Source organism: Peromyscus maniculatus, chromosome 22 (assembly GCF_049852395.1).
Source record: "Peromyscus maniculatus bairdii isolate BWxNUB_F1_BW_parent chromosome 22, HU_Pman_BW_mat_3.1, whole genome shotgun sequence".
Taxonomy (NCBI): Eukaryota; Metazoa; Chordata; class Mammalia; order Rodentia; family Cricetidae; genus Peromyscus; species Peromyscus maniculatus.
The window spans coordinates 47,964,116-48,036,204 of NC_134873.1; the positions used below are offsets into that span (position 1 = coordinate 47,964,116).

The 72,089-nt window shown below is 46.4% G+C and overlaps 1 protein-coding gene across 1 annotated transcript; it reads right to left on the bottom strand.

Moving 5' to 3' along the window:
* Window positions 1–27,074: 27,074 nt before the first annotated feature.
* Window positions 27,075–52,677, bottom strand: Cdc42ep3 (CDC42 effector protein 3). Its single transcript, XM_006988341.4, has 2 exons — window positions 50,497–52,677; window positions 27,075–28,916 (listed from the first exon to the last, which is right to left on the bottom strand). The coding sequence occupies exon 2, from the start codon at window positions 28,683–28,685 to the stop codon at window positions 27,921–27,923; it is 765 nt and encodes a 254-aa protein (XP_006988403.1). The 5' UTR covers window positions 28,686–28,916; window positions 50,497–52,677; the 3' UTR covers window positions 27,075–27,920.
* Window positions 52,678–72,089: the final 19,412 nt, after the last annotated feature.

Here is a 72,089-nt window from a genome sequence, read left to right on the forward strand (position 1 = left end):
CCCCACCCCCCACCTTCCACCCCCATCATACATACACTCAGCTGTGACTTCAACCTGCGTTTGCTCTGACTCCAAAGTGAATGGTCGGAATTATTATTGCCCAGTTCTCTTTGTTGAGTTCAAACTCTCCCCAGAACTGGACTTTTCTTTGGCACTGTTTCCCTCCTCTGTCGGCCATGACTGATTTAATTCGCACAGTTCTGTGGGCAGATCATGTGTTCTCTCTGGTGTTGACCCTGTGCTGTGTGGGAGCTGACGTGGGGTACACCAGTTCTGGACACAGCCTCTCTCTGCCACTCGCCCTTCCGGGCATCTCCACATGACCCCTCTTCAGCAGAACAGCCTAGAATGCCTTGTAGCACAGCAGCTTGGATCCAAGAAAACAAGCCTCGGTTTGCAAGTGCTTAGGAAGTCTCTATATCCCAGTGGCTAAGGTCTCACTGGCTGAACCAAACTTCATGATAAAACTTAATGAGGAAGGAGACTATTTACCAGGGTAAACAACTGGAGGTTTTTTTTTTTTTTTAATTAGAAGAAACACAGCACAACAACCTATCAAACTAGCCAATAATAATATTGTAGCTGTATATTTCATTTATGGAGCATCTACTAGTACCAGTCCAGTTCGCAGGCTTTACATCCCATTTCTCTTTAAGCATCATCATAACCTAACCTATGGCTTGCTATCATCCTCCCCACATAACAAGAGAGGAAACTGAGGCCCAGAGACCCTAACTTGATAAAATTACAAGAGCGAATTAAAGTCCTGCTCATTGGGTTTCAAAGGACATAGTATAAAAGATAGACGTGCATCCTGGAGAGCAGCTAAGCCTATAAGTGCCTGCATGCCAGCATGGGGACCTGAGTTCAACCCGCAGCACCACATAAAAAGCTGGACACGGCCGTGCAAATGTATAGTCCCAGCACTCGGGGGAGGCAGAGACAGGTGGCTCACTGTGGCTAAGGTGAAGGCTGGTGACAAGCCCAGCCCAAAGGTGGATGGCATCTGAGGAACAGTAACTAAGCTTCCTGTCTGACCACGCACACGTGTGCAGGCGTGCGTACGTGCATGTGTGCGTGCACACATCCACGCACACAAAGAAAAACAGAAAAGAATCTATTCTAACGTAGTGGTAGTACTTGGAATCTGGAAGGAAGTAGGGATGGCCTAGTTTCTAGCTTCTGCATCCAATGGTACAGTGCATTTGAGCTTTGAGACTGACTTTCTCACATTGGTAGCCTCCTTTCTAACTCAGAAATCTGAGCGGAGAACACAGTCAATAAACAAAATCTGGTGTAATTAGGTTCATCAAAACATGAAAGGACACACTGCGGCTTTTCTTTTAATCGCTCTCTTGTTTTAAGCCTTAGCAGAAAAAGCCGATCCTTTCTTTGGCTGTGTTTTCAAAAAAAGTTCTCTGAAACCATTTAGGGAGCAGAGAGCTGGAGAATGGATGGAGTGGAAGGAGCTATACCCTACAACTGTGCAGATTTCCAAACCTAACCTAGATAGTTGGAGAATCCCTTCATGTTCACACACACAGACACAGACACACACAGAGACACACACACACACACACACACACACACACAATGCAGTGACTCTGTTCAGATGTGTTTACCCGCTAAAAGCCACCCTGCCACTTGAGCACATTTGCCCATGTCCTTCCATGCCCCATCATCACCCAGGGCTGTGGGCCAAGCGGTGAACACAGCGTTTGGCCTGTCCCGAGGCTCAGGGGTGTATGAAGCGTGGGCATTGTTGAGTGAGCCTGGCTGGGAGGGCCGTACATAAAAGCAAGCGAATCATGTGGAAAGATTCGTGGAAACTTATATTAAAGTATGATACCTCCAAAAATAATTTCTTGCAAGCAGCAAGAATTAGTGCATTGTGAGACCAACAGAGCGTTCACTGTTAACCGCAGGGCAGAAGCAGGGGGTGGGGGGTTCTGTGGAAAATATCTGCTGTGAGAACTGTTTCTCTCTCTCTCTCTTTCTCTCTCTCTCTCTCTCTCCCTCCCTCCCTCCCTCCCTCCCTCCCTCCCTCTCTCCCCTTTTCTATGCTAGGTGACATCAATTGATGGAGGTACTAACATTTGGTGAGTTGAAGGTTCATAAAAAAAAATCAGAGCATGTGATTTGTGGTGAATTGTGGGATCTCTTGTATTCTCCATACTATGTCCGTCTTGCTATATCCTGTTATTTTGGTCTTTGAAATAATCTTGAAATTTTAGGCCATTGCTCGCTTTTCTGAATGTAGATGGTTGGAGGGAAGGCTGACTCGTGGGTGTTGACAGCTCTGATTGACACTGGAGTGACCTTTGCCTGCATCCTCATCCAGCATCTCCCCCCACCCTAGTGGTCCAAAGATGCTGGAAATAGTGTTTTATAACCAACTTCTTTTAAAATGAATCCCATGGAGAATGGGGCCATTTTGTCTGAGCAAATTACAAATTCTTGCAGAAGCTTCTAATTGCTGTTGGTTGCCCCTCTCCAACTGCCCCCTAAAATAGACTTGTGGTGCTAAATGAGGACACTGAATGATTCATACACAAGCGAATTTATAGTTCACTTTAGAAATAAAACTGAGTTCATAGAGGTCCATTCCAGGAAAAATAAGGAAGAAGAATGAATAGCTTTAAGGACACATCAGATGACTTCGTCCAAATAAAAATGTTTGGTATGGCTTAAAATAAGTCTGTATTTATTCATTGAAATGTACTGTGCAATTAGTGTTTCCTCTGTTGAAAAGTCACTTAGAATGATTTTACACTATTCATCTTGTGAGTTACAATTTATGGCAGCTATCCCATATGAGGAAGAGGGTTAGTCTATTGTTTTAGGGGGAGGAGGATTCAAGACATCGATGGTTCTGTGAAGGCTTGTCATACAACACTGTTGACACTGGACAAGACACTGGCTCGGAGATTTCATCAGTTTCCTAAGGTCACACATGTCACAAGTGACTTGAGTTGGCTAGTATGGCTCTGAAGCTCCGGAGACCTCTTATACCTCCTTCACAGGCCTTTCCTTCTTTGGGCCTCCCACACACTTTGCTCATATCTCTTCTACAGCACTTTCACAAGCATCCTAGAATTATTCTAATGATATTTCTGTTTCTGGGCCTGGCATAGAAGATGCCCAAAATCTTGCTTGCTGAATGAGCAATTAGAAGTGTAAGAATTCCTATCCTGACACAAAGGTGTTTCAACTGAATTGAGAGACAAGACACATAGATGCGAAACACTAGCACAGACACAGAAGGGAGGACTTTATGGTGTGGTACAGACCCTTCACAGTACATAAAAGTTCAGATGAGCACAGGATCACAGGAAGAGAGAGTAACCAGAAAAGGTTTCAATAGGTATGTGGCATGAATGATAAGTAAGGTATGAAGAAAATATTAAATCTACCAAAATTTCTTTGGAAGGTCTCACAGTGATATATTTTAAACACAGAAGACATCTACTCAGAAGACAGCTATCCCATATGAGGAAGAGGGCTAGTCTATTGTTTTAGGGGGAGGAGGATTCAAGAAAAAGAGAATTGGCATGACTAAGGAAAACTACATGCCTACTCTACAAACATCAGTGAAGTTGACTGTGTGTCTGAATGAATGGAGTTTTGCTGGGTCCCTCCAGACCTGTCCAACAGTCCTGAATAGGGGAGTGAGGATTGAGAAATAACAGATAGGAAAAATAGAGACATAGACATAAAAGAAAAAGACAGAGACACAGGATAGCTTCGGGAGGGCTCTGAGTCAGTACCACAACAGCCCTGAGTTTATTTCTCATAGCCTTTTTATACCCAAAGCAAAGGGGGGGGGGCGGTAAAAGACCTCCCCCTCTCAGGGACACCATGGTTCAAGGTACAAACAAGTGTAAACACCTCCTTAATTCTCAAGACACCTGGTAACCACACCTTTGGCCAAACATCCTGTTATCTAGCCTTAAGGAATAAAGACAAACTTGAACTCTCTGACCTTGAGACAAGATGGAAACCAAGCCACAAAGCTGTAGTCCTTGTGGAGTCGCACAGGGTTGTGTTGTCGTAATGGAGCTAATGGATGACTTGAGCCAGAGATACTTATCATACCAAGGCACAGGTACTCTGATAACACAAGGACATCTGAGGGTCTATGGACAGTTAGGGTCAGGCTTAGCCAAACCTCTGAAGGATGGAGCCGTGGAGCAGAGAGGCAGGGAGCTTACATCTAGATGCCAGTGGTAAAACGTGTCCTCTAAAGAGAAGCACGGGCCCTGGGCCTAAAGAAACCGCCCAAGCTAAAACCAAAGAACTTTACACGCTTCTTTAGCCACTGGCCCTGTATCCATGTTGGTCTGCCATCCACACTGACAGGGAAAGGGGTTTCACCTCTGTCTTAAGTGACGAAAAGCTACGCTGCTGTGGGTTGCTCATAATGGCAAATCCACTTAGTGTTTCATGTAAAGGTCTCCATTATTTTAACCATAAACATCACTTTTAATGGATTCATGGGTTTTGTGCCCTCATAGTACAAGTTTCAAATGTGCCGATCTCATGCTCATCCTCTGAATTTCTAGGACATTTCACTGGCCCATGCAAACCCAGAAGTTCAAGAATCACTTCTCTTAATAGGACCCATAATTTTCCATTGTCTAGATTGCCTTAATTGAATGGAAGAGGGGAGATTGGTTTTCCATTCCCATTGCTGGCGTTGGTTGGGTTGATTCAGGCAATGTTTGTAGCGAGAGTTTTTCTGGTCCTGCCTTGCCCACCATCAGGACAACTCTCTCTAACCTGCCAGTTCCACAGAAGCTCAGACCCAACCAAGTAAACACACAGAGACTTATATTGCTTACAGACTGTATGGCCGTGGCAGGCTTCTTGCTAACTGTTCTTATATTTTATATTAATCCACTTCTATAAATCTATACCTTGCCACGTGGCTCGTGGCTTACCGGCATCTTCACATGCTGTTTGTCATGGCGGTGGCTAGCAGTGTCTCCCCCACTCAGCCTTCCACTTCCCAGAATTCTCCTCTCCTTGTCCTGCCTATTCCTTCCTGGCCACTGGCCAATCAGTGTTTTATTTATACAGAACGATATCCACAGCAAATGTCTTTTTTAGTTGCACCATCAGTCGCCTCCTCAAATTAAAATTTGTGAGTAGATGTCTTGCCTCTGAAGACTGTCTGCATAGTAACAGGGTTTGGTTCCACAATCAGCACTCTCGTCAACAGAGTAAATCCTACAGCTTCTCTGAAACAATACTTCGCATTGTATCATCACAAAGCAGTACTGATTACACACTTTCATTCAATAATTATGAAATGCATTCTTGTTGCTGTGCCACATGGTAATTGGCTACAAAGGGCACATGTTCCATGTAACATGAGTTTCAGATGGTCTTATTAATAAAATCAAACCCGGAGCCAGGTATTGGGTTAAAGCTGGAAGATCAGAGAGACAGAACAGGCCACAGCTACCTCGCCTTGCCAGTTCCTCAGCTGATCCTGTTTCCTCAAACTGGAAGCCCCTGAGTCCTCATCCAAATGGATCTCAGCTGAACTGCTGCTAAAAGCCTAAAAGTTTAACCAGGCTCTAGTTCCTGGTCCTCACCCCTTACATACCTTTCTGCTTTCTGCCATCACTTCCTAAGATTAAAGGCGTGAGTCACCATGCCTGGCTGTTTCCAGTGTGGGCTTGAACTCACAGAGATCCAGGTGTGTGTGCCACAATTTTCTGGCCTCTATATCTAGTGGTTGTTCTGTTCTCTGACCCCAGATAAGTTTATTAGGATGCACAATATATTGGGGAACATAATATCACCACAGTTCCACATAAACAGCTATAATTTCTATGGCTCTTCATGCTGAAGCCAGCTTCATGGGTATGATACCTACAGGCACCCAGGACCTCATGCTCAGGTGGGCTGGATGTCCTATGGCAGTAGTTCTCAACCTTCCCAATGCTGTGACTGAAAGGATAACCAGGTGCTGGTGGCTGGTGTTGGTTACGGATGGACAGGGGACACAAGGCACTCGCCTTATAAAGGCCAGGACGCACCTGTGCATACAGGCTCACGCGCGCAGAGATCACACAGAGATCATGCGGTCATGTCCATGCAACTATGTGACCACATAACCATGGGGCATGGGTCACGCAGGACGTATGACCCGGAAATGACGAGGTGGAGATGACTAAGTGTCCCGCAGGGCATGTACCGCCATGGGGGCGTGGTTGGAATTCCTACCAGTGACCCTTTCATACGGTTCCTCTTGTTGTGCTGACCCCCAGCTATAAAATTACTCTCATTGCCATGTAATTTTGCTACTATTGTGAATTGTAGTGTGTGTATCTGATATGCAATCCTGAGAGGGGTCTCAGCCCACAGATTGAGAACCTCTGTCCTATGGTCATTCTCTGGAAATTGCTGATCCTCTTTTTCACAAGTGGCCCCACCCTGCCTTTTCCCTTTGCAAGGAACTCTTCCAATTTCTTCTGCTCACCTGCGCAGGCCTGGCAGAGAGAGAATCGGGGGAACTAGGTAGGAAGAAAGGAGTGAAACGGAGTCTCTCAGTCACCTCGGGAGCCCTTGCCTCCTTTCTTAGGAAGGATTTGGTCCCTTGCAAGGTGCTGGATCTTTTATTCTCCTGTGAAGGGGAAGGAGAGATACGGTGAAATGGTTCAGCAGGTGAAGGAACTTGCTTTGAAATCTGATAACCTGAGGTTGATCCCCAGAGCCCACCATGAAGGGGAGAACCAACTCCCAGGAATGCTCATCTGACTTCTGCCTGTGTGTCAGGCATGTGTGTATGTGTGTGTATGTGTGTGTGTGTGTGTGTGTGTGTGTGTGTGTGACATACACACACACACACACACACACACACACCATACACACAATAATAAATAAGAAAGAGTGAAGAACCAGGTTCTCAAGATGTAAACATGTAGCCCACAATAAGAAAGTTCTGGGGAAGTGTGTAGAAAGCTGGGGTTCTATTGGTGAATGTAGGAAAGGGGTAGATGTGTCTAGAGAGTGAGTTACGGTCAGATGTCACAGGACACGGACACAATGGGACTGAAGAAGGAAGGGCCCGAAGGAAATCTTTGTTACTTCTGACCTCCCTTTGGCACGCTCCTCTCTCCTCATTATACTCCAAGTTCATCTGGCTTGGATCTTACTGAGGCTTCGTGGAGGCATGGACAGATCGATTTTGGCACCATCTGAGCAGCAGAAAGATTAAGACTTCAAATGTCTGCCCATGGCCTACAGCCCTACCTAATAGGAGGTCATTTAAGTTAATGTAGAACAGTCTCCCCACAAGGGAGAGGGGTTCAGATAAAGGACGCTTCAATTGGTTCTCAGCTAAGACCTTGGTGCTAGTGGTCCTGGACTCCACCAGGCTGAGAACCAGAGAGAATGATTGACAGTGGTCAAGTGGCAAAGAGGACCATGAGAAAGAAAGCGTCCTGCAGCATCTTTGGTTAAAGGGGTGCTGTTTACTTTGATTCATTTTTGATTAGCAGATTTCTCCACGGATCTGAAATCAGTACCAAGTTCCAGTCACAGGCCTATTCAATGTGGAAACCATGGTCATGTGGACTCAGGAGCCAGAAACAGGATGGGAAGGAGATGGAAGGGGAGCCGAGTGGGACATGGGATAGAGGTGCCCTCAACTGGCCTTTCGAGTTGTGTGACCTTGGTGAGAATTCTATTTCTGCTACAGTTGTTCTGGTGAGGTCCTGGGACTGTGTGCAGAAGACTTACATGTGGCCCCCAGTCGGGGTGGGGGTGGTGAGTGTTTCTCACTCTCAAGCAGAATGGAGCCTGTGTGAGCTAGGGGAGCTGTCGGCTCAATGGATGAGTCATCCTTGGCTAGGCTGTTATGAAACCCTTGAACTCATTAGGTTTCTGTTTTCTCTGACTCAGAAAGTAGGCTTCTGATACCATTAGAATAATCCATACTTTGGGGGTCTGGGAACGTAGCTCATTTGGCAGGGTGCGCGTACTTAGCTTACCTAAAGCCCCAGGTTTGAACCCTAGTACCATATAAACCAAGTGGTTTGGTGAAAGCCTGGATTGATTCCCTGTCGACTCAGCAGGTAGAAGCAGGAGGATCAGGTTGTTCAATGCCATCCTTGGCTACATAGCAATTTGGGGACCAGCCTGTGCTACACAAGACCCTGCCAAGCTGCACCTTTGTTGCTGACTATGTTGCCTTTTTAATTTTGGGAATATATTCTCCTCTCCCGTTCGTGTCGTCCCCCCCCCCCATCCTTTTGCAGCTTTATCTTCCGTGATGAGGTTAACTCCAGACAGAATGTATTTTGCCAGCCACAGGCCAGAACTCTGGGCAGGCTTGTGGGAAGGAGATATTTTGGCAGCCATCTAGCTTAGGAAGCCAATATTTTTTCACCATAAGTTACAGTAAATATTTACAAATGCAGTGGGTGTGCGGATTTGGAGTGAGAAGCAATCTCACGCACCAATATTCCCTCCGAACATGTTCTCAGTTCTTCAGTAACCATGACTAATTCTCTGTTTCAAGGAGCCGAGAGAACAAATTGGCGCAGCCTAGGAAATAAGTCTTCAGTGTATACATTCTGGAAGCAGGCATACAGTTGGCATTAAGGAATAAGAAAATGAACGAAGGCCCGAAGTTGTCCAGGACCAACTAGTAAATGAGCTAAATGCCAGTGCTAAAGGGGCTGAATCGTCATCATGGGCTGCTTCTTAGTCTGGCTTTGGTGGGGGCGGCACAGCAAACGGACTGAGCCAAAGGACGGCAGAAATTGAGTATGGCTGAGGCTGTGGGATATGAAGGAAGTTAGACAAGATGCCGCCTTTGAGGAGCTTACATTAGTAAGAAGATGTGTCTGGCAATGAAGCCACCAGGGTTTGACTTTTAGCACTGGACAAGGAAAATCCAGAGAGCAAGGTTGAGCAGCCATAGGAAACCGAAAGACTCCTCAAAAAAGTAATAGGAGGAAGGAGAGAAAGGCCATTAACTTAGTGGTTAATTTATTAAAGGGATATCTGGAGTTGTCTGAAAGGGGGTGGAGATGGGGTGGGGCTGGCAGAGAGGGCAGAGCTCTCTGAAGGAGGTAGATTTGAGTGTGGAAGGGGATTCCAGGCAGACAGGAAGCAGGAGCGGAATTACAGAGATGATGAATGACCTCCTTGGCAAGACCAAGGCAAGCAAGCCAATCTGACTGAAACGCAGCTTGAGGTGAGGGACAACCAGAGATGGTGCTAGATATTGGGGACCTGATTTTGGGGGGACACGAGCTTCTCTGTGCCCCATAGACTTGTTCTATTAAAACGGTCGTCTCTGAACCCCCCATTTCTCCAGGGCCAGTGTGTGTGTGTGTGTGTGTGTGTGTGTGTGTGTGTGTGTGTGTGTGTGTGTGTGTCTCCCATGCATGACATGACATGCATGAAGAGGTCAGAAGATGACTTTATGGAGTCAGTTCTGTCTTTCTTCCTGGTGGATCCCAAGGATCAAACTCAGATCATCCAACTTGGAGGTAAAGCGCCCTTATCCACAGCACCAACATTTTACTGGTCCCCAGAAAACTATCTTGGGTCTCTTTCCCTGTTGGATTTTCTTCTGAAGCCAGAAATCCCGTCCTTTTTGGTCGGCCCGTCTTTCCTGACTCTTCTGAGTAAGCTAACCCAAAGGGTGGGCACGTCAGGAGAGTGTGTAAGGCCTGGTGGGGAGCTCTGCAAAGTGCATTACTGCTCTAACTGGGAAAGGGAAGCGGTTTCCTCTCGCCCCAGGATGTGTGGGAATTCCTTCCGTGCACACAATGAAAACACAGAGGGCTTTTCTTACCTGCATCAGCTCCCGGGGCTCACCTGGCCCACTCACCTGGCTCCCCACCCAAGAGCTGAGAAAGTAGGTGTAAAGTGGGGGGAACTTGTTCACACCCTCAGCTTTGTATGGAGCCATCCCAACCCCCAAGCGAGGCATTATGAATGCAGACCTGATAATGCGCTATTGTCAGAGAATGAAAGGCTCAGACTTTGTGGTGGTGCCTTCAGTGCAGCAGCAATTCTGGAGAGTAATTATGGAGCAGGAGACTGATTATACAAACTGCAGACTAAACAGTCAGGCTCTGCGTGTGCGGCCAGCTGACAAAGCAGAGGTAATTAATAGGCAGTTACAACTTGGAAGATTCTGGAAAACACGGTTTTGAAGTTTCAAATTCACAGCCCCTGACAGAAGAATATTAGTAAGATCGATGTGGTAGGAACAAGGAGTCTTGAGGGGAAAGGCATTTGCAATCACTTTCGGAAAGAATCCCCGGTGGGGTTTGGTTCCCACTAACCCTTTCCGAGAGCATTCCCTCCCCCTCCCCCCCAGTGTTAGGGTTGGCAGGAGGGTGCATGAAGAGGATGCTGCTGCAGATGCTGCTGCAGACGCCGCCGCTGCAGCTGTACAAGCAAGCTGCTGCGAGGAGGAGGAGGACGACGAGGAGACACTTGTTAGTTTTTATGAAGTCGCATGTCTGCTCTCTGCTGCTCTGCCTTTCAAAGACGCTTCCTGGTGGGCAGAGACAACAACGACGATGTGTCTCCGGAAACTGAATCTTGGCGGACCGCAGCTGGTGCTGAGCAACTTTCCGGGTCAGATGCGGCTGTGGAGTGATGAGCCTTAGACAGATAGGGCCCTGTACTCTCTACTCACCTCGGGCTGCAGACCCAGCCGCTGTAAGGTAGTCTGACAGGGATACTTACCTTCCTTGGGGTTCAGTGAAAAGCATGGAGGCCAATAGACTTTGTGGCGAGCCAGGAGTTCTGGTTTCAGAGTTGATTTTTAGAAAATCATGCAAGTGGTCTTTGATGATCTCTGACCTCCTTTTTTTTTCTGATTCTTTTTTTCACACCTTTTCATTACAGATAACACACACACACACACACACACACACACACACACACACACACCCTTGATTGACAGACCCTTTGTTTTGCACTTTTTTATCTGTGTGAAACTGGAGCACTGAACCTAGAGACTCAGGTGTGCTAGGTAAAGCACACTAGAGACTCAGGTGTGCTAGGTAAAGCACACTACCTCTTAGCTCTATTTTCTGCCCAGGCACTTTTTTAACCTTTTAAGACAGGGTGCTGTGGAATAATCCTTCTGCACACTGTGTCAATTATGCTGTGATTGGGTTAATAAAGAAGCTGACTGGCCAATAGCTGGACAGGATAAAATTAGGCGGGAGAAACAGACTAAGAACTCTGGGGAGAAGGGCAGAGTCAGTAGAGACAGAAGGGGCCAGTGGATGAGGATCCAGGCCCTGCAGAGGCTGTCATGGGTTTCTGTTTCTCTTCCCTCTATCCTCCTATCTAATATCTCTTATCCTTCTCTCGTCAAGAGTATCCTGTTGTAAAAATGTGGGAGCCAGTCATCCAACTGGGCTCCCACACTGCACAGCCCTGGCTGTCCTGGAACTCACAATGTAGACCAGAATGACCTCAAACTCATAGAGATCCATCTGCCTCTGCCTGCCAAGTGCTAGGACCAAAGGCATGGGCCAGCATACCCATTTCTCTCCCTTTTTCTATTGGTTATTTTTGTGTCGTTGTAACCAAAATACCCAACAGAAGCAACTGAAGGAGGAAAAGCTAATTTTGGCTTCTACTTTCAGAAATTTCTGTCCTTGATGGCTCAGGGGCACTCACACCTTGGTGGGGGACAACATGGTGGACAGCTGCTTTGTATTACAGCAGAATAAGGGAGCAAAGGATGGGACCTGAAAAAGGCTCCTGGTATATACAATCTCCAAAGAACTACTGCTTGTGGCTACTTCAGCCAGCTAGGCCCTGCCCCTAAAAAGCCCCACAGCCTCCAGAAATAGTACCTCGAGGTTGGGAACAGCCACGAAAAACAGGAGCTGATGGAGGACGATTTCATATTCAAGTCCTAACACGCTGGAAGGCCATTGAAGTCTTCCTCCCTTTCTCTATACACCACGTCCCTAAGCATCTCTTCCTCTACTTCTTTAGAATGTTCATTTTTCCTCAGGGCTAGTCCCAGGAGAAGCAGTTGATTGGTTAGCTCGCACTAATGTGTGAGTGGTTGATGCCCTTGAGGATTAGCAAATGGAAATCGCTATTCCTTATAAGAGAACAGTTTACATCTTACCTTTTGCATCTGGTATCCTCCTTGAAATAGAATCTTATCACTTGAACTTATGCAAAAAAGAAACTGATTCTTGGAGAACTTAAGTAACCTATTTGAATTTTAAAAAATGATGCAGGACTTGAACAAGGGTCTCTGGCCTCAAGAGGTCTTGCTCATTCTTCATCACTTCCCACCTGTTATGGAATAGCAGCTGGAAATTGGATAATTTATTCTTCTCACCCTTAAGGATATCTAGTAGCAGAACCTGTACCACAAGCATTATGCCAAATGTGATCATACCTGCTCTCTACTTCCCAACTGGCCATATTATGATTCCCTAAAATCCAACAAAGAAATACAATTGAAAAAATTATCAGTGGATTTCTCTCTCTCTCTCTCTCTCTCTCTCTCTCTCTCTCTCTCTCTCTCTCTCTCTCTCTCTCTTTAACAAGGTTTCTCCAAAAGTATGCCTTGCTACCTAAGTCTCAGGGCTGGCCATTTGCTATGAGTTATCTGTGATATATAATCCCTTGACCTTGAGATTAGCTGGAATTACCCTTCTTTCCCTAACTAGGCACAGCGTTCCCGCTTGTACTCATCTTAGAAGGCAAATGTAAAAACCCCGTGTGGTCATTTATAGCCATTCTCTTCTTGACTCACTTGGTTCTCCCTGGTCTTCTGGATAAAAAGAAGTAGGCCCCATGAGCTCTCTTGTCCAGGAATGAGCTTTCTTCTCTGCTTTCCCAAAGCTGTAGTGCTCCGGAGTGATATATGAGGACAGGGTAAGTTGTGTGTGCTGTGATTCACATCACTTGGGGTAATAGTATGGTCCAAGATCAACTGAAACTTGCTTAGGCAAAAGGGGGATCCCTTGCTTCTCACACCAAACCTCAGGATGATGATAAAGAAGCTGGACCTTCAAGATGGTTAGAAATAGCGCTGGATCACTAGAAGCCTCTCCACACCCACCCCTTGGCCCTTTTCCCCATCCTTGGCTCCTGCTGTCCTCTTCTTACTGGTTCCAATCTGTCTGACAAACATCTACTGGACAGCTGGGCATAAGATCGGCAGAAGCACCACCCCCACCTCCCAGTGCCCAAACCCATAACCAGTTGGTGGGTTGAGATCACAGGACTAGATAGGAGGAAGGCTCATTTCCCAAAGCCCAGGAATGCTGCCCAACCAAAGGTGTGTGGGGTTCAGATACATTACTATAAAAGGGGCCCATAGGGTTCACAAATAAATGACAGTAAATCTGATTTTGCATCGCATAGGTCAATGTGTTTGAAACATTGACTTGCAACATCTGAAATCCCCACTGCTTTGTGCAACTGAAACAGAAATATGAAGGATGCATCGCATTTAAAATACATTGCAAAGTGACACCAAGAGACAGCGGCTCCTTTTATGTACCTATTCTTGGGGCACAGGATTGCAATTTTAATTTTTATCATCATCTGTTCCCTTTGACTCATAGTTCATATAATGACAGGTTTCAGTGGAAAGTAGCTACTAAGTTTTGAAAAAATGACAGTAGAGAGGAAGAATTTAAGGAACGAAAATGTGCATTCACTCACCATTTCTCCTCAAGTTGCTCTAAAATCATGAGACTTTTTTGTTGTTGTTGTAACAGCAAGCACACCAGGACCCCAAACTAACAAGTTTAAGATGTAGTTATTTTGTTAGCATAATAATAGCTAATGCTTATTGAATGTTTGCAAGTACAGGTAACTAGCAAAAGTCCTTCACTGTCATTATCTGAACTGATTCTCCAGCTAATTGGTAAACTAAGGAGGACTGTGGACCAAGCTCAGCAGTGTGTGTGTGTGTGTGTGTGTGTGTGTGTGTGTGTGTGTGTGTGTGTGTGTACAATATCAGGTACCATTTTTCAAACACTGCTCCCATATTATTTATTCATTCATTCATTCGTTTGTTTGTTTATATATGGTGGTATTCTGTTGGTGCTCTAACAAATAAAGCTTGCCTGGAGATCCAAGTATGGAGCTAGCCACTCCAGGCCAGGCAGTGGTGGCACACACCTTTAATCCCAGCACTTGGGATCTCATGGCCTTGATCCCGGCACTTCGGTGGAGGAAACAGGAAGTGATATGGCTGGGTAGAGAGAGGAAGTGATAAGGCAGGGTGGAGACTGAGGATTCTTAGAGGTTAAGAAGTCTTTCTAGTGGCTGGCTGCTCTGCTTCTCTGATCTTTCAGCTTTCACTCTGATAGCTGACTCTGGGTTTTTATTATTAAGACCAATTAGAATTCACGCTACATTTATAGGCAGGGACTTTAATCTGTCTAGACCCAGTGATCCCCCAGGACCCATCAGTTTTTGCTGCTCCAAGCTGAAGCTGCAGGCACTTGATTCATTCCACACCCAGACTTTTTTTTTCCTTTTGCTGCTGGGCATTGTACCCAGGTCTTTGTGCTCACAAGGAAAGCACTTTACTGAGTGGGGTATCTCCCCAGTCCCAGTTCCTTTAATGTGGTTTTACTGGAGCACAGAGATGCTCATTCATCAACGCATTGCTCTCAGAACTGAGCGGTTGCGACAGAAACTGTATGGACTACAAAGCTGAAAGCATTAATCATTGGTCTTTTATAGCAAACTTAGTTTAATCCCTGCAAAATGATACTGGGAGGTAGCACTGTCATGCGAAGTCAGACTGGTGTTTATCATGATAGTAATTCAGAGCTTGGTCTATCTGAATATGTGATATCCGGGTAACTTCACACAGGAGAACTTGGCTTCTGCACCCAGGATATTTGGGTTCAAATTAGACTACCACTTGGTAGTTGGGTGGAGGACATTAGCTTAGCTAGTCTGTGTCTTGGATTCTTCCATGACCCTTAGGGTTGGCGTGACAGCTAATCTTGTCAGTTTGATTTGACCAAGAAACACCTAGGAGACTAGAAAAGCATACTTCTGGGTGTGTCTGGGAGGAACTTCCAGAAACAGAAACAATTCCATTATAGGAACTCAGATCTAATCAATGGATGGATCCATTGATAGATCATACTATGATAACATAATTGGAAGTTGGGAAAAAGTAAGAGCTGGAGCCTGATAGGGAAAGTGGATTACTCTCAGTTCTTCCTGTCTCTCTCCTGTCTGTAGGGTGTAGTGGGTAGCCATTTCAGCTTTGATCTGGAAGTTCCAACCCCCATTGAGACTCTGGCAATGAAGAAGCTCTCATCCTTTACAGGCTTCCATCACCATGATATTCTGCCTAAGGCACGTGCCGAGGCACTGTAGACCAAGCCTCCCCAAATCATGAGCCAAATTAAATTCTTTCCTTCTTTACATTGTTCTGTTAAGTATTTGGTGACAGTGATGAAAATTCTGGCTAGTACAGTTGGTGAAAGCTGTGGTTGGTCATCCTTGGCTTAAGTATAGCTTTGGACCCTGACTGTTACAGTCCCAACTGTTCATCCCAGGGATCTCTATGCTTTGGACTAGCTTCTTCTACATTTTCAAAGTTTTGGGAAACAGTACCCTCTCAATGGAGTGCTTGGAGATGAGAGCCTTGTCCCCATTTGTCCTCTTTGTGGTGATCTTTAAATTTCTTTTCTTCATTCTCATGTAAGGTTCTCCAGAAGTCCAGACCTTATATTGATGGGATCGTACTGGGGCCCTAGGCCTGGCCTTGATTCTAAGGCTGCTGGACAAGCAGCCCCTTAAACAAAGTCATTTTTTGAGACTGTGTAGTTGAGCCCTGAGTGCATATGCACTGATACTGATGTCTCTCCATCACTCAGTATCTATGAGTTCAAGACTTTGAGGTTCCTGTGGTCTACTGCTGCTAACTCTGACCCTTGAGTTTCATGGGGCGTCTCTCAGCCCTTACCCCTCCACATTCTGATACCCAGCATCCATCCATGACACTCCAGGGAAGCAAAGGTGGCATCCTCCATCCTTGCTCTTATCAACTTCTCCTTCATACATAAGGACAGTCCACAGGCACCCCTGAGAAGCCAGCCAGAGGTGGCCATGCTCTTATCCTCAGAGACTGTTGGAGACTGCTGGCCTCCAAAGCCAAAAGACTCCCTGATGATGATTTCTCTGCCTCCGGTCTGTGTGTTGACGTGAAATCTCCATGTGTAAGCTGCACTGGTAAGGGATGGACCTTCTTTGCACAAATGGGACCACTCTCGGTTTTCTACTCTTGATCCCTTCCCACGTTTCTCACCTTTCCCATTGGAGGTGGTGTGTGAAAGGCTAGGGGTCTGTCGGCGTTGGAAGAAATCAAACTACAGGAATGCAGCAATGTCCCTAGGGACTTCAAATGAAGAAATGCTTGGGAAAATTGGCCATAGTTTTGCTATAAAATAAAAAATAATGAACACAGTATGAAAAAAAAATTGAATTAGCATTTACATTTTCCTGAATATTCTGGGTAAGAGAGACCCTTTGTTATCCTCAAAGCTCAGAACCAACTTTTGAGCCACTGGGAGCTGGGGTTCGTGGGTGGCAGGGTGGTGAAGGCATATCACGAGTGATACTAGAACCAGCACTAGGTAAACGGCATTGGGGAAACACAAAACATGATAGGTGTATCCCAGGGGGCCTCTAGTATATGACGTCATCCTCCTCAGTACTGGGATTACAGAACATATTCTGAAGAGCCATAATGGTGTCTCTGTCCTTTTCTCTGAGCAGAAAATATGAAATTAGAACATCAGACCATGAAGAACACAAAGGATTGGTTCTGGCATCTACAAGAAGTGCCGGTGAATTCTCACATGCACCAACTGGACCACACAAATGAGAAAATTCCTTTTCGTTATTCTGAAAACTTGTTGAAAAATCATTATGCCTCACATAGGCACATGAATGTTTTTAAAACATCAAAAAAATAAAATTGCTCATGTAGACGGGGTTCTTGGAAAAAAAAAACTGCTAGAGGCACTGTACCCTAGAGATGGGCCTGCTCGGTACTGTCTTTCTTGGTGATTCTCTTGCTTCGAGCTGTGTTCTCCTGCGTCCCCTCAAAATGTGTGTAATTCTCGGTAATTCTCTTTCCCCCCTCTTTTGTGTGTGTGTGTGTGTGTGTGTGTGTGTGTGTGTGTGTGTGTGTGTGTGTGTGGCTACTAATGTGTGTTTTCTTTTTTCTCTCTGTAGTCTCATTTTCACTATTAACTTACTCTTCTGTGGTACTGTGAGTTGCTAGACTTCTTTTGAAACATATAACTTGGTTACCATTTGTCTCTGTCTTTTCGGTCATTTGTCTGCCTTAGCTTGTCACTCATTTTCTGTCTGTCTGTCTGTCTGTCTCTCTCTCTCTCACACACACACACATACACTATACATACATAAGCTGATGGACACTTTGTTTGAACACATAGGCACGTCTGTGTAGAATCTGTTCCTTGCTTTAAGAACTACAACACTTGTGAACAGAAGTCCACCACATCGGACAGAAGAGAGGATAGAGTAGCTTGCCTTCCTTCTCGGAGCTTGCATCCAGACAGTGAATTCACAGCATGCTTCAGGGGATAGTTCTTATTCCAACCACCATGGCTCCCAGTTAGGATGTAAAATCATTTGCTCCTGGCTTCCAGTCCTGTTGCGTGCCAATTCGGGGCAGGGCAGGGCATCTGAAACACAGAGACTTCAGTGCATTTAGATAATGTATGGTGAAGGTGACAGGATTTTGTTTTCTTTTGTGCCAACTTGTACATTAGCGTGTCTTAAGTGGCGGATTAAAATTTTCTTCAAGCACTAATGTTGATTAAAAATGTTTGTTTAGGCTTGTTAGGGACTCTACAAGATCCAAGTCACATTCTTGTCCTTCAAGCATTTTAAAAGCCTGCTGTAGCAACTTTATCTCATTGTGTAAATAATGATGTTTTTCTATAGAACTATGTTTCCCTTATTAGATTATTAACTAAAACCTCTAAATATAGAAATCAATCCAGACCCAAGCAAACATTTGTAAGTGTGTATTCTTGGAAATGTTTTTTAATCCTATTAGTTAGTTTCTGTTTTAATATGGTAGATACCTCCTTAGTCAGTATTCTATTGCTGTGAAGAGGCACCATGACCACAGTGATTCCTACAAAGGGAAGCATTTAACTGTGGCTTGCTCATAGCTTCAGAGGTTGAGTCCATTATCAGCATGGTAGAGAGCATGGGTGGCATGCAGGCAGACATGGTGCTGGAGAAGGAGCTGAGAGTTCCACGTCTGGATCCACAGGCAGCAGGAAGAGAGAGAGCCTCTGGGCCTGGCTTGGGCTTTGGAAACCTCAAAGCCCACACCCAGTGACACACTTCCTCCAATAAGGCCATACCTACTCCAATAAAGCCACACCTCCTAATCCTTTCAAATAGTACCACTCCCTGGTGACCAAGCATTCAAATGTATGAGCCCATGGAGGGGGGGGGTGTCATTCTTATTCAAACCACCATCGTTGAGAAACTCCTATTTCCTTGTTCTCCTTTCCTCAGAAATTATTCTCCAAAATGATGCCATTTCTCCTCTTCAGCTAAGGTCCCTGAGAAGTCACTCATACAGAAGAATTTTTTAAAATAAGTTCTTTGGTGATCATTAATTTTAGTTGCTACTTTTAATCCAGTTATTCATTCTTGTGCCCTTTTATTGAACAGTAGCCCCATGTTGGCCTGGAAAACTGCTGCACTTTATCAGGAGGATGGACTCTGATACCGAAGGATGGGAGACCCTTCGAATGGAGGCTGTGGGAGGAGTAACAGGGCTCCAAACGAGGTGATATCTGGTTGCTGTGAGTTCGAACACAGGACGTGAGACCTCTGACGGAGTGTGCTAGGGAAAGAAACAGGGCTCATACGGAGACACAAAGGCTGAAAAGTCTGGGACTTGGTGGGGTCAGCAGCAGAGCCTGGGACAGGCGGTGTGATTGAAGATGACCCGTAGTCTCAAGCTGAAAATGAAGGCCCCGGGGTCTGTCTTGTTTGAAGGGTCTGAACCCCTCTTTTACCATGGGGACCTGGTGAAGAGAATAGCTCGGATGGTGGCTTTAAGCGGACAGTACTGCCCCCAAAGGCTCTCGTACTAGGATGGAACTGAGTTTAACACTAACCCTTTGCACAAGCTCATTACAAACTTACTATGTATTAAAACAAAAGATGAATGGATAACTATTCACAGCTTTTCTTCCCTTTCTCTGCACTCTCCGGGAAAATTCTGGCAGGACCACTGACTGGGAAATGGGTTTCTTTTGGAGTTCCTTGAGAGACAGCTAAAATAGGGGAGAGAGGGTTTAAATGCTGGTTGTTGTTCTATCTTCACTGGTTTTTCCACTGTGAGCTACAACAGTGTAAGTCCACGCTGAGGTAAGTCCTCGTGCCTCTCATGGTTACACCAGTTTTCTTGGAGGTGAGCTAACAAAATGCCGAGTGACCCAAAGGCTGGTGCCCACTTGGTGACAATGTAAAGAGCGCGGGTTAATCTACAAAGAGTCAAGACTGAAGTCCCCAGTCCTGTTATGTCCTCTGTTACTAAGGGGGTTCATAAGCAGCACTCCTGGGAAGGGACATGCTGCTACCACTGTGGCTTTATTGAAAACACCTTCAGTCGGTGCCTATTCTATTGAGGATGGCGTGGGGGCACAGATGAGTGAGGGCAGGTGGAGGAGGCGGGACCAGGAAGGACGCAGATTGGCATAAAGAGGGAGAAGGAAACCCTGAGAGAAGAGAGAGGGCAGAGGAGGCAGGAGGGGGCATGGGCAACGTGACTCTGGGACAGAGGTGACTTTGTCAAATGCAGCGTCAGTGGACTAGCGACCAAGCATCTAGATGATAGTGGCTTCCGCGAATGTGCGGTGAGGTAAAGAAATGGAGACATGGGTGTAAACGACTCCTTGGAAGGAATAGAAGCAGTTTCTAGGGTGAGGCCAGCCTGTCCTTGGTTTCCAGAGGGGGTGGCTGAGGCTGTTCTCCACAGAGGCCTCGATCAGTGCGACGGATGGACCATGCTGGCCATTTTGGTTCAGCCATGTCCTTTAGACGGAGTGCTGTTCTTTTTAAGTCTCTTTCTATTCCCAGGACTCCTGGGGTCCTCTGTTCTCCCTCCTTATCCCCACCTCCCTCACAGGTAAAGGATTTGCTGCTGTGTCCCTGCTACTGCCCTTGGAGCAGTAATGTTCCACCTGGTGTGACATTCCACGTCTCCTTTAAGGCCACACTTTCTCTGCCACCTGCTTCTTCCCCACTGGAGCAAACAGGACCCTGAATCCCCTAGGGAGCCTCAGCTCATGTCCCGAGTAGCCAGGAGGCAGTGAGTTGGGGCACGCTGGAGTAGAGCTTCCTGCAGTGCCAGTGTTGGGAGTCCAGTACTTTTCAAGGGTGCCAAGGAATAGAGCCTTCTATACCTATGGTAGGTACCAGGGGCTGGTTGCCATGGCAGCCCACTCACTTCCTTACAGTGCTTTCATAATCGTTTTCTTCTGTGGAAGACTGATGTGGGAAGCCTTGCCCGTTCCTCCACATTGGCTTTCTTTGTCCGTTGGTGTCCTGAATGGTGTTTAAACGGCCCTCTGGAGAACTCTCTGGCCCTGTCTTTGACTTGCCCTCTGCATCCTGGAAAGGTCTCTTTAGCTTACCTGGTATCTGTGTGGGAAGGAGTCCTAAGGACGAGAGCTACGAGAAGACAGTCTCCCTAGCAACAACACATCACCCCCCTCTGCCGTCTTTCTGCGTCCTTTCTGTTCTTAGCTGGATGACAGGGTTAGAACGTGGCCTCTGCCCGTATCAAATGCTGCCTGGGGCTGGAAATGTGATTCAAAACGTTTTTACATCTTTCCTTTCCCTTCATATCCCCTAAATCTCCCCACCGCTCATACATACACTGCTTTCTGTAGCAGCGTCATTATGAGTGACAATGACCCTCCTGAAGGAGGCTGAGCTTTGCCTATGGGCTCGGGCATCCCTCCTGTGTGTGATTAGACACTCTATTGCCTTGTCTGAACGTGTGACACTTGAATGCAGTTTTCTCTGCTCCTGTAGCAGGAGATGCTATTTCAACGCTCAGTGCAGAGCTAGGCTGCGCTTCTGCCTAGGATGACCCTGCTTGTCCTTACTGGAGCCAGAGTGACTGTGGAAATGCCCTTTATAGTGCCGACAAGATGAGGGGCAAGCAACCCGAGAGTCTTCCTGGCCTTAGCCCCTTTAAGAACCTAACACTTCAAGAGTCTCTTTTGTTAGCTTTTCATTTTAGTTAGCTGGGGCTCCCGTAAGGAAATGCCACAGACTGGGGTGTTTAAACATAAAAATATTTTTCTCATAGCTCTGGATGCTGGAAGTTCAAGACCAGGGAACCAGCAGGGTTGGTGTGTCCTGAGGCTTCTTTAGCTTGAAGATGCCTGCCTGCTTGCTGTATCCCCACATAGCCTTTCGTGTGTGTGTGTGTGTGTGTGTGTGTGTGTGTGTGTGTGTGTGTGTGTGTGTGTGTACGCACATACATGCCCTTAATATCTTTTCCTCTCCACATTAGGACATAAGTCCTATCCAATTAGGGTTCTATCTTTGTAAGCTTATTCAACCTTAATTAAAAATTTTAAGACCTCACTCCATTTAGAGGATATATCTCAACATTCTCCATCTTCTATACTTCCGCTTCCGTGGGGCTAGACTGGAGTTGTCAGCCAGGCAGCAAGCCCTCTGGGGGTCTAGGGAAACATGTTTCCATCTCTTGATAGCTGTCAATAATCCTAGACTTATGGCTGCATCTCTGGTCTCTGCCTCTGTGGTCACATTGTCTCCCCCTCTTCTATGGGACAATTTTCCCTTCACATTGCAAATATGGCCCATTTGGGCAATCCAGAATAACTCCCATCTCAAGATCCCCAATTGCACCTGTTAAGTCTTCCCCACCCCCCAATAAAGTCAGTCCCAGGTTCTAGGAATGAGGACTTCGTGTTTTTGGCAATCTAATGACTACCATAGCTATATTATCATTGACATTTATGTTTTGTTTTTAATAGTGGAGTCGCCCTACAGAGAGTTCTTGTTGGAAAGATAGATTCGGAGATGTGTGTTCTACCCAGATTGCATCCTTTGATGGCACTGTAGACTGTCATTACCTTGGGTTTGAAGGGCAAGACTGAGTGGGGGAGCTGAGGATTGTCCCTTGAAAGGTAAAACCAATGATGCTGAAGGATGGGGGAGTCAGGAGACTGCCTACGTGTCTCTACTTCCTGGCTGGTTAGCAAGGTGGGTCTTCTGCCCTTGGAAGTCACTTCACTGCGGATGCTTTGTTGACCTCTGCTTAGACATTTTCTAGGGGTGGAGCCTCCTGTGGGAAGATCCTGCTCCCCTCAGCTTTTTACTTCCAGGGGTCTTGTCTGTATTCTGCTATCAAAACTCTTGCTGGTTTCCTCTCATTGACCGGAGGCAGCTGATGGCTATCCAATGTCTTTCTGAAGTCTAGAGAGCCAGTTGTATTTTTAATAACAGTAAACTCAGCACCTCCCTCCCTTTAGAACACGGTGGGGTTACTGTAGAGCGCTGCTTCACAACTGCTTTATTTGGTCACAGGGGCTACGATCAAACTGTGAGGAGAGAGTTTTATTGGATGCTAATCTAATATCTAACACTGTGTTCATCTGTTCTTTCTTCTGGCCATTTATGGCGAAAAGCTGCTGCCAGAGCACCATAAATGCTTGTTTCTTGTTTCTGATCCCATCCCAATTTCATTTCCATGCAGTGGGGTTAAAGGTATGCAGATAATCATGGCTTTCTTCTACTTTTAGCAATACCCCTTCTTTCTTTAAAATATAAATATATAACTGGACATTACTCATGTGAAAATGCCAATATTTAGTGTGGTTTTAGGTTTTTCCAAATTTCATGTGCCTATGGGACGTTCCTAATGGCTAGTCTGACAAGGGAAAACAAACAAAAGCCAATTAAACCAAAAGAAAGCCCTTACTTGGTATCTGCTGCTAAGGTGGGTAGGGCAGAGTCTTCAGATAGTGATTTAGAAACATCAACATTTGGCATCAAAGACATAATGCCCTGAAGGCTTGAGATTGTAGCGGGAGGGGAATCAGAATCTTGTCACTCATTGGGAGCTTGTGTTAATCCTCTGTAGTACCTATTTTGGTTGATTTGAAATTAGATTTAATTGCAAGAGTTGCGTGTACTTCTCCAGCACCAGGGAGGGAGACCAGCTAACAACAAGTTTTATAAATCTCCTTTGGTGAGAGCCGTATTTAGTGACAGACAACTCTGTCATCTCCTCACTCTTGGCTTCCTGTTGTTTTGTTTTTTGTTTTGGTCCCAGGCAAAATGATGCATTAAATGAACGGTTTCTCCTCGCCCCTGCTCTCTTTCTCCCATTGACTCGCTCCAGCGGCCAGGGGCCTGAGCTCCTACACTTGGCGTCTAACACGCGAGTTCACATCCCGCTGTTGATGACTATCAGATGTCACTGCTCCTTCGACCGCTGCAGGAGACTCCGTGTTTAACACGACGCTTCACCCAAAGGAACCCTCGACAGTGGAGAAGCTGTACAGTGGAAGATTAACTTCGCAGTAGAACTGTCTGTTCAGTCACTCCGGATTTACCTGTTTGCCTATAAACAAGGCTAACCGTGGGTATGAAGACAACATCCTTTCAAGGTTTAATGGACATTTTTTTTTTTTTTTGGTGATAGCTGGTAAAAATGGAGTTTTCCATGAAAACGTAATTCAAAGAGTATTTTTGTTGTTTTGTTTTCTGTTTTGGTTGGGGTCAAGGCCTTCAGTTCAAGCCCTATAGACTGCAGGTGAGTTTTAAAAACCAAGATGGTGGCCAACTTTTGATAACAATTCATTCTGTGAACCAGCTCTTTAGCACTCTGAGTCCAAAGTGTTCTCTTCTCCTGCTGGGTCTTCATGTGAGTCTAAGCCTTCAGGACCAGAAGGGTACATTTAAACCCACTCCCTGGGGCCAGGATGTTCTGAACAGAAACCCTATTCAAGGGTAGGGGTGCATCCTTTGTTTTCTCTTTTTTTCTTCTCCAGTCTGCCCCTCTTTCCTAAGAGAATCTTACCAGTCTCCTGAGGAACCTCTTTGGATACTCCTCTTCCATGAAGGTGCCCCAGTATTTCCTTCCAGAAACCTCAGAGCTCTTTTTTTCTCAATAATCCTTTGGCAACTAATCACATGCTCTATTACCTGCCCCAGTAGTGATTTTATTCTGGTGAGCACCGTACCCAATTCATTTATTCAGCCTTGCTAATTTTGATGCATGGTGTCAGAATTGTGACGTCTACACTGTACAATGGCTTCGACTCAGACAGATGTTTTCTATCACCTGTGGCAGTTTACTCCTCATGGGGGAAATCTGGCTGACCTTCAAAGGATGGAGATGATTGACTTCCCGCAGAAGCTACCGAAAGTGTCATCATTCTCAGAATTTTAAAAGTAAATATGGGAGAGAGCATAATGCATTGGTTGTAGAACAAACCTCATCGTTACACATCACTTCGTAAGAGTTTCCAGCCCCTCATGTGATAGCACCATGAGCTGATGTGTATGGCTCCTTTTCAACATTATGGCTTTCGAGTCTCGTCCAGCTGAACAAGCCTCCAGATGACCTTACCATGTGATGTTTAGAACGTTCTCTTGTTTTGCAGGATCTAGCCCAAGAGTGCAGGTGGGGACACAGGACAGTTGTTTTATATTTATATAAAGGACATAGGACACAGTGCTCTATTTATATACTCTAGTGGTTTAAAGGAAAAAAATTTAACTATTCATAATCTGGGAGACCAATCCTAAATGGGTTTTATCTGTGGCTAGGTCGCCAGTATAATTCCCAAAGACAGGAAGGGCATTGTATGGACTTGCTCTTCTCTTGATGCAGCTCTAAGTAACAGGACTCAGTATCCCCCGCTTCTGTATGAAGGGGAGGATTAGAACCATGCCTAATGTATGTGTTCTGGGTTTTCATCAAGCTAATTCATGGACTCGTAGATCTCTGCCATTCCAATGATGTACACATTTATAGTGGCCTTCGGGGAGAAGTGATGTATGAAAGCTACCCGGTGGTGATGTATGAAAGACTGAGGCTGTATCCTGGAAACCTGGATTCACTGTCCTGCTCCCCAATTGTCCTCCATGTGCCTGTTGACAGCAATGCTGGACCACTGAAATTAAGGACTTTATATTCATGAAGAGCTAAGTACTCTGATATTTTTATTTTAGCATATAATTTTTGGCTGGAATAACATAATTTATTCTTCATTGGGTCTTATACCCATGAAAACAAACATTTACCTACAAAGTCTTGCCAAAAGCAAAGGTCCCTACTTATGCAAATGCTATGACAGATTACTGGTTGTTGGGTCACACACAGGTGGCTTGTCACGTTTTCTTAGCTTACAAATAACGGGCATTTGAATTTCCTTGCCTTTAAATAAGTGAAGATAAATTAGGTTGTAAGTGGGGGAGTCACAGCTTGAGAACATCAAATCGGCTTTCAGCAGCTGTGATCGGAAGTACCTGTAGGACAGAACTTAACTACCACCAGGGCACCTGCTCCCCGGACAACAGACCGGGCCATCAGAAATCTGTGAGAAGAGGCTTGGTTTCCTTGGTAATGGAAGGGTATTTGTTGCTATGTCAACTACGCCTACAGGAACATGTGTGTGCATTTTAGTGGTTGGGTCTAGAGAAAGTATGTATTTTGGAGAATGTGTATTTGGGTTTGGAAAAAGTCAAATGGATAAACGCATGAGGGATGCATGAGCACTTAGAAGATGAAACCCTGCCAGAAGTATTCTCCACCATCGGCAGAGAGGCAGCCATGGAGGTGAAGGCCCGCTCCTCCCCCTCTCCCTGAGATCATGCAGCGGACAAAGAGGATCGTGAGACTGAATATGATCAGTAATTAAGATGGGGAAAGTGTTGAAAGAGTTTGGCTAACACCAGCTTTAAAAAAAAATGAGCTCATGGGACTTAGTCTCCCTGAGGAGATTCAGAGAGGCTAGGAAGTTTCGGAACTGTGAACGAGTGTGATCCCACAGGAGGGGACACTGGAAAGAAGTGAGGTGAAGTCAAGAGACTGGAGAACTGTTGGACAGACTCAAAGCTCTAGGAGAAAACGCTTTCCTCCTCTATTTGGTTAACCACCACAGTGAACCCCGCTTGGAATTTCAAACATCGAATTGATACAAGGCCAGGAACTCTGAACTCCAGGAAAGAGTCACTGATGTGGCTGAGGAGGTGCCTCGGGGATACATCGAGGAGAGAGAGCTGGCACTCAACGGCTGGCAACCAATGCTCAGAGTAGGAAGGAATGCCTGAAGAAAGACAGGAATCTGTGTGTAATTTCCTGTTCCTGGTTCCTTAACCACTGGCCTCGGGGCATCTGGGGATCCTTGGAAAGGGGAAGGGCCCTTGAAGGCTCCTCTGGAGCCTCCTTCATCTTGTCTATAGGACTTAGAATGCACGGCAAGCCTTTGTCTTCAGGACATCTGAGTTTGTAAGAACACGCTGTAGCTGGTGGACCCACACAGGGAGGGGCTAAATCAGCTGGGCCTGTGACAAAGGCCCGCAGCCTCAGCCCCCCCCATCCCCCCCCCCCTCTTTCTCAGCACTAAGGTTTATATAAACGACAACAAAAATGACCTGACACGTTCATTTCTCATGTTCCTATTTCTAGCGTCAAAGCTTAACAAGAAGTCAACACTGCGGAACACACAGGAATCATCATCTCTCAAGCGTATTTTAAAGGCTCGGGTCCATTGCTAGCTAGTCTCGAAAACCTTCGTTTCTGTTGTTGTTTATAACTATAAATGAGCAAGTTCATTTTAGCATTTACTCTTTATTGTGTGGTATGACGTACCTAGGTAATGCGAGCGTGAGCCGTCCTAGAATACCAACTCCAGTCTCTGCAGAAGCGTCGTGGGCACCCTGTGCCCCCACACTTTACAATCTATTATTGGTGCTATTGGAAGTATGATAACACATGGGAAGCTGATAATGAATAGTTTTGTTTTTTTTTTTTTTTTTTGCAAATACACATACACAGCTTGCCAGGAGGCCCCAACGGAAACAAGACAAATAACACTTGATGTATTATCTATAAAATGTAGACTCTGCAATAAAAAGCCAAAGGCACATAAAAATATATTTCAACTTTAAAAATAACTTAGTTACAGTAATACCTTGCTTGTTTTTTTACCAACATGTAGCCGACAGTCAAACTTCCGCAACATGAAAATAATATACAGGGATATATATATATATAAGAACCACAAGAAAAACCCCCGGTCCCATAAAGTTGTTTGAATATGAAAACAGTAATATCTTAACACTGGAGAATTCGCTATGCTGAGCCCAAAAGATATAATATACAAAAGAGTCCAGAAAAAAAGGCCTAGGTGTTAAGCAAGTTTGGATTTCCTTCTCACAACATGCTGTACAGCGCCTTGGAGAGACCCACTGACCCAGCCCTTTTTAGACAGCCTGGATTTCTGCCCGTCTGCAAACAAACAAACAAAATTGAGCTGAACATCAGCAGTGCCTGCTGAAAATGAGCTCTGACTCACTTCCTCTCTCTTTTTCTTTTTGCCAGGACAGGTTTTTTTTTGTTTTTTGTTTTTTTAATTTTTTAAAATTATTGTTTTCAAAATTGTTTTTGCAAACAGGGCATGGCGGTTAAAAAAATATTTTGTAGGAACAGGAACGTTATTTTAGAAAATGCATTACATGCCTGAAAGAAAAAAAAAAAACCAGCCAGGGCAGCTCTTTCCATCAATTGTGGTTAGTTGAGTTTTTTGTTTTCTGCTTATTTTGGTACCTCTTACTCCAAAGGAAAAAGAGCTGACTCCTGGTTACTTATTTTTATCCATGACATTCAGGACCTCATCCAAAAGTGAGGGCCCAAGATCCAGCTGCAGGGAGAGCAGGGAGCCTGTCAGGTCGGAGAGGGAGTCCTCGGATTTAGTCTTTGACTTCGTGAGCTCGCAGGAGGCGGGATGCTCAAACATGTCCTCCGCGGGCCAGTCGGAGTACTGTTCCGACAGGCTGGAGGAGTGGCTGTCCCTGCCCTGGCTGGACTGAGACGCAGAACCACTGGAGCCCCACGAGGTGTCCCCCTGATGGACTGTCCCATTCTCCAGCAGACTACTTTTCTCCTGGGCTTTCTCTTCCAGGACAGGCTCACAGCTGAGCCGTGGCAGCTTAGGACGCCCAAAGGACTCCTGCTTGGAATTAAATGTCACTGGTGACAATAAGGGCAGCATGAGAGCCTGGGATCCTCCGATGGTCGGGAGGGAGATGGCATTTTTGAGCACTGGGGAGGGCGTTTCAATGAACATCGAGTCCGAGGTGCTGTTGGCCCGGAAGAAGTCATTATGCCCAGGGAACTGGCCGGAGTGGGCTTTCTCTTGGCTTCCAGGCAAGAGCTCATAGTTTCCTTGAAGGAAGGAAATATCTCCAAAGACGTCATGCTGGCCCTCTTTGCCGATGTGAATGGTGTGACGAAAGTCCCCCAGGGGAGGACTGATCATATCAGGGGACAGAATGTCCCTCAGCTTAAATTTCTTTCCCTTCTTGTTGTTGGCCGCTTTCAGGTAGATTGGGGTCTTGGCGGGCATTTTGGAATCTAAGAATGTCTATTTCACAGATGGGGAAAAGGCGACCTTCTTCAGAGGTATCCCACACTTCCCAAAAAATCCTTTTTGATAAGAACCGTCACATTATTTTTTTCTCTCTCTCAAGTGGCTCTGAAATGATGGAGTCTGAGAGATTTTGCTCAGCGTAGGGCCATGTGCGTCTTTCTGGAAAGCCGGTTACATCATCCAGTTCCTTCTACAGCCTGGAGAAATCTGGAAAAGAAACCAAAGCAGGTTATGGTCGCCCATCCTCTAGGGTCCACTCAGGCCTACCATTCCCCAGGAATTCATTATTCCAGTGCCTGGAAATAACGGCAAGGCCACTTTGCACCCAAAGCCCAGCTTATTTGCTTCCCCTAACTGTGATAAAAACTTTAATCTCAGCAGGGATTCACTAATGTTGGTCTTAGTCCAGGGGAAAACAGAAAAAGAGGTACTTAGCCCCTGAACCTAGAACATCAGTACTTTTTAAACATGGCCATGGGCATGGTTTTCTAAACACATCTAAGATTTTAGTCTCCCTCTCTTCTGAAAACTGCTGTCAAGGGACTAGAGACAAAGCTCAGCAGTTAGAAGAACTTGCTGTTCTTGTAGGAGACCTGGGTTCAAATCCCAGCACCCACGGGGGGGGGGGGGGGCTCACATCTGTCTGTACCTCCACTTCTAGGAGATCTAATGTCTTCTTCTGACCTCCATGGTAGTAGGCATGCATGTGGTACAACATACATACATGCAGGCACTCATAGATACACATAAAAATAACCTTTAGAGTAAAAAACAAAACAAAACAAAACAAAAAACCAAACCCAAACAACAACAACAAAACCACCTGCCTGCCGGGCGGTGGTGGTGCACTCCTTTAATCCCAGCACTCGGGAGGCAGAGGCAGGCGGATCTCTGTGAGTTCGAGGCCAGCCTGGTCTACCAAGTGAGTTCCAGGAAAGGTGCAAAGCTACACAGAGAAACCCTGTCTCGAAAAAACCAAAAAAAAAAAAAAACCACCTGCCATCATTTTAAAATTTTCTTTGCTTTGAATGCACACTAATAAGACTGACAGTGATTTATTGTTGATTTCTGGACACAAATGAAATTAAATGGCCAGCCCTAAAGGAAGGAGGCTGGAAATTATCATTTAATAACTGACACTGATTGTTATATACTGTTTCAAGAAAACCTTACTGGAACGCATTCTTACAAATGGGGAGAGGAGATTAAGGGTGTTGGGGGGGGGGCTAGAATACAGAGACACGACAGCTGGATTCAAGTTGTGGTAGAGAGGAAACTGAGCTGCCAAGGACTCCAGGATTTAACAGTGTGTTCTGGGATGGAAGCGAACGAGCTGCTCCATTTCAAAGGAAACACCCGTGACCATATATAATAAGTTGAGCTGCCCCAGGAGGAGCTTTAGGAACATCAATGATAAGGTGAGTGTCCTCTCTCTCTAGGGAGGAGGCATTGTAAGGTAGCCCTCCCGCCTCCTGGCGTTAATGCCTTAACAGATCCAACTGTGATTGGCTTCTATCCAAACAAAGATGGCAGCCAGCGGTCAGGCCCTGGTTAGGTAACATTACAGAAGACCCCCGTCGGAGCTGAAGAGGGGCAGGGAGGAAAAGAGAGAGAAGGTAAAGGAAGGGAGGGGGATGGAGAGAGGGTGAGAACGAAGAGAGCAGGCGTCGGAGTGAGTGCTCGCACGTGCCCATGCACCTGAGCAAGCTCCCTTGCCGGTTGGGAGGTGGAAATCGATTTACCCCATCCAGCCTCTGATGAGACACAGCTCAGGCCCAGACCTTGGTCACATCCCCGTGGAGGTCCAGGCTCTAAACCCTGCCCAGATACCTTCAGAAGCCACGACTTAATCTAAGTGGATACTAAGGCAGGTAAATTGTTAAAACCAGCACATCCTCTCTGTAGACACTATATATATGCTGTGAGTAAAGCGCAGAGCGGGTCGAAAGAAGGTCCAGGCACGTCAGCCCCTCCCTTGCTGGTGAGAGACTTACCTTTGGAACATCCCCCTCCATCCCATCTACCCCCAGAGCTGACAGTGAGAAGCTAAAACTGCCTGTCTTCTCTGCCTGTCGCCCAGCACTGAGACTAACAATCCAGACTCCTAGGACTGGGTCAGATGGTGGCTTGAAGGCAGTCACATTTGCTTGGCAGCAGCTGGCGGGGGGGGGGGGGGGGGCACCTTACATCTGTTCCATATTTCTCTCCTTTCAGCAAGAGTTTGAAATTCACTTATCAGTGACAGGTGACAGGGACTGTGCTCCACCACCCACTGGCAAAGGTTAACAGCTCCCTCTGTCTGGGAACTGGCTTATCCGGCATGCGCCAGCACGCTGTCCAGCCACCCAGGCCTGAGAAGGCAGAGAAGAAGGGTGAGTAGAAGACGCCCAGCCCCACCTGGCTCTGTGTGTGAGGAGGAGGAGGCAACAGGTTCACTCTTGCTGAGAGTGTGCTGGCCACAGAGCCACCACACGTAATAGGACTTCAGGTCCTGGAGTTGTCCTTCGCCTCTGACTTGGGGCTTGTCTCAATACCAAAAGGAGAAACCTTACCGAGAGGGTGTGCTGGCAAATGCCTGAAATGTCAGCACCAGAGAGGTGCAGTCAGAAGGATCATGACTTCAAGGTCATCCTGGGCTAGTTCAAGGCCATTCTGAGATACTTGAGACCCTATTGCAACAAAACCAACAAACACAAAAAGCTGAACCCTTGGCAGACCGGATAAATTATCTTCCTTATAATATAGATACACGACACAGAGCCCCAACCTAGGGCCCCAGTGACACTTTCCTGCCCCAGGAGGTGGTAGGCAATGCCAGGGAAGAACTGCCCCCTGGGACAGCTTTATCAGCTCACGGGACCAGGATGGCAGCTGCCATGGAAAACATTTGCAGCTTGCCACTGATGCCTGCCTGAGGTCTGCTGGGGGTTACGTAAGGCCAAAAAGTACCCAGGGCAGGGCAATCCAGAACAGTTCCATTCTGCAAATGAACAAGGACAGGGGATGGTATGGAGGAGAAAGAGAAGAAATAGTTGCTCCTATCTGAGGGAGGGGTGTTCAGTACCAAGGCTCCCTGGCTGGGCCTCTTAAAGCAGCCCCTGCCCGGCTACAGACATTGTGGCCTTTTAGCCAGAGGCTCCCTTGGCTTGGTAAAGGCTGGGGTTTATGTCGGTGGCATGAAGACAGAAAGAGACCAGAGATGGGGGGGGGGGCAACCAAGGAGGAGACTGTGAGAAGACTACATAAACAGAGAGGAGGATGCCAGACGCCATGTGCCAGGCCTACCAGCTGTCAGATACAATGAAAGGGTGTTCTGATTTTTAAACAGGGGATTTCAGACAAAAACAGCAACTCTCCCATTTAAAAGAGTTGGCGTGTGCAGTGCTGGGCAGCAGCGTCCGGTAGCTCTGACCCAGGCCTCGTGTGTCCTCTCCCAGGATCTCTGACTCCTCCCGGCCCTGCTTATCAGCGAGTGGATCTGCTTTCCCTTTCCAGGCTCTTGGCTCTCCCGACTGACACTATTTCTGCCCCAGCTTACACAGAAAGCTAAAGCCTTCCCTAGCAAGAAGTGGTATTTCCTGAGGGCCTCTCTACTTTGCCACAATGCTTCACTCTCCCGCTCACCAGAGCCCAAGAGGCCCCCCACTAGAATGTTAAATGTCCCCATTTACAAATGACACACTACGAGGGGGCACAGACACTGAGTCACCCTGCCAAGACAGCGGATGGGAGCCAGGAGTGGCTCCCAGGCTGAGGTGGCAAGACATTTAGACAGCACATTCTCTGGGAATTTAGCTCCCAAGTTACCAAGGGACTGCATTCCCGAGCCTGTTGGAGACATAAATGCACGCGGAGCCAAGGCAGATGGGGAAGAGGCTTCTGCATACGTCACGTGACGGTGGGAGTGTCAACAGACCTCGCCTCCGTCCGGGGCAGTTGGACGATGATGTCTTTCCAGACAACAATTCATAGGTCCTCGGACTCGGTACCCTATACAGGGGCTCAGTTCACTTAAAGATATGGGAGAGACTGTGTACAAGGCTATCCAGTCAAACATCTGTAATAGCCAAGAGTTGGAAACAAACCTAGTTGTCGACCTGCCGAAGATCCGTACAGATGGTCCAGCCACACAAGTTAGTAGTATTCACATCTAAGAAGGAAAGACACTTTTAACATAGCCCTAGGCGAAGAGCCCAGGGATGCACATGTTCAAAGGAAGAAAAGGGAGGTCCAGAAGTGAAGTATGTAATCTAACTGCGTCGGCTTGTAGATCTATAAAATGTATCTATAAGATACCTAAGAAACTAGCAATGCGGAGTGACCTCGGAGAGCAAGAGGGAATGAATGTAAAGGGCAAAGGTGAAAAGAAAACATTCACACTCATCCTCTGTGATTTCAGGTTTCTGAACCAAGTGAATGAACCGGCTATTTTAATAATACAAATATAACAAATAATGTGTAGGGCTCAGACACCGGCTTAGGGAGCCGATTTTGCACAGGGTACTTAGGTCTGGCAAAATCCCGCTGTCCTGTGATCAGAATTCACCACTGTGCCTCAGTCACGAGTCCCACCGCCAGCATGAACTCCGGCTCAGCCAGGCACCGAGGGTGCCGGTCACTGGCATCGCATCGGACCACCTTTCCATGTCTTCACCCATTTCCTTCCATCAAGAGTTTACTGTCCCCTCGCTGATGTTCCCAGCTCTCTCTAGGATTTGCGAACTCTCACTGTCTTCCTGGATCTATTAAAGACAGAAAGACCGTTCTCAAACCCCCATCCCTTGACTCTGGAATCTGAAGTCTTCATGGCCGCATTCCCATAGTGTGCAGGTCATGGGTTTCCTTCACTACGATGAGAGTTGGTAACACTCTTCTGGGAAGTTAGATTCCTGGGAAGACAAACACTCAAGTTCTGGGCACTGGCAAGGGAAGCTCCCACAACAAAAGCCCAGCTCCCAGCCAACCATTAGGCCTCCTCTCCCAAAGACACAGACGATATCCAGCTTCAGATGGACATGCTCCTACTTGCACAGGTACCTGTGAGGAATCCAAGGATGTTGTGGTGGTTTGGATGTAATTGGCCCGCATAAGCTCAAAGGGAGTGGCACTATTAGGAGGTGTGACTTTGTTGGAGTAGGTGTGGCCTTGCTGGAGGAAGTGCGTCACTGTGGGGGCAGGCCTTGAGGTCTCCTATGCTCAAGAGATGCCCAGTGTCTCAGTTCACTTCCTGCTGCCTTCTGATCAAGATGTAGCCAGCACCACGTCTGTTTGCACGTCATATACCAACCACCATGACAATAATGGACTAAACCTCTCAAACTGTAAGCCACCCCAGTTAAATGTTCTGCCTTTATAAGAGTTGCTGTGGTCACGGCGTCTCCTCAGAGCAAAAGAAACCCTAGCTAGGACAGATGTCAAGACCCAGGGCAAGATCTTAGGGGATATGAAAGGCACACCTCCGATAGGGAAGGCAGATGGTGGGTTGTCACTCCTGTATGAGTCTAGGTAATTCTAGTTATTCACTTATGACTACCTTAAGCATATATAGCAGATGATAATCCTTTAAAAACCCACAGCAGTAACAATGATTATAGGAAAAACTGAACCACTTCTTCACTGCTGATTATTGGGGGGAGGAAGGATGAGAGGGTTTCATAACCAAACCTGTTTTAGCTTCCACCCTGTTGGGCTCATAGGTAGGTACCACTCTGGCCACCTTTGTTTCCTCTCATTTTTATCCAATAAATGGAAACAGTGTCTCACTCTCTAGCCTAAGGTGTCCTAGAACTCACTAGGTAGCCCAGGCAGGCCTCAGATGGTGGTTATCCTCCTGCCTTGGCCCTGCCAAGTGTTGAGTCTGCAGGCAGGAGGCGCCATATTCAGTGTGCTTCCCACTAGGTTGATGGCCTTATCATCTATTTCTTCTATCATTCTCTTGGCAAACCAAATAATGCTGCTAAACATACTCTGGTGGCTGTTCTTGGCTGTCAGCTTGACTGTATGTAGAATGAACTAGAATCCAGAAATGGAGGGCACACCTGTGAGAGATTTTCTGCTTGGTTTAGAGTGGGTGGATCTGCTTCTAGTCCAGGTCTTTGAGGTAGGAAGACACACCTTTAATGTGGGCCATACCTTCTGCTGGAAGCTATACAAGGACATGGAAGAAGGAAGCCTTTGCTCTTCGTCTGCTTGCCTTCCTCGTCTTGCTAGCACACACATTCCTTCACTGGCACTGGAGCCTCCTTCCTCGGGATTCCAGCATATACTGAAGACCAGCTGAGACACCCAGCCTTGTGGGGCTGAGCAACTACTAGATTCTTGGACTTTCCATTCAGTTAGTCATTGTTGGATTGGTTGGACTGCAGCCTGTAAGTCATTCCAATAAATCCCCTTTATATTGAGAGAGAGCGAGAGAGACAGAGAGTGACAGACAGACAGAGAGACTCATTCCGTAAGTTCTATGACCCTAGAGAACCCTGACTAATACATATACCGAAATAAGTAAGCAGACAGCAAGGTTGTGTGGGGTTAGGGTTATAAAAAACAAATTACTGACTGAAAAAAACCAGTTCTTGAATTGCTCAGAATTGAGTGTACTGAAAAGAACAAAGAGGTTGAAATATTTGGGGGGAAATCCATTTATTTTAAGAAAGGAATGCTTGGTTTGTCTACTAATTATTTTTAGATTAATCCTTAGTTGGGAGAAAGGATACAAAAAAAAAAATGTCCTGCATCCTGCAAAAACAGGTTGCGATGTTAATTCAAAGCCCACGTGAGAAAACAAGGGTAGGCTGTGTGAGCGAGGATGCTGCCTTCCTGAGGGACTTGTTCCTTTCCTTGTAGGAAGTGGCTGGAATTCAAACTCCCCTTTCTGACTTGGTTACACATCATTCAGGGGCATCCCAGCTTTTCTTTTCCCCATCAGTACTGGGTACGGGACCCAGGGCCTAGGCATACGTTCAGGCATTGAATCACCATGCCCACATTCTGACCATCTTTGCCCTTCTGCCCCAGCACAGTAACCACAAGCCCTCCCCTGGCCCCAGCAATGGCAACACCATCTGCACATTAAAAAGCATGAGCACTGTTCCTCTTTTCTCTATAAACCCACAGTCTTAGGAAGCATGATGGGGTAACGGCCCTCCACCTTGCTCCCAGCCTGAGCATCTTTCTCTCGGCCACCCCACCCCGACTGGGAGAAGCAAGCAGTGACTTCTCGGGTCCCTCACTTGCACTCAGACTCCCGAACTGCGCTCTGGCCTCTGGGCTCTACTCCTTGGAAGCCTAAGGGCTACCTGGAACATGTTTCTACAAGTTTCTGAGGAGGGCAACTGGAGGTGAACCCAGAAGGTGAAAGAACACCAAGGAAACACTAATCTTCAGTGATCTGAAGGCTTCATTTCATTGTAATGAAAAAGAGATTAACTTGCTCAGGGAGGGCCCTAGGGCAACCAGGCAGAAAATACCAGGATGCAGATTTTGACCTCTTCTCTGGAGAGGAACCCAGGGGGATGCCACGGAGGGTGGAGAGCAGAGAGCGGACAATGTATACTCCATAGAAGGAGGGCCTGGCAGGGGGAGGAGCCTGTACCCAGCGCCTCCCCCAAGGTGCATGGATGGCGGCGTTGGCCCTCCCACAGGGGAACACACTCACTAATTTCCCCCGGGGTTCCATTTCACACTCCCCTATAAACAGGCCCACAGACTTGCCCCTGAAAAGGCTTTCTGTTCAAACACAGCTATGTTTTCACTTACTAATGACTAGCCAACCTTTGGTGTCAGGAAACTTAAGCCTTACTACAAAGCGGCTCCTCAGGCCAGTCCCTTTGCGAACCTCAGTAGGGGGGCTTCTCCCGGGAAAGAATTTCAAAATTCACAGAGAGAAGAATTTAGGCATTAGACATTCAACACTGAACTTAAAGGTGGAAGAAAAAAAAAAAAAAAAAAAAAAAACAAGACCAAAGAAGAGCCCAGCAACAGCATCCTAAAGGGCATGCTTTTCATATTTCTGGCCGGTTCCGCTCCACCCATCAGAAGATAAGATGCCTTAGCTATCTTTAGAGTCTTATCTTCTGGCCATGGCTCCTAAACTGAGGACAGAGCAGCATATGGCAAGACTGTGAGCTTCCACCAGCCCCGAGTTCCTAGCTGCTGAGCTCGGCCCTCCAAACCCTTGCCAGACTGAGCAGGCTGTATTTTATGGACCCACTCAGAAAGTCTGATACACCCACCTTTCAATTATTTATAAATGGACTTCTCACTTCTGATTAAACAACAGCTTGTATTTACTTTGCTTTTACAACCCCAATTATATAGGGGCCCACAAAAAAAAAAAAACCATGTGGGAGACTCAATGCTAATTTATGTACACTCCTTACATTTATTTACAGGACTTAATTGCACTATTTGAAAGATTTTTTTAAAAGCAAAACTAAATGACAGGACGCCTACCTCCCAAGGTACTAACACTTGTGAAGAGAGCCCATTAGGGCATTTTTTCCTTATAAAAATAAGTTACAAGGGCAGACTCTATGGACATTGACTCCTGACAGTTATAACGAGGTAAGCCGAGGGCAGGTTCTCTCATGCCTGGTTCATTTTGCATGACTGGTTTTTTACAGGGACTTAGCCTCAGTGCTGGCCAGAAGCACCCAGCAGGCACTCTAGTTTGACAAGTAGGAATCCAACAGGGCCATTACTGTGAGCTGCTCACCCGCCGCCCCGTAACTAATGGATCCAGCTTGGTCTGTTGTGATACAAGGACAATACCAATGCAGAAAGAATGTTGACCCTCTTATTTGCAGCACTGTTCAGTCAGCACAAACTGTGCCCCAAAGCCAAGATCTCCCAAGACTGCTTAGGTGCTCGAAAAGAAAAGTGAGACAAACCCTGGAAACATTTACATCAGCAGTTGCCTGGGCAGAACTCCGGTTCTGACACTAGTACCATCAAATGATGCAAAATTGGTTGACGGGTGACTAGAAATTCTGACTGTGGGCTCTTCAGAGCACTGAGGAGAGGCCATCTCTAGTCACTTGCTGTTATGCTACATCCTCACATGTGCATTCTGAATACTCCTTTGGGGCCACCAAAGGGACGAGAGGGGATTTCCAAGCTAGCTTCCTATCTTGTTAGGGCTGTCTATAGTCACCCATGCTCCCTGATGTGTTAAAACAGGCTTCCCTGTGTCACATCTACTCTGGGTATGTGGCCATTCCACTGTCAATCATTTCTACAGAAGACTCCCCTAGGTTAACTATACCTTTGTCTATATACACAGATTTGAATGCATGCATGCATGCATGCATGCGTGCTCTAACTAGGCTGAAAACTTCTACAAGCACAAACTGGGTCTCATTTATCATTCTATTCTATCTCCTACAACAATCGCGCAGCACACGGTAAACTCCGAATTTGGAAATATTCAATCCATAACCAATTCGATTTTTCCATCACAAGAGGCAGGTTGATTGGCTCCAAGAAAGCCGCCCCCTCCCCCAGTGCAAATGACTCCGTAGATGAGGCCAGTCTAAAGTGCCTGGGCTCCCTAAAGAGTTTACACATGGACTAGCTAACAGACAAGGGCTTTTCGTAAGCCAGGCAGGTTTCAGCTCATGCAATACTTAGACCACACCATCTAGGAAACAGCCTTGAATTAAGTCCATGCTTCGGATCAATCAGCAGGAGCCAGGATTTCTGCCACATCTCTACCGTCGATTTGATAACATGGTACCTACTAACCCAAACTGTCTCTCCCTGAGGTCCAGCAGCACCAGAAGAAAGGATGCATTGAGATCGCAGTAGCAATGATCAGAAGACACTAACTTGACCCCGTCAGACACCCACAATGGGTGGAAAAGGTCCTACACACTCACCCTTCCAGCTCTAACTCACCGCAACTTCTTCGTATTTTTGCTATTATGAAAAATAATCTCAAAAGGAATTTGACTTTGTGGTTAAGGTCAAAAGATTAAAAATTTAAAGCAACAAGAAAACCTCTGAGCCTCAAGGAAAAAAAACAAACAAACATCCTGTTCTTAGAAAATATCCAGTGTTGATAATCCTTTTCCCAGAGGAAGCACATGCATGCAACTGTGCACAGTCTCAGGGCTCAGCTGGACCGGGGACAATAGCGCTCTCCGTCACTGTTCACACTTTACTTCCCTCCGGACTTTCTGAAACCAGGAATTCTGTGTCCCTAGGTGGAATGTCCTCCTTACCTTCTGACCATCAAACACTGCTCCTAACATCCTCTGAGACCTGCTTCACAGCCACTTCCTTCCTGGAGGAAGTGTTCCCAAACTCACCTCACGTAATCCCGCTTCACTGCTGCGTAGCTGGGGGCGTTCTTAGGCATTGTGTAGAACTGACATCATTTGTTATTTTCCTGTTTTCTGGCTTTGGGATTTGTATGACTATCTCATGAGTAAAGTGAGCCATGGTGCTATACCTGCAAGCTACTGATGAGTCTTTTTAGAAGCTGGCCACTAACAGAAGCCCCTCGGTTTTCACCGTATAAGCTCTTGTTTGCTTTCTTCCCATCTCTTATGTCAAGAGCCTACAAATAGGCGAGCCAGATCTAGGCCCTTACCTGTTTTGGCGAATAAAGTTTTATTGGAACACACAATGAATGGGCATTTGTTTTTGTACTCTCCACAGATCAGCAGTTCTCCATGGACGGCAGTTTTGCACCCACAGCAAGTTACACGTACCAAATGTCTGCAGACATGTTCGATCCTGCGACCTTAGGTGGAAGGCATTGGTCAGTGGCGTCTTGGGACACAGGACAAGAATGCTGTTGAACGCCCTCCATTTCCTCAAAGAAAATAACTATCAGGCCTTGAGTCTCAATAGAACTGAAGCTGGGAGGCCATAGCAGAATTGATGCTGCTGTACAAGGTCAGATTTCACAGATGGGCAGAGAATGCATGTGGCCCTCAAAGCCTAAGATATCAATGACCCGTTACTGAAAGGGTTTGAACCCTTGCCTTAGAAGCTTGCGTCTCTACAGGGCTGGGGCGCTGTTGTCCACGCCAACCCCTCAATCACACCCTGCCTGTGGCTTCAACTACCATTTCTAACGGTAACTTTCAGAGGAGAACCTCAGCTCACACATACCGACTTAAGAATAGACCAGAAACACTTGCCAGTCTTTAGGCAAAGAAATCGAAAGTAATCTCTTAGAAATATTGCCATGGCAACAAAACATACGATCGGTGTTTTGTTTTCTCACTGAAGTAGCTACTGGTAGGTCTGGGGGTTATACACTGAGGGACGTGTGTGCTGTGTGGGGTCCGAGCTGTACATCCCACTGTGCACAGTAAGTAGGAGTATTCTCCCACAGACCGGAAACTGAAATCAATAGGCGAAATAGTGGCTCTTCGCAGAGGACTGGAGAAGCACCGGATTTCTCTCCTGTACTCTGGGGTCCCCCGCTTTGCTTTCCTGGGGAACTCGATCTTCCCTCCCTCTGGCTGCCCATGGTGAGGACCTCCTGGAAATGCCAACACCCAGCTGTCGTCCCAACTTCTCCCTAGCCATCGTGCCCTGTCAGGTCCAAAGTCCTGTCACTGAGTCTCTCCTCATTCGCTCCCATCATCGCTCTGTGGCACATTTGCTCCCTATCTTCTTACCTAGAATCCACCATAATCTTAAAACCCTCTAGGGGCAGGCCCACCCCTGTTGTCTGGAGATAGGCTAGCATAGAATGGAACACCTTATAACACGGCGTCCTCCACACAGACAAACTGAGGAGCTGCCCAGCCCCACAGCTCTAGTTCTTCCGGGTTGCCAAGGCCTCGGGAGCTCCTTGGCATTGTGTGTGCACCTGACATCTACCAACCATCACCCATCTACCAACCATCACACATCTACCAACCATCACCCATCTACCAACCATCACACATCATCTACCAACCATCACCCATCTACCAACCATCACACATCTACCAACCATCACCCATCATCTACCAACCATCACCCATCTACCAACCATCACACATCTACCAACCATCACACATCTACCAACCATCACCCATCTACCAACCATCACACATCATCTACCAACCATCACCCATCTACCAACCATCACACATCTACCAACCATCACCCATCTACCAACCATCACACATCTACCAACCATCACCCATCTACCAACCATCACACATCATCTACCAACCATCACACATCTACCAACCATCACACATCATCTACCAACCATCACACATCATCTACCAACCATCACACATCATCTACCAACCATCACCCATCTACCAACCATCACACATCATCTACCAACCATCACCCATCTACCAACCATCACACATCATCTACCAACCATCACCCATCTACCAACCATCACACATCATCTACCAACCATCACCCATCTACCAACCATCACACATCATCTACTAACCATCACCCATCTACCAACCATCACACATCATCTACCAACCATCACACATCTACCAACCATCACCCATCTACCAACCATCACACATCATCTACCAACCATCACACATCTACCAACCATCACACATCATCTACCAACCATCACACATCTACCAACCATCACACATCATCTACCAACCATCACACATCTACCAACCATCACACATCTACCAACCATCACCCATCTACCAACCATCACCCATCTGCCAACCATCACCCATCATCTACCAACCATCACCCATCTACCAACCATCACCCATCTACCAACCATCACCCATCTACCAACCATCACATATCTACCAACCATCACCCATCTACCAACCATCACACATCTACCAACCATCACCCATCATCTACCAACCATCACCCATCATCTACCAACCATCACACATCATCTACCAACCATCACACATCTACCAACCATCACACATCATCTACCAACCATCACACATCTACCAACCATCACCCATCTACCAACTATCACACATCTACCAACCATCACCCATCTACCAACCATCACACATCTACCAACCATCACACATCATCTACCAACCATCACACATCTACCAACCATCACACATCATCTACCAACCATCACCCATCTACCAACCATCACCCATCTACCAACTATCACACATCTACCAACCATCACACATCTACCAACTATCACACATCTACCAACCATCACACATCTACCAACCATCACACATCATCTACCAACCATCACACATCTACCAACCATCACCCATCTACCAACTATCACACATCTACCAACCATCACACATCTACCAACTATCACACATCTACCAACCATCACACATCTACCAACCATCACACATCTACCAACCATCACACATCTACCAACCATCACCCATCTACCAACCATCACCCATCATCTACCAACCATCACCCATCTACCAACCATCACACATCTACCAACCATCACCCATCATCTACCAACCATCACCCATCTACCAACCATCACACTGCACTGTAGTTACAGCTCCCTTGCCCAACACCCCCATTAGGCCGTTAGCCACGCAGACAAACTATCTTACTCATAACAGGTGCTAAAGAGAGCATATATTTGTGCAAGTGATGGTTACAAGGGAAATGACTTCTACCCATGACTGCAGAGTACAAACAAGCTTCTTCTGAAGACTATTTCAGATCTTCCAGTTACACTCAGGTCCAACTTAAAGAGTGAGACCCTGTTGAAATGATGAGCCCAGCTTGCTGCTCTTTCCTCTTAGAGAACTTGGCTGATGTGGCCTAGAAGCATACGAGGAAATCTCAGCAAACTACAGTGGGTATTCTATAGGAAAGTGAAACCCGAGGTGGAGCGGGCAACAGCCACAGGAAAGGCTCCCACTTCACGTGAGAGCTTCACGTGAGAACAGATTTCCAGGACTTAGGAGGATGGAATGTCTCAAGGGCCAGCAAATACCTGTCTTTGTCACTTTGTAGAGCCTTTGAAAAACTATACTGAGTAGTTCAACACACACACACACACACACACACACACACACACACACACACACACACAGAGTCAAATTGTTTTCAAAAAAGGGATGAGACTCCTTGTGGATAGTTGCATCTATTTTTAGCGAAATTGAGAAATATGGCTAAGCAGGCACAGGCAAGTTCACGCAGAACCTTATTTCCTTCGCGTCTCTGGTGAGAGCTGCTAGGTGGGTAGCTTACATAGGAAACTGACACAGGCAGAGCCTGAAGGGAATCCTGCTGACAGGACAAATACCCGAAGGACACAGCAGCGGCACTTATCTCTAGCCAGCAAGGGACCCACGTGCCAGTGACAGACCAGGGTATAAAATTACCTTAAAAGACTCGAGTAGGGGCAGGATAAAGTCAACAGGAATCAAGTGAATAAGTAGGAAGTCCTGCATTTGGGTTAAAGCTAATTACATAATCACGTAAGCGCAGAATGAAGCAGGATGTGGCTGGCAGCTCTTATAAAAACAGACCTGGGCATTAGCTTACCACAAGCTCACTTGTGAGCTGACATTTTGAGGTGACAGCTGAAAAAGCTATAGCCCTCAGAGGCTCCTTGCCCAGACCCCAAGCAGCATGAGGCTTTTCCGGACCCGGCTTTGCTGGAACCTCTCTGGAGACCCCATGTTCTGAGGTGTTCTAGAAGCCAGTGGCCATAACAATACTTTCTATCAGCGTATACCATTTCTGTCCTCCCCCTTCCTGGTATCAGGGTGCTAATCAATGCCAGTGACTTCCTCTTAAGACTTGGGTTTCCTCCTCTGCAAACTTGAAACAGAATGGTGGGCATCTTCTCGGGGCAAAGGGCTGGTAGGCACTGAGCTCTAACCCAAGGGAGCCGCTGCTTTGGTTTTAGTTAATTCCAGATATAATCAAGATGACAACCAAGAACAGCCATCACAGAAGTTTCTTCCAATTTTTATTTCTTTTAGGCTTTAGGCTCTGGTCACCTGATGGATTTTTATTTATTTATTTATTTTTATTTTATTTTTTTTATGTACACAGAAGAGGGCACCAGATCTCATTACAGATGGTTGTGAGCCACCATGTGGGTGCTGGGAATTGAACTCAGGACCTCTGGAAGAGCAGCTGGTGCTCTTAACCTCTGAGCCATCTCTCCAGGCCGGATTGTTTTAACTAGAGGGCAAAGTCTTCTAAATGATGTGGTTCCAAAAGTCAAACTTTTCCCCTTAAGACAAAACTGAACACAAAAACAATTCCTGGTTTGACTCCATACACAGGAGCTGAGACCCAACTGAGTGTGCCCCGCCCGGCTGGTGGCATCGATCGCCTCCTCCCAGGTGAGTCACTGGACTAAGGAGTCCTTCAGGAAGGATCTGGAATAAAGCCCACCAGCATGAGCCTGCACCAAGCTTACCATCAAGCCCAACTCGGCACGACCAGAAGGCATTTCACTCTGAAGACATCTGAACGGAAGAAAACCACGCCTAGTTTGGGGCTGTGGCCTGTGTAAAGAGACCCGTGTGGCTCCAGCTTCTGTGTATAGTCAGCTAGCCCAAGGCTGGCCACTCACACATTCATCAACAGCCAACAGCCACTAAAGAACTGTGCAGAACCAGGGGCTGTGCTAGGAAAGGAGGCCCTGGTAATGATGCACAGTGTGTAGAGAAAGATAAGAGCCTTGAATAAACGGTTCACAGGCTGTGGAGAGGTCTGCCATAGCGACAGGAAACCCAAGCACCCTGGTGCTCTCAGTGGACATCTGGGCATCATAGTTGTCCCAGGGGCAAAAGAAGCCTCTGTGGAGGTGGCTGCTTCTCAGCTGTACTCTGAAAACGTCCTGGCGTGGGCTCCCCCCATGTCTACAGTATTCTCACAAGGCATGGCCACCAGGCCACCTCCCCTTGAATGTGAATGTTCTATAGCCAAGAAGAAATGACTTTAATAAGCTGGGCAAGTGTTAATGACTTCGTAACAATTTACAAGATGCTAGAGGAAGAAATGGATGGTACGGCTAGGACTAAATTGTCCACTTGAGAGTTTCACTGGGGAAATAAGAATGCTTAGATAAAGCAGGGTCAGCCTCTGCTCTCCAGACAGCTTAATTAGGCAGTCGTAGGAACCAATAAATTATTGATACGACAGTTCGTGCTGTGATCTCAGCACCCAAGAAGTGGAGGAAGGGGCCTGTGAGTTCTAAGCCAGCCTGGACTACACAAAACTCTCTCAAAAATTAGATAGATAGATAGATAGATAGATAGATAGATAGATAGATAGATAGATAGATAGATAATTTAAAAGATCATTCTAAATGCGGTAAGTTCCACCCAGAAGAAAGCACAGGATGCTGTGACATGCCCCAGAAAAAGAAAAAGAATGATAATTACGGGAATTGAGAGCTGGCTGCCTCCCCCGTTTCTTCAGATGAGAAGGGGGGTATCTGCCTTGTGAACAGCTGGTCATCCCAAAGTGTATGGCCCCCACTCCTGCTGGGATTGAAAAAAAAAAAAAACAACCCAATGTTGTCAGCCTAAACTGACCCTAGGCAAAAATGAAATAAATAAAGGGTAAGATATCAAATACATCCCCAAATGACCAAACCAGATTTCACCGGAAATGTGTTTGTGTGTTTTAAAGATGAGTGTAGCCTAAATGGTTGTGATGTATTTGAATAGTACAGGTCTTTCTCAACTAGATGCATGACAGAGATCTATCATTGACAAGACGTGTCTATAAATATGACCTTCAGGATGTCACCAGAACAAGACAGATTCCCAAATGTGTAAGCTGTCCAAACAGAAGCCTGCCTTTGAAGTCCTCGCCTTCCAGCCTGCTCTTCCAAGGCCACTCTTTATTATTAGCACGACAGGCTATGCTAATAGGGTCACATGGAGACTGGCTTATTGAAATCTAGAGTTAGGGATGATCTGAGCTCATCTAACACCAAATCCTGTTAGAGATGAAAAACAGGCTCTGAGAGAGGCCAGAATCACACCATTCAGATCCCCATCAAGACACCCACCTAGGTTTTCAGATCTAGTCCTTGCTACATTTTGATCGTCCCCGGGGTAATTCCGGGTTAGTTTTATCAAACAGAGCCACCACGGATTTGCCAGCGTCTTTCCGGCATGCTCTTCCAGCCCTGTTCCTCTACTGCCTGCAGCTTGGCAGGCTGCAAGTCTGTGCAGCTGTGACTTGGTGCTCCCCAGAGTGAGTTTTCCACCAGAGTAGTCGCTATGAGGGCGAAACCATGTGGGACACAGCAGAAGCTCTCTCCACAGGGAGAGTCAAGGCATGCTGGTGTAGCATGAACTCTGTGACATCCGTCGGGAAGGGGACGTCATCAAACTGGCTTTCCACGGAACCCTTTCCTGATCTTCCTGAGTCTTCGGGGATGCTTTAGGTGCCAGCCTGTAGGGGCACTGCAGGAACGTGACCACTGCAGCACTGTTTCATAAAGAGCCAAAGGATAGAAGGCCAATCCTAACTTTCTGACATGTGCAAACAGCTTCGGAATCACAAAATATCTTTTGTTTTTCAAACTTCCTACTGTAGAGTTCTATTGTGAACTAATCATTTAGGCAAGCAGTAATGACCACACAATCTTACAGTGCGGCTCGTCAGCTTCCATACACAATTTGGCTACTTAGAAGTAGTCTGTGGGTGGGTGGGGGGGAGAGGTGGCTGGGAGTGGGGGGTGCTGGGTACTGTGGTACCTGCATGTAATTCCAGAATTCAGGAGGCTGAGGTGGAAGGGTCAAGCATTCAAGGTCAACCTGGGTCGTAGAAGCCCTGTCTCAAAAATCAAGCCAAGAAACAAAAACAAAACCACAGCAAAACAGCTGTGGTTTTAATGCCTACATTTCCTACTATAAGGCCATACAGTTAGAATTAAAGGCTGCTTTTCCACCAGAGGCCCCGGCACACTGTCTCTTATCACTCCACTCCGGTAAAAGTTGCCATTGAAGTGCATCAAAGCCAAAGGAAACACCCTTTTTTTTTTTTTTTTTTAAGAAAAAAAAAATAATAATAATAACAAAAGTCCTCCCCGATTAATTGCTAATTGTTGTAGATTTGGCTAGTTACTTGTCATAGTTTGTAGGATGTTGTTTTGTTTTGTCATCTCTAAAGGAAGGGAGCAGGAAGGGAGAAAATTCCAGCTCAGGATGGACAGCCCCAACTCCGGGGCAATTTCCAGACCTTGTCCTGGGGACGGAGCGGCAGACTTCACAGCTGATGAGAAGCAGGGACCGGGATTGTCCTGGGCAAGCATGCTCCGCCTCTAATGCCTCTTCACTCTATCTGTCACAGCAGACATTTATCTAGCTGCATCCAGGGCATGTGCACCACTGTCACAGGCCCCCTTCTGCAAGGACAGAGTTCAGGCCTTCCTGCCCAACCTCCTGTGGTTCCTGATCGCCCTGGAACTCTCAGGGCAGTATATCACTACCCAACAGGCACTGAATATCCACCCAGTGCCAGGGGCTGCAAGCCAGGCCTCCTGGATATAATGTCTTACCAGGCATTGTTCCTTAGCCCTACTACCTCTGGTGGATCCAAGGACATGGCCTACATGGGGGCTGTATTCATTCCTGGATACTGGAATGCCTTGTTCCCAGCTGGGGCATGGCTTTCTGGTGTCAGGGTCCCGCATTTTTCACCTAGTGAGTTCCTCTGTTTATGGTGTAAACTGCTTAGACCAACTCCAGCAGTTTCACGTTAGCTTCTAGCTGTAGAAGAACAAGGTCACCACACACAAGACTGAGCCACCCTTAATAATTAAGTAATTCAAGTTGTATTCCCTAGGGCTGGCAATTACTTCCTTTGGGTGGCGATATGATGAGATAGAATAATATAAAATGAGTTCCTTTCCAGAGGCCAAAAGCCATAACAGTCATCATATGTAATAGCTCCCCTACCCTTCCTCCCAGACAATGGAGGTGTGCTATTCAGTGTTAGGTCATAGATACCCGAGTTCAAACCATACTTAGCCATGTAACCTTGACCAAATGACAAAACTCTTCAGAGCCTCAGCCCTCATCTGGAAAGGAAGTACCACACCACGCATCTAAAAGACGAGCTACGGAGTTGTTATGTGAGACAATCACGTAATCTAGGTCACTTGTCCAGCACCACACAAGCACTATATGCAAGATCCAGGCAACGTGCCCCGGCAGTCTGATGCCCAGTTAGTAACTTCAGGCTTCCCCAGTCCCTGAACTTAAAAGGGCACTCAGACAAACCCATTTAGGTATGTGCTTTACTGTTTAATTGGGGCAAACTATATAACTGGCCTGTCTCCAGTCACTACACCTGTAAAATGCGGATCCTGACCCACCTTCTTTCATGGAACGATTATTTAGAAGTAGAGGATGTTAATGTAGGCAGTGGGAAGAGTACTGAGCTTAGCACTTAGGACAGGCTTTATGCTGGAATTACTTTTGATGCCCCAACAACATGCTCTATACAATTTTATGTTCTTATTCAATTATAAGAAAAACATGTCCGTGGGATTCTAGTTAGAAAGAAACTAGGCTGAGCCTATATGAAATCAGACTGAAGCAAGAGCCATAATTACTAATAACAATAACATTAACAAATAACAATAAAAAACCAGCACAGTATTCCTGGGGCCTTTTTCGGTCAGGAATTGTATTCGACCCACTGGATAAAGGCTATGCCTAATGGGCAAAGAGCTTGTGAAAAACTTTATGGCTTGGTTAAAAACCGTCGGGTGATGTAGGTTAAAGCGATCTTATCCCCCGATGCTGTTGAATAGCAGGGATTTTACAAGTGGAAAAAGGACAGCTTTTGCGAACATGTCAGACATAAAACACCACGTTTAACGGGGAAGCTGGAGAGCAGACAGGGGCCAACCGGCTCGGGGAGCGGTTACAGCTTTCTCTGCCTCCCGGATCACATTGAAGTTCACCATAAAAAGCAAAAAGAAAAAGTGCAGCACTTTAAGCGGCTCTTCTAGGTGCTGCTAAAATGCAAGGCAGAATTTCAGGGCTCAGATTAGCGGGGTGGGAGGGAGCTCATCTTACTTCACGTCTTCAGGGGCTGCCCCAGCCTCAGCACCGTGTTCCAATCATGGAATTCAGAATGCAAATCTCTAGCAGATGAGAGGGCTGGGAAACAGAAACTGCCATGGGCCCAGAAGGCTTCCAAAGTTCCCCTCTAAACATCCCGTCTGTGAGCCCAGGGGCCGGCAGTCCTGTCTCATGCCATGGGTGGGGCCTCCGGGGGGGGGAAACCTAGACACTTCCAGATGGACTGTCAACCATTCCTTGAATATAGGACCTCATCGCGTATTTCACACCTGACGATGCCAGACATCTCACAACTGCCTCATGTCTGAGTCCTTCATTCAGAAAAGGGTGTTTGCGTATACTGGTATCTGAACTGTCCATCAAGCCACAATGGTGGAGGCGTCTAGAACAGTCCAGAAGTTGTGCTACCTAGTGGAGTGGCTAGATGAAAGATTTTTTTTTTTTTTTAATAAGTGGGAACATCGCAGGAGCCTTTTAATGGATTTGGGGATACCCCTGGGGCATACCGACTGCTTCCTGGTGAGGCTCATTTCTCCCTGTGATGTTAAGGGTTGAAGTCCTAAGTCTGGATCTGCTATTAAAGCAGGGACATCTGCTACCCTCCTAATATTTTCAAGGCCAGTACCCCTCCTCCACCCCCCTTCCAGAACTCGAGGATTTTTTTTTTTGAGGGCTACAAGCTGCCAGGGTGGGAAAAGGCAGAAGAAATCTTGTCTCCCTAATGTATCCATCAGTTCCCTCCCTAGAGCCCCCTACACACTGCACACATCAGCAGCCCACTCCCCCAAATAACACCAAAGCTGCACAGACGCATGTTCCAATCCCCGCCTGACATTCCTCATCCCACCCTCGTTTTAATTCACTTTTTTTTTTTTTTTTTTTAAAAAAACACAATGTAATTACTTGACTGTCAGCCTGGGCTGCACTCTGGGGCTTTTACTCCTTTCAACAGAGATGTACTCCGAGCTTTGATGCTGTGGTCTGCGCAGCTCGTCCGTGCCACAGCCGGCTCGGTAATGTAACATTCAAGTGCATATTTATTTTTAAACTGACCTCTCCTAGACGGTGCAGTATAAAGCAGGTCCTGCCAAAAAAATATGCTACTTTCTATTTATAAGATGAAACACATGCCTTCCCTCCCAAAGGCGCGCGCGAGAGGGGGGTGGAGTATAATAATTCATAAAGAAAAAAAATGACTGGCCAGATCCATTCGTCCTCACATGCCTGTGTCAAGACACTTAGTGGGGAAGACGAGGAAGAGAAAAAGAAGAGGAGGAGGAGGCGGCGGAGGAGGATGAAAGATCTTGTAAATGCTTCAGTTGTTCAGAAACCACAGTCAAAAAAAGAAAAAAAAAATTTCAACTGCCAGATCTGCAGGTTGGAGCCTCCGCTGCCTCTGTCAGCAAGGAAAACAGCAGAGCTGAGCGGTGCACCCACATGTGCCGCCCGGGTGCAAACACAACCAGAGGGGCGCGATAGCCAAGTGCGGTTTGTTCTGATGGAAAAACGCAACACGCGCCCAGAATGGCTGTCAATAACTCGGAGGGGGGGGGGCTCCTGCTGCCTGCAGCCCCACCCAAAAGAAGTAGGCGCGGACGGCAGAGCTCTGTGTCCTGATCCCCTCTGGGACGGCTTCATGTCCCCTTTGGTCCTCTGGACATCAGCTCAAGAAGGCGGTGCCCTGGGTTATCCTCTCACCCCTGGATAAGTCTTCCAAGCCCAACACCAGCACGAGCTGGAAGGGACTAAGGTTGACCGCGGTGGGACAGACTCACAGGTGGAGAGAGGCAGCCTGGGCTCTACACACTCACCAGCAAGCAGTCGCTCAGGCTCGTCGCTTCTGCCCGGGGGCCGGGCGTCGGCCCGGGTGGCCTCCTGGAGGGCGCAGGCAGTCGCCGCCGCCGCCGCCGGTGCGCGCAGAGACAGAGGGGCGGCGACGGTTCACCGCATAATCTGCTCCGGGGACTGTGCGCGGAGTCTCCCCGGGAGGGCAGCGGCCGCGGAACCCGGTTGCTCGGTGTGCGTCCCCGGTGGTGGTGGTGGTGGTGGTGGTGCTGCTGCTGCTGCCAGCCAGCGGCCGTTGCAAGTGTCCGCAACACTGAGCGCGCGGCGGCTCGACGCGCGGCCTCAACCTGCCGAGGGCGGGGCGCGCGGGGCGGGGCGGGGCCCGGGAGCGGGGCGGGGCGGGGCTGGTGAGGCCAGGGCAAGGGCGGGGAGAAGGGTGCTTGGCCGCCGGGGGACCCTCCCTCCGCCGTACCTGTCCCCAGCCCCGCCAGACGGGCGGCTGCGCGGCCGCGGGCTCTTGGAGGACAATGGGCGCCCACTGTCACCTTCCCAGTCCCCACTTACCCCGGGATGTGGCTTCTCTCAGAGTCAAAGCCTCCCGAGGGTGGGTGGGGGGATCTCTTGGGCACAAAGAAAAGTGGCTGGGGTGCTCTCTTCAAAGAGGGGGGCCCCCCGGAGCGTGGCTGCCCGCACGGTGCGGGAGGACAATAGGACTCCGCCCGCACCCGGGACCCTCGTGCTCACCCTCGTGTCCCCGCCTCTCCCTGTCCTACCCAGCCCATCTAGCAGGGCCGGGGTTCGCCGCAGAGGGAGGGGACCCGCGGTGAAGAAGGGCCACCTGACCGCGTCGCCGCAGCTCGGCCACAGCTCCCCGGGGGGGACCCCCTAAGCTGCTGTAGCTCCCGGGAGGGAAGGAAAGGGGAGGGTCGCGTGCTGTCAACGGGCTGCTCGCTCCCCCCTCGCAAGCTGTCGTCAAAACCCGGAGCGCGGATCATCGGGCGCGCGGGAGACGCGGGGCTGGAGGCTGGGACCCCGCGGGACAAGGAGAAGCGCAGACGCAGCAGGTTTTTCCTGTCCGGAGGGAGGCGACTCCTCCTCCCTACCCCCCCCCCCCAAGGTCTTTGAGAGATTGACCTAAAGCTGCGGAAGCGGGTGGTGGCTCTCCCGGACGCTCGGCCAGGCGGCGCAAGTGGCGCAGCTGCTGCTGCTGCTGCTCCCGACCGTAAAATTCCGCCCGTGGCGACACCTGCGCCTGTCGGTCTCCCGGCCAGGGCCTCAGGACGTCCCGCCCCTCTGTCCCTGAACCTCAGTAGGAACCCAGTGAATGAGTGTTAATTGTCTTAATCGGCCGCCGTCTCTTCCTTCTCCCTTCGTCCGCCTGGTAGGAGACAGGAAAAGGTGGCGTTTTTCCGGCGGTGAGGTCCCCGCCGGCTTGGATGACCTGGAAAAGGAGCTGGAACCCGGAGGAGTCGCATGCTCGGGGCCTGGCTCCAACCCAGGGACTCTCAGGTTGCCTGGAAATCCTGGCACAAAGCGGAGCCCCTCCCTGGAGACCTTGGCTTCCCAAGGCAGTATCGGCTTCAGGTCATCACAGGGATGCGCCCCCCCCACCCCCCACCCCGTCCCCATCGCTCTGAAACCTTAGACTGGGGTGGTGCACGTTAAGCCCAGGTCGTAAACCACGGTCGACGTTAAGGTGAAGTTGAAAAGGAAGCGGACGCAACTGTTCGGGAAAGCAAAAAGACTTGGGTGGAGTGTTAAAAGCCTCAAGGAAAATAATAGTTGGCAGGTTAAATGGCCGTGAGGTCGGAAGTCAAATATAAAAGCTGCAGAAGGGATACCAGAATTCTGACAAGCAAAACAGTCGGTGAAGATAAGGGACCCGGCCTTGTTGCCTTTCTTCAAGCCACGACGGCTCCGAAGTTTCCTTTGGCAGATACCTGGGTTCCACTCCAGATTCCTCAGAGTTCTACTTGGGGTTCATATTTCAAAATATATGTTCCATTTGGCACTAATGTATATATTTTATATATGAATTTATTGAGGAATATTAAATGTTACTGGCCTTAGTTAGATAAAGGTATTTTTATAAATATTTATGCACAGCTTTCATTACATATGGTATTTTTAAAAGTACAAATATGCATGTATATACATTTATGAAATACCATATGAAAAATTCCTCTTGCACACATAAAGACATTCCTTACACATATGTCTTGTGTGTGATTTCTTTTTTTTTTTCTATTGTTAGCTGCTGTTCAAAGCAGTCCGTTTCCACATGTCTAAGTAAACAATTTCTTTTACAGTTTAGGCAAACATAGGGTGGCAGGTGGCTTGGAGGTTAGGACTTGTATTCCCAAACCCCATTTTCGCTCTCGTGTGCTGTCTCTGTCCTCTCATCTTTTTGAATCGGTCTTTACCTCGGAGCCCTAAACAGTGGGTGCACAACCTACCTCTTCAAGGGTCTGGTGGCGCTGGTCTAATTTATCCCGGCTTCTTTGAGGCCCCGTGTTATTTGCTGAACACCTCATGTTGTGAATTTTCTCTCCCAATGAGTTCATTTCCTGACTTAGTTATGGCAGCCTTTAGGTTTCGTGGGTTTAGACGTTGCTGTTGGGAGGTTTTCCTGCTAAAGAAAAGGATCGAGAACTTTGCTTCGGGAAGACTGGAGAGTCTGGCACTCTACTCTGATTTTAGGAACGGGTGAAGACTTGAAAAATCAATGGGAACTTGGGAGCCTGTGACTAATATCTATAGCACACAGGACCAACAGATGAGTCTTTTTCTATTAGTTCCGACTGTAGACAACAGCTGAGTATTGGAGGTGCCCCCCCCACACACACACACAATCTACACAAGATACAGAGGACAGCATGCCAGAGTATACAACCAGGGCCTGTCCACACCTGCTCACAACAGAGTGTGGTTCTATGTAGCCTTGGCTGACCTGGAACTGGATGTGTAGGCCAGGCTAGTCTAGAACTATAGAGATCTGCCTGCCTCTGCCCCGCTGAGCGCTAGAATTAAAAAATGTGTGTCACTACATCCAGCATCCCTTTGTTTTCTGAGACAGCATCCTATGTACCCTATCCCGGCCACCAATATCCTACGTAGCCGAGAATGACTTTGAACTCTTCCTCCTGCCTCAGCCTCCAGAGTGCCGGAACCGCAGGCACGCACCACCTTGCCTGGCTCATAGCAGTTTTTCTTTTCAATTCCTTATCATCTCTTTAACTGCCCCCAAATGAAGCCAGCCAGACAAGACTAGCGTTAGCTCCACTGGCTTGGATGGGGTGGGGGTGGGGCGGCATGCACAGGAGCCCTGTCACATGGGCTTTCATGTCAGGCTTCATTTTTCTATCCCTTGCTTGCTTTTCACCCAGCTCTGACCGCACCAGACTCCAAACTGCCCTGCAGTTTACGCCAGCTGAGTCCTGCCCTCTCTCTGTCCACGACGCTTCTTCTTCCCCCAAAGCTTTCAAAGCCTCCTTTCTCTGTTCATGAAGATCTTTTTCTCAAATAAGACTTCAAGGGTGAGGCTCTCCCTCCCCTAAAATTAGCAGCCCCACCCAAATTCCCTTTCCCTGAATAAAGCAGGAAGAATAGTTTCTTCATGACCTGACATGACATCATCTGTATTTGCAGTCTTGGTTATGGCCTGTTTTCTGTAATGTACAGATGTAAAGTACTTTGTAGTTTCCGTACCTAAAACAGGGCCTGGCACATAGTAGGCGATCAGTAATACCTGTTGAATAAAAAGCCCTTAATAACAACCGGCAGTGAGTCTAAACGTCTTGTTGACCAACGCTATAGCTACAGGATAATATTATATTAAACATTCCTGGGATATACCGCACCAGTGCTGAGACCAGAATTTCAGCTCCTTCCTTTTAGTCTAACCGAGCAAGAAATACAAAACACATGGAACGTTTTAAGTTCTAAAATTCAAACATTTGAAAGCAAGGCTTACAAAAAATGTCTTTATAGTCCATGTATAATGCATAACTATTTTTCTTCTGGCGAAGCTGAAATGTACTCGTGTGTGCTCAGCTGGGGTTTTCCTCCCCAAATGCCACATTCGGATTGAACTGAACCGTGCATGTTCTCCATTATCCCCCCCCCTCAAGTTAGATCTAAGTGTGTGTGTTGGGGGGGTGTTAAGAAAGTGGAAGGTTGGGACTTTTTATTTGATGGTGCTGGGGATGAAACCCAGGGCACATGCTAGGCACATATTCTATCACTGATCTACATCCGTAGCTTGATTAAAACGTCTTAAGTGTGTCTCCAGCTACAGTTGAGGGATCCCCTTTGGCTCACTGATTGTAGCTGCCCTTGAGAGGAACTGCATTAACCCATGCTAATGAATTGGCTTCACTAGATGCCAGAAAGCTAAGAAATTTTCTAACCAGCAATTTCCTTGTAAATAAAGAAACTCAAGTCACCTTCTGGTTAAGAGCCCGAGTTTCATCTAATCAAACAGAGCAGGAAATGGTATATTCGAGACTATGTCAGCTTGCAGACTGTGGGCCCAGTCTACAGGTCTAACTAACAGGGCAGAAAGTCTGCCTAGAACTTTGAAGACGTTTGTGCAAGTGCAGTAACACAGGCCAGCACAACTTTAATTTGTGGATGAGACCTTCAGGTATAGATGCAGCCGGATCTAGCCGATTGTTAATGGAAATCGGGGACTGATGATGAGTATTGCCTAAGATTTACATAGCTTTTGTTACTCTTAATAACATATATATATATATAATATATATATATATATATATATATATATATATATATATATATATATAGTCTCATGTCTTCATTTCAGGTTGTTCTGTCTGTGGTAGAGTCTCAGTTAGGGTTTATTATTGCTGTGAAGAGACACCGTGACCATGGCAACTCTTACAAAGAAAACATTTAATTGAGGGTGGCTCGCTTACAGGTTCAGAGGTTCAGTCCACTATAATCATGACGGGGAGCATGGCAGCATGCAGGCAGATGTGGTGCTGGAGCTGAGAGTGCTACATCTTGCAGGCAACGGGAAGTTGACTAACTCTTACACTGAGGGAAGCTTGAGAAAAAGACCCCAAAGCCCGCCCCCACAGTGACACACTTCCTCCAACAAGGCCACACCTCCTGATAGTGCCACTCCCTTTGGGGGCCGTTTTCTTTCAGACCACCACAGGTAGTAAGGTGCTTAGGCCTGTAATCGACAAACTAACAACTTAAATAACAACAACAACAACAAAACCTTTTTTACTTTCCAGAAGAGATTCGAGGGAACTTAAAAGGCTTTGGTGTACAATGAGTCATTCCTCAATCCACTCCCTTCCCCAGCTTTGAGAGTGTAATTAATTGAATCATTGCCATCATGATCTCTGGATATGGTCTTTCTCCAGGTATCCATATGTCTGTCTGCCTCTTAGCTGTCTTCAGGTTTCTGCTTTATTAGCTCCTCAGAGGCTTTCCAAGATGAAGTCCTGACTCTTTCTATCCCTTTACCTTCTCATTCTTCTCCACAGGACTTTACCACCCGACATACGTTTTTTTTATTGTCTTCCCTGGTCCCACATCATCTGAACATAAATTGCAGGACAGAAACATTGCTCATTTTATTCACCGCTACAGCCCAACCCCTTGATCAATACTTGGCACATAGCAGGGATTTAAGTGGCTTTTGAAAGAATAAATAAATCCCCAGTACTTACTACCTGGCCCAGGGTAAGTATTTGTTGAAGGAAACAATGCTTTGATGAGACAATGATAGAAAAGATTTGCGCTTCACTCCAGGTCATACAGAGAGTGATCGATTGCTTTATGTAGATCTCAGTCCTGACCGGTTCTTTCTCTGAATCTTCTTTCATCTGTGTGCCTGCTTTTATGAACCAAGACTTTTGTCTTCTTAACAGAATTTATTTGGTGCCGGACAAAATATGCATATAGACTTGTGATAATGACTATAACATGAGCAGGAAGAAGGATTATTTCACTTCTGTCGGAGAAATGAAATGAAGGGGGGGAGGATATCTCTGCTGTGATAATCCTCTGTGTTTTCTCTCCTCTACAGGCATGGGAAAGACGTACCCATAAGCCTCCCCGACACACACAAAACAAACCCCTGCATCTGCAGATGCACACGGTCTCCAAGGTCTCTCAGGTCTCTCTGCCACCAGCCATTTTTCTTGTTACCCAGAGTCAGAAATCTCTGTGCACAAGGGACAGCTCCTCTTCTGAGGGTTTATTACAGGTCACTTCACTAAGATTCCTGCCCCCCACCACACACACACACCCACAAACAAAGGAACCAGGAAATGAACTATAGAATACATACAGGGCCTTCCGTCCTGGCATTTCTAACACAGAAAACGATATTTAAATATTTGTGGATGTGACCTTCAAATATAGATGCGGGCACAACCTGATTACTACTGCAAACCTAAGAGATATTTGGGATAGTCGTAATGCTCATCTTCTTCTCAAGGCCCCAAAATGGTTTACTCTCAGGGACCAGAATCTCACTCTGCTAACGCTCTGGGCTCTTGAATACGCCTCTCCTCCTTGGTGGAGTGGCTGTTTGTTAGATTCTTCACCTGGCTGTTTACTTTGTAGGCAACAACAGACGAGTAGGGATGTGGCCTTGACAGCACTTGGAGCTACCAGGCCTGTGACTTGACAGGTTGGTGAACAATGGGAGGGTACCCTGTCGCACACTCAGTCCACATTCATGGGGTGCCCACTCCGTGCCAAGCTATCAGGCTGACACCCTGGCCCCCTCCTTGGACTGACCTGTAGTCTTTTGCCCTTCAGCACTTGACTACATGTGAAAGTCATGTTCCCAAAGCCTGCACATAGACTTTCCCAGGACATCTAGATGCCTCGGGCTGTGTCTCAGAGCACTTTTCTGAGAGTCGGGAGACATTCAAATTGGGCACCCATATGGGAGCTGACTGACACACAGAACACCTTTGCTTTGTATCTCAGCTCAGAAATGCAGAGAGAGTCGCACAAGACTGAATGCTAAACTGTTCCAAGGGAGTCATCCTCCGAGAACCTACAGAAAAAAATCTTTGTCCCTAAGAAGGACCTAGGACTTCCTTGTGTTTTTAAAACCTTATCTTTGTTGTTTCTAACTGTGAGTCTGTCTAAAAAGCAAAGATAAGAGTTGTATTCATTCATTCCGTTACGCTGTAACTCCTAGGATTTATAGCACAGATTTGCTTGCTAGTGAACATGTTCTGACATTCTTCTTGTCTTTCAGCTTCTGTCTGTTGAACACCAGAAATCGAAGCACCATGACAGGAACTCCAAGGGACTCAAAGATGAACACACTTCCTACTCATGGGCAATTTAAACTTGAAACGATGATAAAAAACAAGCATACAACCAACTAATGCAAGACAACATGCAATAAACATCAGCTCCATATTTTACAAACACCTAAAAGCAACATATATTCCTCCATAGTTTACAAGCATCTATATTCTCTCTCTCTCTCTCTCTCTCTCTCTCTCTCTCTCTCTCTCTCTCTCTCTCTCTCTCTCTCTCTGTCTCTCTCTGAGACAAGATCTAACTATGTAGACCAGGTTGACCTCAAACTCACAGCAATTCTCCTGCCTCTGCCTCTGGAGTGCTTGGCAAGGACACCCATTCTGATATGTTATCTGATGAGGGGACAACAGACACAGAAATTAGAATCACATGACATGGATAATGTATGATGTATGGTGTAGTAAAACTGACACGTGGCTGTACATTAGTAGTTTCGAAGGCTTCTCCTACTGAAACGGAATTCTAAGTGGGATCTCTGATGCACATTCCAGGTACAGCTGTCCCTCCTGTACCCTAGTGGGCAGCTCTTTGCTCTTAGTGTCCCACATTCTTTCTTACCAGAGTGTACTGAAATTCCCTCCTGACTCTTGTGGGCTCTGTTATGAGCTCAGTATTTATGTCCTCAAACTCATGCATTAAGAATCTTAATCCCCAAAGTGATGGCATTACCAGGTGGGTGGGGCCTGTGAGAGATGATTAAGGGCACCAGGATGGAGCCCTTGTGATTAGGGATCGTACTTAGAAAAGAGTCTCCAGAGAGAGCCCTCGGCTCTTCTGCAATATGAGAGCACCATGAAGACAGCTGCCTGGTAACCAGGAAGTGGGCCTTCACTCAGTGCAGATCTTGGTCTTCATTTTGGACTTTCCATCCTTCATAACTGAGGGAAACGGTTTCTGTAAGCCACCCAGTATCTAGAATAGCCCTTTTGGTATAGCAAACCAAACAGACCAAGAGAAACTCAAAGACACAGCTGAAACCACTTTGAGATGATCTGCAAGGGGAGAGACTAATTTTGGATAGAGTAATAGGAATGCCTTGATTAGTATGGGTGATTCCTGAACTTTCCGTTGCACAGGTCTGAGTGTACCACATGTGGTAGGGATCTTTACAACTAGGCAAAATGGCCAGACACAGAGAGTGTTCGGGAGGATTAAGGACGCCGTTAGTGAGTTTTATAGAGTAAGGGGATTCCTAGCGGAACGGCGAAGATGAGCTTCATCTCTGTCCTCCTGTGTCCTCCTCCTCCATCACCTTCTTCCTCTCCATCTTTCTGCAACTCCTTTCCTGCTCTCCTCACCACCAGAGCCCTGGCTTCCCTAGATTCTTATCTTTTGCCAAAAAAAAGTACTCACATTACCTCTAATATTTCGTTTTCTCTCTCATGTGTGCACGTGGGGATGTGTGGCTGCAGCCTCCATTTGACTTAGCTTCCTATGTTCTTCATCTTCAAACAAAAGGACAAAGAAATCACATGAGCTAATGCAGAGAGAATTATAAAGGATGTTACTTATTAAACATGGTGTTTTCCAGTCATTTAAAGAATCAACCTTCTAGTAGGACCTTTGTTAAATTGGTAGATTGGAGTAAAAGGGTTATAATGAAGGAGAGGTCCCAACTGGCTAAGGTTCAGCCTTCACTGAAGGGAACATGTGTTTGAGGAGGGCTTAAAAGAGTGAATGGTATGCCAACATTGTTGTAGGATGCATAGAATCATTTTCCTTGTATGTTAGAGTTCTAACCCTCTAGATACCAGAATTACTGTATTTGAAGATGATAAGCGAGATAAGTAAGGTTAGGTGAGATCATCTAAGTCATCTTAAATCAGTCTGACTGCCATTCTTATTAGAAGAGGACTTGGGACACACAAGGACACATCAGAGACAAAGTGGCCATCTTCAAGCAAGGAAGAGAAAGAAGGCTAAGAAGAAACCAGCCCTGCTAATCTTAGGCTTCCAGTTTCTAGAACTCTGAGGCAATAAATTGCTTTTACGTACTTTACGTCTTCTAGTCTTACAAAATGCCCAGTGTTGTCTTGCTATGGCAGTGTCATAAAACAGAGAGGCCTAGTGTAGACCAACAAATAGAACAATAAAACTAACAGTGAGAACATGATGGCTGTTCAGAGTCTGGAAACAATGTAATGGCCTGTGTTCAAGAGCAAAGTGGCCCCCGGGTTTGCTGGCATGCTGGGGCCATTTGCCAGGCTAATGGGTAGTCAGCAAGGTAGTCAGTGGGGTACCTGGATGGAGCAGACCCCTAGACTTGCTCTTGTGAGCCCAGGCTACTTGATAGATGGTGGCTTTTCATAGTAGGCATTTCTATGTGCTTTCAAGTTACCAAAAGTCGGTCTTCTGCTTACTCTTACTCCATAGAGTTTGCAGAACTTAAAGACAGAAAAACACTAGCTATGATGCTTACCAGACGGGGGCCTTGTCTGGTTTTCCTCCTATGTTTCTCATCCTGAAAGCAAAAGACATGGGTGTGTCTGATTATCTAAAGATCCTCAAAGCTTCATGTAATCTTAAAGGTCATCTGGTCTTGGCTTACATTTTAAGGGGGGGTGGGGAAACTGAAGTTCCAAAGGAAGTTTCTAATTGCTATTGTTTGAATGCTAAATGTCCCCCAAAGGTCTATGCGTTGAGAGGTTTGTACTGAAGGGTTACAATATTGCCAGGTGCTATAGCCCTTCAGAGCCGGGCCTTGTCATTGAGATAATGCCATTGAAGGGAAGTGTAGGTGTAGCTAGAGTTTTCCTGCCTTGCCCACAGTCAGGACAAATCTTTGTCTCCTGCCAGTCCCACAGCCGCTCAGACCCAACCAAGTAAACACAGAGACTTATATTGCTTACAAACTGTATGGCCGTGGCAGGCTTTTTGCTAACTGTTCTTATAGCTTAAATTAATCCATTTCCATAAATCTATACCTTGCCACGTGGCTCGTGGCTTACCGGCGGCTTCACATGCTGCTGGTCATGGTGGCGGCTTGCAGTGTCTCTCTGCCTCAGCATTCTGCTTCCCAGAATTCTCCTCTCTCCTTGTCCCACCTACTTCCTGCCTGGCCACTGGCCAATCAGTGTTTTATTTATTGACCAATCAGAGCAACAGATTTGACATACAGACCATCCCACAGCATGTAGGATCCTGTCACGTCATTTTTCCATCATACACTCTCAGCCATTGCCATTGATTCCATTAACCATAGGCCAAAGGCAACTGGTCCAGAACCTTCACTATTAGGCAATAAACCTATTCTTCTAGACCTAATTATCTCAGGGGCGAGATGGATTAGAGTATAAGGTCATTGGCTACACAAGCATGATGCCTTCGGCTCCATCCCAAACCCATAATGGAAGGAGAGAATCAATTCCCAAAATTGTCTTCTGATTTCCATACATGTGCTACAACACTCATGTGTGCACACACACAATAATAATAATAATAAATACAAATTAAAAATTAAAGTTAATTATCTCAAGTATTTCATTATAGGAATGTAAAGCCGATCAATATTGCATTTTTCCCTCTGGATTGTTCAGTTAGTAATAAAGATCCCTAATATAGAAGTTATAGTTTTTTTTTTTTTCCCAAAATGATGTTGCTTTTATTTGAAATGGGGTTTTCTCAAAGATTAGAATGGGAAAGTGCCCTGAGTTATGACTTCCAGAAAAACACATGCTCTGGAGTCAGCAGCCGGGTTCAGTCCTCAGCTCTCCACCAGCAGCAGGTCTTGTGACCTGGGGTCACTGTCCCTCAGCTCTCTAAGCTTTACCTTTTCTCTGTAAGGGTGGCCTTGGAGTCGGGTGGTTATTACGGCACATATCTTGAAAGTGATGTGAAGATGAATGTGGCTGCCTTCTTCTCCAGTGTGTGTTCACATCTCCTTTACCTACCATGCTGGAACAGCCTCCTTCCTTTCCCTCGGTGTCTCTGGGAGCACTTCCTATTATGGAATCTGTAAAGCAAATGTGCCTTGGGTGGGTAAAGCATCAGGGTTAGCCTGGGAGAGAAAGGACAGCACCTAAACCCTCGTAGAGAAAAGGGAAACAGCATAGATCACCCAATGATTAACAGATAAGGCATCTGTAAACATTTAGACTCTCTGGCAAGCAGGAAGATCTGAGAGACTTTACATGGTAGTAAAAGTACAGGGCAAACGTTCCATCTCCAGAGGGGTCACGAAGGGTCACACAACAGGTGCACTGACGTGCTTTGCAAAGCATGAAGGACGGAGCAGGTGCGCCACAACCATCCGTACCAGAAGCAGCCACACCTCAGCAGGTCGTGAAGGAGGGGGCTGTCCCAAGCATCTGGGGGAGGTTTCTGTAGCTTAGATTTCAGGAACAAGGAAGGCCAAGCTGCCTCATTAGCTCCGTGGCAAATAGACCCAACAATCAAATCCATGCAAAGAAGAGTGGCTGGAGCATGGCTTTATTCTGGTGCTCTAACCTTGTGGAGCCTTGCTGACATTGAAAGGGGCCAGTCTCTCCTAGGCTTAGCATTTAAGATGGGAAACCACTTGCCTTAGGGCCTGCCTTTCGTATGCAAACCAACTAATCTAAGTCCACACTCAGCCACCTGTTTATCAGGCACTCCTTTTGTAGACTCAAGATCTCCTGCCCTAATCACCCGGGCCAGGACTAGATAAGCTTTTTGAGTCACTGCCACAAGTCATTATGGAAAGTTTGAAGTGCCTCTCCTACTCTCTTGGTGGGAGGAAGCTCCTGACTTTATTCATATACACTAAACAAACAAATAAAATTTAAAAATCCACCTTGCCTGGCCTTTTAAGTGAAAACCATCTTAAAGCTCTCCCCCCACCCCCTCTCTCTCCCTTTCTTCTCTCATCATTACCGCATTGTCTTTTGATTTGAGAAGCATGAACACGAGAGAGCTTCAATCGTAGCACGAATCTTAAAAGTTCTTACTAATAAAACCAAACCCAGAGCCAGATATTGGGGTAAAAGCTGGAAGATCAGAGAAGCAGAACAAGCCACGGCCACCTCACCTGGCCAACTTCTCAGCTGATCCTGTTTCCTCAGACTGGAAGCCTCTGTGTCCTTATCTGAATGGCTCTCAGCTGATCCTAAAAGCCTAAAAGCTTAACCAGGCCAAAAGCTTCTAGTTTTTGGTCTTCACACCTTATATACCTTTCTGCTTTCTGACATCACTTCCTGGGATTAAAGGTGTAAATCACCATGCCTGGCTATTTCCAGTGTGGCCTTGAACTCACAGAGATCCATGCCTCCAGAAGGCTAGGATTAAAGGTGTGTGTGTATGCCACCATTTTCTAGCCTCTATGTCTGTCTAGTGGCTGTTCTGTTCTCTGACCCCAGATAAGTTTATTAGGGTGCACAATATTTTGGGGAATACAATATCATCACATTCAATCAAATGGAAGATTCAAGATAAAGGTTTCCACATCCCACACCCCACTTCTGAGAGGACCCCAGAGAACCACCCTCTCTCCGTTGGCTTCAGCCACTTCCAACTGTCTATAATGGTTTGTGGCAGTGACTCAAATCTCTTGTTTAGTTTTCAGTTTCATGGACAAGGTTGTAGTATTTCAAACAGTGTTCAAATAACAATGGGATGTTAAAACACCAATTAAAGTGACCACCCCTTCTTATCCTGACACGCCCCCCCCCCACACACACACACACATGCAAATGCAAATGCTATTAAGGGTCCAGAGAACTTTGTGGGATAATAGAAATTCTCACTTAATGAAGGTATGAATTCAAAATGGTAATGGCCACATTAGGAAACAGCTGGGCAGGTCTTTACAGAGTTCAACCCAGTGTCACTACCAGACCCACGAACCCCTCACACTACCAAGTAAGTCAAGAACCACACAAAGACCAGCGTCAGAATGTTTATAGCAGCTTGGCTTATAACTACTCCCAAACCGGTGATACCAATTGTACCACACCCATACACCAGAAAGGTTATCAAATCACACAAAAGCCCAGATAAGTCTCACATGCCTGTTGCTAAGGGAAAGAAGCCAAGACTGGAATTTACGTACTGTATAACCCAATTTACATGGCACTCTGAAAAGGCAAAATTCTTACAGAGAGGCTCAAAAAATAAGTGGCTGCTAGGGACTCCAGGTAAGAGAAAGAGTTGGCAAGGAAAGCCCTGGGCACTTCATTGGCACAGTGAAACTTCCTTTTTGCTATTATCAGGCTAGATATGTGAGACTATGCACTTGTAAAAAGCCATAGAACTTTACAAAATAAAGATGAACTTTATGCAAGATTTAAAAATCACCTGGGAGGTTGGAGGATCTCCGGATGGACTATAAAGTATGACAAAACAGTCTATATCTGTGTGACAAATGATCAAACAACTTCATGGAAGTGAGTGTGGCAAAGTGTTGACCTAAGTAAATCTGGAAATGAATGGGTCCATGAGATGAAAGGCACACTAGTTTATCACACTGTTTTCTATTGGGGTATGGGCTAACAATCACAGAGGTGCTGTAAACTACCCTGGAGTTAATCAGTTGAGAAAATAGATAGCTGGGGGTGGGAGCCTGAGTCCTCAATGTAGGAGGGAGAGTGTGCAGGCTTGCAAGATTTCTCTCTGTGGGCTGGAGTTGGAATGTTAGCACATCTATGGTTAGCGTAATGTAGATGTGATGATTACAAACAGGAATTTTTATAACCTATGACTACACATGTAGGTTGACATGGACACGTGTCAACATGAACATACAAACATGGGGATGAGCCTAGAAGCCATATAGCATCACAGCTGCACGGAGCACACCCAGATCTTGGTATTTAACACCATTCTCCATTAAAAGAGCTGGGGCTCCTTAAAGAAACGACTGGATCTTGGAGGGGCTGGTGGAATATGTAGGATGAGCCTTGAGTATCTTATAGTTCTAGAAATAAAAGAGACTCCTGCCAAACCCTGTGACTATGTGAAAGGAACGCAGGGGTTGACAGAAAGTTCCCAGAGGCCAACTGAAGAACAAGTTGAGCAGCGTCATAAAGTAGAATTGAGTTATCATCCAGAACATATAATCAATATCCACGAGACCATGTGGATGACTGAATAATCGAATAAATGGGGCACAGCTCCCATTAGAATAGTGACAAATAGATTATGCAGCTACTTAGTCATTGAAGATGTTGATTATAAATCCTTGCGATTTCATTGCAGCCGGAACCATGTGACTTCATTCAAAGAGCACATTATGAAGGGGAGGGGACAGTAGAGAAATCTAATAAGCACTAGCCTGGGCACATGGCTGAGATCAACGTCAATAGTCATGATTCCTGTTGCTAATAGTAGCCTTTGTCGTGTGATCAGAATCTGCTCTATATCTGTGATCTTCACCTTTCAAATGCATGGCCTCCATCCAATAATGAAAAAAATAATCAGATAGCTTCTAATTGAGGGAAATTTTACTCCAGAGACTCTGGAGAATGCCAGATGTGGAGGCGAACATCTGCAAGCCCAGAGTACTGGGGAATGAGCTGGGAAGATGGTGAATTCAAGGTCAGCAGGGTACCCTGTCTCCAAACAGACCATCTAGATCATCAAAACCCAAGACAATCTTAAAAAGTGCCGCAAATACAGGCCTAAGGAGACATCATAAGTAAAAGCAAGGAGGTGTGTTGGATGGGATCCAGGCACGTACAAGACACTGGCAGACACTGAGGAAGCTTGAATAAAGTGAGGACTTGAATTAAAATAGCATTTCATGTTTGGCAAGGTGGCTCAGTGGTTAAGAGCACATATTGCTGTAGCAGATGACCTGAGTTTGATTCCCAGGAACAGAATTTGGTTCTTTATACCACGCCAAATTGCTCATAACTGCTTATAATTCCAGTTCCAGTGGCCTCCCAGGGCACCAGGGCACAACACACACACACACACACACACACACACACACACACACACACACACAAGCACACACACATTCATGTGCACACACACATGCATACTCATATGCATATACACACTCACATAATTTAAAATAAAATGAAATCTTTAAAACAGTGCTTCAATATTGGTTTATCAATTGATACAAGTAGATATTGATGTAAAATGTTAGTAGGTGAGAATGATGTATTCTCTCACAGTTTGTTTGCAAATCTAGAACCATTTAAGAAAAATTTCTTTCTTTTTTTTTAAATTTTATTTTATTTTATTTTACAATATAATTTACTTCTACATATCAGCCACAGATTCCCTTGTTTTCCCCCCGCTCCTGCCCCCCTCTCCTTCCCCCCAGCATACCCTCCATTCCCACCTCCTCAAGGGCAAAGCCTCCCTTGAGGACTGAGATCAACCTGGTAGTTGATTGGCTTTTTTTTTTTTTTTTTTTTTTTTTTTTTTTTTTTTTTTTTTTTTTTTTTTAATGTGCTGGTAAGGAACCAAGGGGGACCCTCATACACTGCTAGTGGGGATGTGAAATGGTCCAGCTGCTATGGAAGTTAGCATGGACATTCCTCAAAAAACCCAGCTACGCCACTCCAGATCAGCATACCATAGAGACACTTACACATCAATTCACAACAGCTAAGTTATAGACCAGCCTAGGAGTCCAGCAACAGAGGGATGGATAACAAAAAGGAGGTAGCTGGCGCTGGTGGTGTGCACCTTTAATCCCAGCACTCGGGAGGCAGAGCCAGGTGGATCTCTGTGAGTTCGAGGTCAGCCTGATCTACAGAGCCAGTTCCAGGAAAGGCGCCAAAGTCACACAGAGAAACCCTGTCTCGGAAATCCAAAAACCAACCAACCAACAAACAAACAATCCTTATCTAACACAGCGGATATATACAATGAGAAAATTTAACCTAAGGGAAAATGTTGAGAAGAGGGTAAGTACTCTAATATTTTTTAAGCTGATTTCTGTTTTTTACTTGTTGTTCTCTAATTTAGGGCTCATAAATTTAACTTCTTTAAATAATAAAATGATTACATTTAAAAAAATGAACTCATAAACAAAGAGCTGAAAATCTTCAATAAATAATAACAGAACACTGGAGTTAGCAATTCAGCAAAGCAAGCCAAAATTTAAAGCATCAAAGGTGTATATACAAAAGTGTAAGACTATATTTTTTGGACGTATTCTTATTGATGTATATGTATGTATCTGTGTGACTGTATGCCACTTATGTGTAGTGCTTTCAGAGGCCACAAGAAGACACAGGATCTCCTGGAGCAAGAGTTAAAGGAAGTTGTGAGCCAGGTGAGGGAGGTGCTGGGAACCAAATTCAAGTTCTCTGGACGAATGGGAAGGACTCTTAACAGCTGAGCCATCTCTCCAGACCGAGACTCCATATTGTTTTTCCCATACTGATGGTAAGAGTGGCCATATGCCCGTTGTGGTTACATTATTGGAATGAAAACATGAAGTCTCTATGACAAAAATAACCTCAGCTCATCTGTATTGGTATATTGCTTTAATATAGAAAATACTACTGAGCTGGAAACAAGTGGACACAGAAGATTTCAGAGCAGAGATTTTCAACCTGTAGGTCATGACCCCTTTGGGGTCAAAGGACCCTTTCACAGGGGTCACATAGCAGATATCCTGCATATTAGATATTTATATTGTAATTCATAACAGTAGCAAAATTACAGTTATGAAGTAGCAACAAAAATAATTTTATAGTTGGGGGTCACCACTACATGAGGAACTGTATTAAAGGGTTGCAGCATTAGGAAGGTTGAGAAATACTGCTTTAGAGAATTCTGTTGAACCTGGACTCTTACCTGTCAATAAATAGGTGAGTAGATGTTGAATCTTTGACAAGAGGCTCCTGTAGCCCAGTGTTGGCTACCATGTGGCTCTTTGGGTGACTGGCTCATGAGTTCAGATGATTTTAAATGTTTGGCAGTCTACTTGGGAATTATATAGACTCACACACATCCTTACCATCCCTAAGGAGGTGGGGGACAGGGTCCTGAAAGCGCTTGTGGATCCCAAGTATCTCATGGGCAAAAAGAGGAAAAGCAACCTTCTGCTTCAAAGGGGAGGAGAAGGGCTTTCTCCTGGTACAATGCTGGCATGTACAACCCAAACACAGTGTCAGTCTCTTCTATTTATTCATCTTGTACTTACAGAATGGTTGATACGTATGTGCAAGGCCTGTCCTGGGAACTGTGGGCAACAGAAAGATGAACTAAAACGTGGGCCTCTCTGATCTTTCCTCAAGATAACTGATGAAGAAATAGACTCACATAAATAATGAAATAAAAGAGAGCGATCATTGGAAATTAATAATGCCGAGTAGATATAATTATTCAATTTTCCTCTGCTACTTCATAAAACGTACGGGAATCATATGAAGCTATTTATCTGTCAGTCACACCTAATTACACCTTTGGTTAAAGTTCTCATAATGTTCTACCCAAGTCTTTCATTTACACTCTTCCAAGGTCTGGTTAGTCATCAAGCCAAATAGATGGGAACACCTTAAACACCTTCTCACAGCCATAAGGATAAAACACGCAGCATTTAGCCAGCTACAAGCACCTCCTGTCTGGGCCTGGCCCTGCTCACTGCGTTAGCCTCGTCTGCCCACCCCCACATTCCAAACAGGGCATTATGGAGGTATTCCACACCATCGAGTTCTTCCATCCTATTCAGGACTCCTTCTCTGCCTTCCCTCTGGTCCTTCATCTGACCACTCAATGTTCTTTGCATCTCAGCCCGAGAACCATCTCTGTTTTAGGGTCCTGCCCACTGGGCTATTATCCCTCCTCTGTGCTCCTACAGTTCTGCGCTACTCATGGCTCTGTCCCATCTATTAGCTTCTGGAGCGTGCACCCATCTCCTGTCCTTCACATGTCCTTACTCCTCCTTAGACAGTCCCTTCGGAAGCCCTCCTCCCTTCAGCGTTAATCATCCCCTCCTCTGATGAGTCATTAAGACTTTGTTTATCTCTCCATTATAACCCTGGATTGTCTGGGCCTTGTGTTGTTCACTGTTGGGTTTTGCCTAGTTTTTGTTATTGACAGCGTCTCAGTAACTACGTAGCCAGGGATGATCTTGAACTTCTGATGCACCTGCACCCATCTCTCCATCTTCCCTTTATCTCACCTATTTGCAAACCATTTCAGAAGACACAACTTATCTTCTTCATCATATTTCCACACAATACCAGCCAGAACACATTATGATTAAGATAATTATCCTTTGTGCTGTTACTTGGGCCTCTAGGCAACCAAACATTTCAAGGGATGTGGCAATATACTGCGCACCCTAATACAATTTGCCTGAAGATCAGAGGACAGAACAAGCCACCAGATTAAACATAGATGCAGCGGTGGCACACACCTTTAACCCTAGCACTCAGGAGGCAGAGATTCCTCTGGATCTCTGTGAGTTCAAAGCCACCCTGGACTACATGATATTGACTCAGTCTAGGAGAGAAAACAGAGCCAAGCAGTGGTGGCACACACCTTTAATGCCTGGGAAACACACATGCCTTTAATCCCAGGAAGTGATGGCTGGGCAGAGAACGGTATATAAGGCGTGAGGAGACAGGAACTAAAGGCTGTTTGGCAGAAGCATTCCTTTCAGCTAGAGGCTCTTTTGGCTGAAGCCTGTTTGGTTGAGGAACCTCATTCAGCTGGAGGCCTATCGGCTGAGGCCTTTGCAGGCTGAGGAGCTGGCGAGGTGAGGCGTGGCCGTGGCTTGTTCCTTTGTCTCTCTGACCTTTCAGCGTTCACCCCAATATCTGGCTCCAGGTTTTTTTTTTTTTTTTAATTAAAAGATCATTTAGCAATTTGTGTGACAAAGGTAGGTGTAAAGGGTGTTTTAGTTGGCCCCATTTCTGGACATTCTAACCGGTCATACCAGTCTGCAGAAGACATAATGAGCCGCACACAGCCAAGAGACGGGAATTTATAGCATGTTTATTTCAACTCTCGAGATACCTCTTCTGCATCCATGACGAAGCACAAGGAAATAGTTTGGATCCCAACCTCCAACGTAAAAGGGCAGCTTGTCAACCACACCATTGTTTTCTGGGGCAGCCAGCAAGCAGCATCGGCTGCACATTCCTGGGACATGAATAACATCAGTTGTGATTACACTTCAGTATCTCATTCATCACCAATCCTGTAGACACTGAATATAGCCTAATTAGGAAAAGTGAAGCACCCCTTTCTGGGAAGGAGTGTTTGAGGGGAGGAGAGGGATCCCAGCTTCTCCCTGACATGGGTGGGTCTCCCTGAGAGTCCCACACAGGCTGGGATCTGGCAATGTTCAAGGGTAGATGTGGCCTGTCTAGTCACATTCCTCACAACATCAGTTAAAAAAAAAAAAGAGCCACGGCTGGGAATAGGACACCTGGACTTTCATCCCATAATACTCTCCTCAGTGCACTGTGAGGGAGATGTCAGGATTGATAAGTCCATCAAATAAGTATTAGCATATTAACATAGAGGCTAACTCTCCTGGCCTACCATGGCTGTTATTTACTGCCCTGGACTCCTCTCAATAGAAACTCGGAATGTTTTGCTGGCAAATCCTCATCAGCTCATTTTCTTTTATGCTTGCTAATCTTTTCATCATGGTACTTATATGTCACTGAGGGGGTTGCACTCTGTCTTCCAGCATGCAGAGAGTGGAAGACTAAGGACATCCACTGGTCCAAGGGACAAGCCACTGTCCTTTCCTCTGTACATAGGGGCATATGTATGCATCCTTGCCTCCTTGCATTCCTCCAGCGCTGGTGAGCCCTGTTAGGTTGCTTTTTACCCCATGTCCCTGGTACTTTGGCATTCAGCATTTACATGTCAACTGGCAAGAAGAAAGAAGAGGCTTATGGCCAGGGGACATTGAGAGGCAGTCACCTGCTCTAGGAATGAGCACCCAGCCAAACACACAGACCCCCTAGTCAACTGATTCAACTTACAGAACTTGAACCTTGCTTTAAAAGATTAAAGTTGATCGTCAGCCCTTGAACCTTGCCAGATCCCAGCCCATGTGTGACCCTCAGTGAGACCCACCCATGCCAGGGAGAAGCTGGGATCCCCATTACATCCCCCTATCCAGCTTTTGTCCACACAGTCTAGACGCTATAGTCTGTCTCACCTTGCCCACGTGTGAGCCTCAATGGTCTACGATTTGTTGCTGATAAGACATAGGATCTCAGTAGCCCCGGTCACTAAAATCCCTTACCTTGAAGTACAGTTTAGCCAACTACAGCATCCTGGAGGTCTGACACCTAAATTTCCAAGCGTTTTCTATACCCAAGTAAGGTCCCCAAAGTTCCTCCACGGTTGGGTTATTTAGAACAGAGGCTTCAGTTTTCCAAACCAGTAACACTATAACCATGGTTAAGTTCCCGGGATAGCCCACAGCAACTGATGGAATGGTGATGCTCCTGGGGCACACACTATAATTCACCAAGTAGCTGGAGTAACGCCTTTGTTATGTCCTTGCGACACAATAAACAAGGTCCCCATCTGTTAGGGAGTGTTTGTTTCAAGTGCTGGCCTCTGTGGAATTGTCTCCTGCTAACAGTAATGACCGACGCAAAGGAGGGAGGCGTCACTTGAATTTTTTTTTTCCCCTGAATTTTCGTAACCGAAAGAACTGGTTTTCTAAGTGAGATGCAAGAGGCGATCTGAGAGAGAGGTCAGACGCTGTGAAAGGAAACACTGCGCAGATGTGAGAGGCAGGGAAACATCAGGAAAAGGCAACAGTGGTGTCGGTGGGATCAGATTCCACCGAGGGCAAGAAGAGCAGAGGAGGAATTAGCGTCAAGGATTGTAGGCGATGTGGCGTTAGAAGTGCTGGGATCCGCACTGGGGATACACAAGAGGAGTGTTGGAGAATTTGGCCTTCAGGGGTCCGGACAGAGCAAGCTCAAGTTTAGAGAGATGTTTCCCTAGGAGAAAAGTGTTTGTGATTTAACTCTCATAAGGTGTGGTCAGTGGGATGACAAATTAGCCACTGATCCTCACCGCCACAGGACAGGGGACAGCCCAGAAAGAGGATGAAGTCTGAGAATGGACAGGAAACCTAATACTACTCCTACTAAAGAGGTCTTCATTATCCTGGCATATTGGGGTTGGTCATGGAACTGCTGGGATATGGGAGGGCATACACACACACACACACACACACACACACACACACACACACACACATATATGTCAAATGCACTCTCTCTACACACACACACACACATATATGTCAAATGCACTCTCTACACACACACACATACACACACACACACACACACACACACACACACACACACACACACACACACACATATAAAATGTCCGGCACTCAACTCACAGTCTTCTGGAC

Coding starts and splice junctions, on each gene's coding strand:
- Cdc42ep3 (XM_006988341.4), bottom strand. CDS start 28,685: ATGCCCGCCAAGACCCCAATCTACCTGAAAGCGGCCAACAACAAGAAG.